Raw genomic sequence first — 72,089 nt, forward strand, 5'->3', positions numbered from 1 at the left:
GTGTTTTGTCCCACTGCACACAAGTGTGCCACCGCTGTCAGCCCTCGCCCCCTGGGGCCTGCGTGGTCCGTCTCACTGTGCGCGAATATGCGCCCGCGGTCTGCCCCGCACCCCAACTGGTTCCTGTCTGCCTGCGCGCCTGGGTCGGGAGCCCTGTCCTGCCCGACCCTGCTCGCTGCTGGCTCCGCCCCTCTTACCATCCCTGTTGAACGTTAGATGTAGTCGGACTTCCGTATAATTCAATTTTCTGTCCTTTGGTTGTGTCTTTGTTTCTCCAAACCTTCCTTGTATTCAAACTTGGTTGTGGGAGAAGGCACAGTGTTTCCACCTATGCCTCCATCTTGGCGGAAGTCCAGCCATGTAAATTTTTTTAAAAGAAACTTAAAAGAGATAAAAACCAAAATGCACTGTTATATTTGGTTTGGATCTTATTTTAAAAAATAAATTTTAAAAAATATTTCTTGAACCAATCAGAAAAATTTGATCATGAATTAGCATTTAGTTACATTCAGGGATTATTGTTAATTAGCAAATCGTAATAATGGCATTGTAGTTATGTAAAAAAATATAGTTTCCTGGCCCTGGATGGTGTGGCTCAATGGGTTGAGCACCAGCCTGTGAACCCAAAGGTTGTGGGTTCATTTCCCAGTCAGGGCACATGCCTGGGTTGTGGGCCAGGTCCCCTGTTGAGAGTGTGTGACAGGCAACCAATTGACATTTCTCTAGCACATTGATGTTTCTCTTCCTCTCTTTCTCCTTCCTGTCCCCTCTCTCTAAAAATAAATAAATAACGTATTTTTTAAATAAAAAGTGAATAAAATCTTAAGAATAAAAATAAATAATGGAAATAAAATATTAATTTTCTATTACAGACATGCACTCATATTGAGTAAGATAATATTATATTTAGGACTTGAGTTAAAAGACTACAACAAAATTTGGAGTGGGGAGAATAAATGAAAAAAAATTGACAAAATGTTGAAAATTGTTGAAGCTGAGCGAAGGAAACTCATTCTACTAATTTTTCTATTTTTCATGTATTTAAATAATTTTCATAAGAAAATTAAATTTTAAAACAAAAAGTGAGGCTTCTGCTTCTGGAAAGATGTAGTAGGTGTACTTTTCCCTATTCTTCCAGCTAAGCATAGTTTAAAAATATAGTTATTGTGCCCATCAGTGGATGACTGGATCAAAAAACTATGGTACATTTACACAATGGAATTCTATGCTGCAGAAAGGAAGAAGGAGCTCCTACCCTTTGCAACATCATGGATGGAGCTGGAAAGCATTATGCTGAGCGAAATAAGCCAGGCAGTGAAAGACAAATACCATATGATATCACCTTTAACAGGAATGTAAACAACAAAACAAACAAGCGGGCAAAATGTAACCAAAGACACTGAAATACAGAACGTGCTGACAGGGTCCAGAGGGTAGAGGGGAGGGAAGCACAGAGTAAAAGGGGATGGACTCACATGAATAAGTATGAAGGACACATGGACAATAACTAAGACGGGGGGCGGAGATGGGAGGGGGATGGGGAGCACTGGGGGGGTGCAGGGTTGGGAATACAAGAAAGAAAACTGTACTTGAACAAAAGTTAAATAAATTTAAAAAAATAAATAAAATAAATAAAATAAAAATTAAAATATAGGCATTGTATATACAACAAATAACAGAGGATTCTGAAAAGTAGACAGAAGAAGGCAGACTGGTTATAGACCTCAGAATCTAAGGAGTGACACAGCAGTGAGGTCCTTGGCATTTTCTTTTCTTTTCCTTTCTTTTGCCTCATATATCCTAGACTGGGTATTGGAAAAGCTGAAAACCTGGAGACATCAAAGGGCATAGGACCAAGAAAACCTCCAAGAAAAGACTGTTCTTTCTATTCAAAGGACCAAAAAGGAGGACAACCTTGCAAGACAGAAAGTTTTAATAACCACTCTACACCAACCAAACATCACAGGAAAAAATGCAGTACCACCTATGCCAACAAAAATCAAGTGAGGAATTTATACTTCCACACTGGTCAGATTGTAAGGAGCCAAAACCCCTGCCAGCACAGAGTCAGAGAAGGGCAACCTGAGTGTCACAACTTTCATTCCTATTAGGCAGTAACAAGCCCCCTCTAACAGAGTGTCAGAACTCTCATTCCTATTGGGCAGTAACAAGCCCCCTCTGACATAGTGTCAGTGGAGACTATGTAGGAAGCCTGGACTTCATGCATACCTGGGGTGGTGTCAGAGGATTCCCAGTGGAAAATCAGCACTTTCACCACCATCCAGCAGTAACAAGCACAACCCTCCAACCATGGTGTAAATGGGGGATATGAGAGGAACTGTAACAGGGCATCCCTGCTCCTCTCAGCCAGAGTGGTATCAGCAGAGGTATAGGGGAGAGCCTGGACTCCCACCTTGCCAAGCAGTAATGAGAAGACTCCCCTCCCAGGTGTCAATTAAGACTGAATAAGGAACCTAGACTTACACACTACCTGGCAGCAATGAAGTATTCATTCCCTTTCTCCTGCCAGAACAGTGTCAGAAGATGCATGATAAAAACAAAAGATGTAAACAAGATCCAGAGCTTCATAATGTAATACCCCAAAATGTTCCAGTTTCAATGAACAATCACTCATCATGGCAAAAAAAAATAAAAAATAAAAAACACAGAAAAATCTTCAATAAATGACACCAACAACAAGATGACATGAAAGTTCATAAAGATATTTCAACGAGCAATTACATGCATAATAGAAACAAATGAAAAGTATAAATTCTCATCAAAGAAATGAAATGTATGAAAACAAAATAGGGTTTTAAAAACAAAAACATTCACTTCTCCAAGGAGGACTACAGATGATCCAGAGACACATGAAAAGATGATCAATATCACTAGCTATCAGAGAGATGCAAATTAAAACAAAGCAACAAAGAACAAATATTGGAGAGGTTGTGAGGAAAAGGGGACCCTGGTTCACTGTTGGTGGGATTGCAGACTGGTACAACCATTATGGAAAACAGTATGGAATTTTCTAAGAAAACTAAAAATGAAACTGCCTTTTGACCCAGCAATTCCACTACTAGGATTATATCCTAAGAACCCTAAAACACCAATGGAAAAGAACCTATGCACCCCAATGTTTCTAGCAGCACAAGTTACAATAGCCCAGAGTTGGAGGCAACCTAGGTGCCCATCAGTAAATGAATGGATCCAAAAACTATGGTACATTTACACAATGGAATTCTAGGCAGCAGAAAGAAAGAAGGAGCTCCTACCCTTTGCAACAGCATGGGTGGAACTGGAAAGCATTATGCTGAGTGAAATAAGCCAGAGGGGAGAGTGGAGAGAATCACAGGGGAAAAGGGGGAGGATTCACATAAACAAGTATAAAGGACACATGGACAATAACTAAGGTGGGGGGTGGAAATGGGAGGGAGGTGGGGAGCACTGGTGGGGGGAGTGGGCATGGCTGGGAATATAAGATAGAAAACTGTCCCAAATAAACACAATCAGAAATGAAAGAGGACAGATTACAACTGATACCACAGAAACAGAAGGGATTGTAAGGAATTATTATGAAGAACTGTATGTCAATAAATTTGAGAACCTAGGTAAAATGGAAAAATTTCTAGAAAAATATAATCTTCCAAAACTCAATGAAGAAGAAGTAGAAAGCCTGAACAGACCAATAACAGCAAATGAAATTGAAGCAGTAATCAAAAAACTCCCATCACACAAAAGCCCTGGACCAGATGGTTTCAAAGGAGAATTCTACAAAGCATTTAAGGAAGATCTAACCCCTATTCTTCACAGACTATTCCAAAAAATCCAAAATGATGGGAAACTCCCAATCTCTCTTTATGAAGCCAGCATCATCCTAATTCCAAAGGCAGATAGAGACACAACAAAGAAAGAAAACTTCAGGCCAATATGGCTGATGAACATAGATGCTAAAATCCTCAACAAAATATTGGCAAATCGCATCCAACAATACATCAAAAAGATCATACACCACAACCAAGTGGGATTCATCCCAGGGATGAAAGGATGGTTCAATATCTGCAAATCGGTAAACGTAATACACCACATAAACAAAAGCAAAGACAAAAACAACATGGTCATATCAATAGATGCGGGAAGACCTTTGATAAGGTACAACACCCATTTATGATAAAGGTACTCAGCAAAGTGGGAATACAGGGAGCATTCCTCAATATAATAAAGGCCATATATGAAAGACCTACAGCCAACATCATACTCAATGGGCAAAAATTAAAAGCTTTTCCACTAAGATCAGGAATAAGACAAGGTTGGCCACTTTCACCACTTCTATTTAATATACTATTGGAAGTTTTAGCCTCAGCGATCAGGCAAGAAAAGGAAATAAAAGGCATTCAAATTGGAAAGGAGGAAACAAAACTGTCATTGTTTGCAGATGACATGATAGTGTACATGGAAAATCCTATAGCCTCTACCAAAACAGTGTTCAAACTAATAAATGGATTTGGCAAAACAGCGGGATTCAATGTCAATATCCAGAAATCAAAGGCATTTTTGTATACCAACATTGAATCAGCACAAGCAGAAATCAAGACAAAAATCCCATTCGATATACCAAAAACAAAAATAAAATATCTGGGAATAAATCTAACCAAGGAGGTAAAAGACCTGTATGCAGAAAACTACACAACACTGAAGAAAGAAATCAAGGAAGACACAAACAAATGGAAACATATACCATGTTCATGGATTGGAAGAATTAACATCATCAAAATGTCCATACTACCCAAAGCAATTTACAGATTCAATGCAATACCTATTAAAGTACCAATGGCATATTTCACAGACATAGAACAAACACTTCAAAAATTCATATGGAACCATAAAAGACCCTGAATAGCAGCTGCAATGTTAAGAAAGAAGGACAAAGTAGGAGGGATCACAATACCTGATATCAAACTGTATCACAAGGCCACTGTAATCAAAACAGCCTGGTACTGGCATAAAAACAGGCACATAGACCAATGGAACAGAATAGAGAACACAGAAATAAACGCAACTCTCTACAGTCAATTAATATTGGACAAAGGGGCAGTAACATAAAATGGGGTAAAGATAGCCTCTTCAACAAATGGTGTTGGGAGAACTGGACAGCTACATGCAAAAAAATGAAACTCAAGCACCAGCTTACATCATACACCAAAATAAATTCAAGATGGATAAAAGACTTAAATATAAGCCATGACACCATTAAAGTCCTAAAGGAGAACATTGGCAGGAAAATATCAAATATTCACGCAGCAACATTTTTACTGATATGTCCCCTAGAGCAAGGAATATAAAGGAAAGAATAAACAAATGGGATCTCATCAAAATAAAAAGCTTCTGCGTGGCTAAGGAAAACAGCATTAAAATAAAAAGACAACCAACTGTATGGGAAAACATATTTGCCAATGATACCTCAGACAAAGGTTTACTCTCCAAAATATACAAAGAACTCACACNCAAACAAGCAAGCAAAATATAACCAAAGACACTGAAATAGAGAACAGGCTGACAGTGACCAGAGGGGAGAGGGGAGGGAATTCCAGGGAAAAAGGGGAAGGGTTTACAGGAACAAATATAGAGGTCACATGGACAAAACTAAGGGGGGTGAAAATGGGGGGTGGGGGTGGGGAGTACTGGGGGGGTGGGCTGGGATGGGAGTAAAAGACAGAAAACTGTACTTGAACAACAATTAAAATAATTTTTTTAAAAAGAAAATATACAGGGAACCAACAATGAAGGGAAAGAAATCAGGATTCAAATCAATGATTTGGACCAGAAGAAGAAATAAACATTCGACCAGAACAGAATGAAAAAACAAGAATTCAAAAAAATGAGGAGAGGCTTAGGAACCTGTGGGACAACTTTCAATGTTCCAACATCCAAATCATAGAGGTGCCAGATGGAGAAGACAAAGAGCAACAAACTGGAACTTATTTGAAAACATAATGGAGAACTTCCCCAGTCTGGCAAAGGAAATAGACTTCCAGGAAATCTAGGAAGCTCAGAAAGTCCCCAAAAAGTTGGACCCGGGGAAGTGCACACCAAAGCACTTTATGCTTACTTTATCCAACATTAAAGATAAGGAGATCATCTTAAAAGCAGCAAGAGAAAGGGAGACACTTACCTACAAAGGAGTTCCCATAAGACTATCAGGTGGTTTCTCAAAAGAGACCTTGCAGGCAAGAAGGGGCTGGAAAGAAGTACTCAAAGTTGTGAAAGGCAAGGACCTACAACCAAGATTACTCTATCCAGCAAAGCTGTCATTTAGAATGAAAGGGCAGATAAAGTGCTTCCCAGATAAGGTCAAGTTAAAGGAGTTCATCATCCTGATGATGGAATCCTGTTGGGAGGGTGAATGCAGGGTGGAGGGGAATAAAGGATAGAAAGAAAATAATAAACAAAGAGAGTGTCCTGTCAGGTCTGGCTCAGTGGACTGAGTGCTAGTCTGAGAACCAAAAGGTTGCCAGTTCAATTCCGAGTCAGGGCGCATGCCTGGGTTGTGGGCCAGGTCCCCAGAGGCAGCATGTGAGAGGGAACCACACACTGATGTTTTAATCCCTCTCTTTCTCCTTCCTTTAACCTCTGCCTAAAAATAAATAAATAAAATATTTTTAAAATGTTTTTTTAAAAGTGAGGAGAGACTGGACTTCCAGCCAAGGTGGAGGTGTAAGTAGACACACTGTGCCTCCTTGCACAACCAAAGTAAGGACAACAACAATTTAGAAAGAAAATAACAACCAGAACTGACAGAAAATTGAAATGTATGGAAGTCCAACAATCAAGGAGTTAAAATAGACACATTCATCCAGACCAGTCGGAGGGCTGGGGTCAAGCAGCCAGGCAAAGAGGGGTCACAGCAGAAAAAAAGTGGTGGCTGGCAGACGCTGGGCCCACAAGAGAGCAGTGGGCGAATGTTGGGCACACAGGTGGCTGATGGCAGACCCCGGGAGGTCCAAAATTCACGCACAGATAAACCAGGTGAAACTGCGGAGCGAGACAGACTGTGCAACCCAGGTGTCCCAGTGCAGGGAAATAAAGCCTCAAAACACCGATTGAAAACACCTGTGAGGGTTGAGATGCTGGAATAGATTCCCAGCCTCACAGGAGAGTTCGTTGGAGAGACCCACAGGGTCCTAGAATGTATACAAGCCTACCCACATGGGAATCAGCACCAGAAAGGCACAGTTTGCTTGTGGGAAGTGGCAGAAGGGACTGAAATCTGACAGAGTTGAGCAAGTGCCATTGTTCCCTCTCAGAACCCATCCCCACATACAACATCACAACACAGCAACTGAGTTGCCCTGCCCTGGTGAACACCTAGGGCTCCACTCCTCATACGTAACAGGCACAAACAGTCCAAAATATGGCTCAAGAGGAACTCAAAGCCCCAGAACCAATAACTCTAAGCGACCAAGAAATAGCCAGCCTATCAGATGCACAGTTCAAAATACTGGCGATCAGGATGCTCACAGAACTGGTTGATTATAGTCGCAAATTAGAGGAACATATGAAGGCTAAACTAATTGAAATGAAGGGAAATGTCCAGGAAACCAATAGTGATGGAAAGGAAACTGGAACTCAAATCAATGGAGTGGACCAGAAGGAAGAACAAAACATCCAGCCATAAAAGAATGAAGAAACGAGAATTCAAAAAAATGAGGAGAGGCTTAGGAACTTCCAGGACATCTTTAAACGTTCCAACATCCGAATTATAGGGGTACCAGAAGGGGAAAAGAAACAACCACGAGTGGAAAACTTATTTGAACAAATAATAAAGAACTTCCCCAGTCTGGCAAAGGAAATAGACTTCCAGGAAATCCAGGAAGCTCAGAGAGTCCCAAAGAACTTGGACCCAAGAAGGTGCACACCAAGGCACATCATAATTACATTAGCCAAGATGAAAATGAAGGAGGGAATCCTAGAAGCAGCAAGAGATAAGGGGACAGTCACCTACAAAGGACTTCCCATCAGACTGTCAGCGGATTTCTCAAAAGACACCTTACAGGCAAGAAGGGGCTGGAAAGAAGTATTCCAAGTCATGAAATACAAAGACCTACATCCAAGATTGCTTTATCCAGCAAAGCTTTCATTTAGAATGGAAGGACAGATAAAGTGCTTCTCATAAGGTCAAGTTCAAGAAGTTCATCATCACCAAACCCTTATTATATGAAATGTTAAAGGGACTTATATAAGAAAAAGAAGATGAAAAATATGAACAGTGAAAGGACAGCAAACTCTCAGTTACTAACCACACCTAAAACAAAAGCAAACCAAGAGGACAGCTAGATCAGGAAAGGAACCATAGAAATGAAGAACACATGGAGGGTTAGCAACAGGGCAGTGGGAGGAGGAGAAGGGGGGGAGAAGATACAGAAAATAAATAGCATAGATGGTAGGTAAAAAATAGATAGGGGGAGGGCAAGAATAGAATGGGAAATATAGAATCTAAAGAACCTGTGACACATGGACATAAAGTAAAGGGGGGGAATGGTGGGGGAGGGGGTATGCAGGGTGGAGAGGAATGAAGGGGGGGAATAGAACAACTGTAATGGTATAATGAATAAAATATATTAACATGTTGATAAAAAACGAGGAAATGATCAGATGAATCCAAATTGAGGAACGTTGTACTCTGGCCTGTACTCTTCAAATGTACCAATATTATGCAAACAAAAAGTTGGAAAGTTTTTATGGCTTGAAAGTAACTAAAGGGACATGGCAACTAAATGCAACTCATGATCTATGGCTACATCCTGGATCAGGGGTAGAGCTGAAGAAGAGCTATTAAGGTCATTACTGGAACCACTGAGAAATTTTCAATATGCACTGGATATTAGATGATAAAGCTGCATCCATGTTAAATGTGGTAATTGTACTGCATTCTGTAGGACACCGTTGTTCTTAGAATATGCAACCAAGTCTTTTGAAGGGTGAAGTATCATGGTATCTGCAATTCACTTTTATATAGTTCAAGAAAAAATGTGTATGTGTAAGTATCAATAAATGTGGCAAAATGTTAACAACTGATGAGTCCAGGTGAAAGGTATAAGTATGTTCTTTTATTGCAGTTTTCTGTAGGACTAAAATTTTTCAAATAAAAAGTTGAAGTAAAAATGTAAAAAAAAAAGAAAGAAAACTGTACTTGAACAATAATTCAATTTTTTAAAGAGCCAGGCAGTAAAAGACAAATACCATATGATCTCACCTTTAACAGGAACCTAAAGAACAAAACAAACAGGCAAGCAAAATATGACCAAAGACACTGAAATAGAGAACAGGCAGACAGGGACCAGAGGGGAGAGGGGAGGGAATTTCAGGGGAAAGGGGGAAGGATTCACAGGAACAAATATAAAGGACACATGGACAAAAATTAACAGGGGTAGAAATGGGAGGGAGGTGGGGAGCACTGGAGGGGCGGGCTGGGATGGGAGTAAAAGAAAGAAAAGTACACTTGAACAATAATTAAATACAAATATTTATTTTTAAATTTTATTTATTTATCTTTAGAGAGGAAGGGAAGGAGAGAAGGAGAGAAATATCAATGTATGGTTGCCTCTCGTGAGTCCCCTGCTGGAAACTGGCCTGCAGCCCAGGCATGTGCCCTGACTGGGAATCAAACTGCAATCATGTGGTTCGCAGGCCCGAGCTCAATCCACTGAGCTACACCAGCCAGGGCATAAATACAAATATTTTTTTTTAAATAAAGCAAAAACATTCAGTAACTGAAAGTTAAAAAATTAACATATGGGCTCAAGAGCATAATGGAAGGGACAGAGGAAAAAAATCAATGAAACATAAGATAGAACAATAGAAATTATCCAGTATGAACAACAGAAAGAAAATAATCTGGTGGGGGGAGTGTGGAGAGATGAACAGATCCTGAGGAACTTGTGAGACTATAACAAAAGATTGAACATCTATGTCATCAAAGTTAGGAAAGGAAAGGATTAAAAAGGTAGAGCTAAAAAATATTCAAAGAAATAATGGCTGAAGTTATCCCAGATGACATTCACCTACATATTCAAGAAGCTAAACAAACCCCAAACTGTATAAACATAAAGAAATCCATGCCATATGAACATGGTTCTTCATTCACAAAAAGTGATCTGTTTAAATTAAATATAACCCTCATGTCAGCTATCTTGGCTGGCACTCTGCTATTTTTGGGCCACCATATATTGTCCTACTGGCACAATGAACCTGATTGGCCAATATTCTTCTTGACCACTAGGAACCATCAGTTTGGAAGGATGAAATGGGCAACTGGTTTCATGAAATCACATTGTATCTCAAGCAAGGTATTTAACCTGAATCTTACAACCTGGAGTTGAAAGCAGTAGAAGATACAGGCACTTGTTTCTGTCTACCATCATATAGGCCTCTGTGACTTTTATCTAAAAATAGACAAACACAAATTTCATTTTCCCAGTTGTAAATTGATCCTTTTGAAAAATTATTATTTTTCAAACTTTATTTTTCAATTACAGTTTGCATTCAACCAAAAATTATTTTTGAGTGAAAATGACTGTAGCAGCAGATTAGAATCAGGCAAGCCTCAAGTCAGCAACTATATATATTGGGAAGACCCCCACCAAATTGAAAAAAACCTCCAACATTTTCACATTATCCATATGCATTTGGGGAACCCTAAGAATGACAGAAAAATCTGCAGCCAAGAAATGTTATATGGGGGCAACCCACCACCTGGGGAAATTTTGGAGAATATTTTACTGAAGAGTGGAGGTATCAACTGGGATGGGGTTTCCTAAGAAAGATTTGTTCCTAGGATGAACTCACTTAAAATGAGATTAAGAACTATTGGAGAGGAATGAGCAGATTCTGGAACTACATTCTCTTGGGTGAAGACCACATTATCCCTAGGGAGTGGCAAAAAACCCAGTAAGGTTAAAAACAGAGAGAAGGGGATTACATCACCAGAATTTGTGATGGAGCTTTTCCTTTCCATGGGATAGAAAGAGGGAGTAGTAACAAACTAAAAAGTGTAGTACAGTACTGATCAATTTTTTTGTGGACAGATGGAAGTGGCAAGCCACTCAGTTTCAGTCCTAAACGTCAAATGACAACAACTCTAACAAATGGAAAATTGTAGAAAGATGGAAGATAATCTCAGTGATTCACTAGGGACTCTGCCCTAAGAAGTAAATTAAAAGAATCTGTCTGAAACCGATGAGGTATTTGAGGAGTACCAAGGCAAGGAAAAAACCTCTGTCATTATGGTGCACCCACTGCCAGTTGAGCTTCACTAAAAGGACAAGTCTATACATGAGGCTGTTAAGATGACTCAAAGAAAAAAGATGATTTGCAAGGTAGACAATAAACCTACAAGAAGGAGCTGGGACAAAGCAGCCTGAAACAACCTAAAAATCCTACTCTGCTCAGCCATCCACCCACCCTGAAGTAGGATGAACATTTATCATCGAAATTTTTGAAGTTCAAAGAGTCCAAGAATAATTTCAATGCCAAGTAAGATGTCATATGAACTGAAAAGTTTTCCAAGTAGCTGATGCAACTGAGCTAAGGTACAGGACAACAAAAGACTGGAGACGAGAGGAAGTTGTAAGGGCCTTTGCTCAGGCAGTTGGTATGGGGATATGTAGAAGGAGGTCAGAGAACATACAGGGAGCATTTAGGGATTGGGCTAATTACAAGGCAATGGTGAATCGAGAGAGAGAAATCCTCATGAGAATCATGAAGAAGATATTTTGCTGGTCATCACAATGGCTAGATGCTGTACAGCAACTCCATTCAATTAGTATGGAACCCCTGGGTTTATCAGCCCCAGGAATGGCAACAAACACTTTTAAAAACTTTGAAATTCAGCACTTGGCCCTAATAATGTGAAATGGGGAAAGATATGACTTTCCAATTATTGCAGCCAAAAGGACAAGAAAGTCAAAATGAAATGGTTGATGCTGATTACTTTCTAGAAACCATCTAGCAAACAAACTTTTGGTGGTGAACTAAATGCCTGGGAGTGGTGAATCCCTGCAACAAACCAATGATAGTATTTACCTCTTCAGAGAGAAATAGAAAGAGACTGAGGAAGAATAAGAGGGTGTTAAGTATTTTTATGTAGTCAAATATACATTTACCACATGATCCTACAATTCCACTCCTAGGTATTTACCCTAGAGAAATAAAAATTTGCATTCCTACAAAAAACCTGTACATGAATTTTTATAGAAGTTCAAAACTGGAAAGAACCCAAATGTTCTTCATGGGTGAATAGACAGACTTTAGTATGTTCACACAATAAAAGGACAATAATTGTCAGTGATATAAGGAAATGCACTATTGATACAGATGACAATATGGATGAATCTCAAATGCATTGTTCTGAGTAAAAGAAACCAGAATCATAAGGGTACATGCTATATAATTTTATTCATATATTGGAAAAGGTAAACTATGAGGGTAGAAAACAGATCAGTGGTTGTCAACAGGTGGGGGCAGGGGAGAGGGGTTGACTACCAAAGAGCACAAGGGAACTTTTTGTGGTATGGAAATTTCCTGTGTCTTGATTTTGGTGGTGGTTACACAACAGTACACATTTATCAAAACTCATGTAACCATACTTTTTAAAAGGGTAAAGCTTACTGTATATGAATTATATCTGAATAAACCTGACTTTAAACTTTTAATCTGATTATCCAAAGAGGCTACATTGGAGAAAATAGGCTGTTCTGGTTCATTCCTGTTTGGACCTGGCTTCAGATCAAGGGCAGAACCCTAACTGCCCCCCACCACCACCAAAAAAACCCACCTCACTTGAACTCAACTATCATCTCCAAGAAGAGACCAGTGTCTCTACTCTTTAGGGAGAAAGGGTGTATCCTAAGGCACAAAGAAGAGTAATACATTTTGCCTTCCTGTTATTTCACTTTACATATGAGACTCTGCATTGAAGGAAAAAGTCATGGGTTCCAAGAACATAATTACTTCCCAAGGCCACACTGGGCTTGTTGGGGAAAATACAGAAGGAAATAGATATCTGGACTTTCCCACTGAATTCTGGATACAAATCTAATTTATTTTAAAAGCTCCTCAACTAGCCCTGGCTGGTGTAGCTCAGTGGATTGAGCGCGGGCCTGCGAACCAGATGATCGCGGTTCGATTCCCAGTCAGGGCACATGCTTGGGTTGCAGGCCAGTTCCCGGCAGGGGCCAGTTCCCTGCAGGGGATGCACGAGAAGCAACCATACATTGATGTTTCTTTCCTCTCTCCTTCCCTTCCCCTCTAAAAAGATAAATAAATAAAATACTTTAAAAAAATAAAATAAAAGCTCCTCAACTGTAGGCATTGTTTGTAGGATGGGAAAATTTGCAGAAGTACATGAAATACCACAGTTAGCACCAAAAACTGAATTGGTTTAAAGTGGGCATGTATTAGGAACCTCAAGGATTTCTCCCTTTTTTCTAACCTAACAAAGTCATCAATTTTTGTAATGCTACCTCAATGCAACTAATTTTAATGAGTCAGCTGGATGGTAAAGCTCATTGAAAGAGTCACACATGAGCTCAAGCTGGTATAAAGTCTATGGCTACCTAAAATTCCAACAGAAACATTTTTCCAATGCTATTGATGTCATAAAAGAAATGAGGACAGTAGTCCAAAAACTGTTGACTTGGAAGTAGAGCTATTACCAAGGTTCATACATGAACATTCCTGTCTAATTTGGAAAGCAAATGTAACTTGAACAACTATGCTCCATTATGGAGATTTCAATCTTTCCATAGGCACTAGTAGTAACCTATGGCTATTAATTGACTGGAGAAATTCTTGTAAAATTCCCAACTTATCCATAGGAAGTAGTTATATTAATATCAATTGATGTCTATGTATCTTTAATATTTATTATTATCCTCTAACTAAATAATCTTGGAGAGAACTACTAACTGCAGGACTAAACAAAATACACTTCAAGGTTGACTCCTTTCCAAAAGGAAAAGCTGGGTGCGAAATCTGAATAAGTTACCTTGGAAAGTGAAATTGGGTCAAGGAGGTTGAAATTGTTGCCTTTGGAATTCCAAAGGAGCAATCCATTTTGAGGATGTCCAGACACCATGGTAACAAATTCAACCTATTTATTTCTAATAGTCAATAGGTTGTTGGATCAGTGGAATATTGAGTATTTGGTGAACTCTATTTGGTACCACTTCTGTTAGTTTTCCTATTAGAGGAGAAGGCAGTCTTACATAACAGTTAGGTGAAAAGGTTTTGGAGCCATTTTTGCCATTATTCAAATTCTATCTGTGCCGTTTCCTAGCTATGAGAACTTGGGCAGATTATTTAACACCTCTGTGTTTTAATTTCTTCAATAGTAAAAGTAGGTATAGTAATAACAATGACTTCATTTTGGCATTGTTGTGAGTAGTGACTTCATGAATGTAAAATCACTCATAACAAGCAATAGTTCTTATAAGTATTATCTATTAGTATTACTATTTTTTTCTAGGGGTCCAACGTATGAAAGTTAGTGAAGAACCCTGGCTGGTGTAGCTCAGTGGATTGAATGCCAGCCTGTGAAACAAAGGGTTGCCAATTCGATTCTCACTCAGGACACATGCCTGGTTTGCAAGTCAGGTCAAATAAAATCTTGAGTAGTTTTTAAAAAATATTTTATTTATTTATTTTAGAGAGAGGGGAAGGGAGGGAGAAAGAGGGAGAGAAACGTCAATGTGTGGTTGCCTCTCACGTGCCCACACTGGGGACCTGGCCTGCAACCTAGTCATGGTGCCCTGGACTGGGAATCAAACAGGCAACCCTTCAGTTCACAGGCTGGCACTCAATCCACTGAGCCACACCAGCCAGCGCTAAATAAATAAGATCTTTCTATAAAAAGTGAGTGGAGAAGTAAGAATTGGGAACATTGGATGCCTTGGCCAAAGTGTGCAGTGAAACTCCTAAGACTTCAAAACCAGAGACCTGAGCTGGATCCTCTTCTCTACATTTTTTGTTCCTGGCCAATACTATGTGGAGGAGGGAGGGCCAGGAACACCAAAGTACTACATACATCCCTCTCTGATAGATAGGTCCCAGTTTCCCTTTTATACTTCTGGAAAGCCCTGCCATAACTAACTTAAGTCAGCATAAGGATCTGTATTAGTTTCCCAGGACTGCCATAATTAGTTACCACAAACTAGGTGGTTTTAAACAACAGAAATTTATTCTTTCTTAGTTCTGGGGAATAGATAGAAATCAAGGTATACAAAGTGCCATGCTTTCTCTGAGGGTGCTATGGGAGAATCTGTTTCATGACTTTTTCTTACCTTATGGTGTTGTTGGCATTCCTTGGCATTCCTGGGCTTACAGACACATCACTCTAATCTCTGCCTCTGTTATCACGTGGCATTATCCTTATGTGTCTCTCTGTCTTTGTGTCTCTTCTCTCCTTATAAGAAGAAGAGTCATATTGAATTAAGGGGCTACCCTAATGACCACATCTGCAAAAATCCCATTTCCAAATAAGATTAAGTTCAGAGGCACGGAGGATTAAGACTTCAACATGTATTTTGGGAGACAGAATTCAATTCATGGCAGGATCTAAGACAATACACATTGCAGTAAAAGAGTCATCAGCAGAAGTTCACAACCGTTTCCCTTGGGGGTCAAAACCAGAGACAAATGCAAGAGTTACTCATAGAATACCACCTGTAGGAGATATAAAAATGTACCACTAAAATATCACATTACAAGAAGGATAGTTAGCTAATAGCCCCAGTTTCTACCTGATGGTCCACCACCATGTTTGTGTCAAGACCATGCTTCCGAGACAAATGATCGATATTTCTCTCCCTTTCCCTCTCTCTAGAAATAAATAAAGTCTTTTAAAAAACAAAACAAAACAAAAAGACCATGCTTCCCCCGGGTTACCAATAGTCACTGACTGAGAATGGTACAAGTACTGGTACTGACCAATTCTGTGGAACACAGGATTCTTCTAACCCAGCTGCCTGGCTCAAACTTTCTTTGAGCTATACTATTGGCTAGGACCCTTTCTAGTCAATCCTTCCTCCTCCCCTCCTTTCACAGGTATCAGAACAGGATTGCTGTCTGATGGCTCTCCCTGCCTATTTTTGCCTCTTCCTCTTTATAACCCACAGGCATTTCTCCCATTAAATTTCTTGGACATCTAATCCTGTCTTGGCATCTGCCTCTTCGAGGTTTTGAATAGACACAAATTGTATTCTTGATAGGATCCAAGAAAGCAGATGATTAGATGGAATTTGGGGACTGGATTACTCTACCTGCTGGACAAAGAGGATGCCATTCTGAGTTGTAGATAGGAACAGATATTCCTTTTCACAAGATGATGACCCAAATGCTGAAGATTTCACCAGTAGTGACCTGGGGAAATAAATGCCCAGTAGAAGGGAGAAGGTATGATGGTTCTGGCAGTTGAAAGCTAGGTCAGCAAAGTTACTAATTTGTATTTATGTTCTACAAGTGAATAATGAGATTGAGGGCTGTTAACAAGAAATTATAAATATAATTGACTAAGTATAAGAGCTAGAGGATCTTGTTGATAGCTTGCGAAGATGCCCATTTCTCCTTCAGTAGATGTGCAGACACATCAGAAGAACAGACTCAGGACTTGAGAGTAAGAGCCTCAAGATGGTTAAATGCTCATCCCAGGCAAGTCTGTCACACTAAACTCAGAGCCCTGATTGAAAAAAATCTGGGGCCAGGAAAAACAGAATGATGACATCTGAATAAATGCTCCTAATATGTTGACTCTGTAGATTTCCCTGGATTCACAGAAATTTCAGAGGTATCCCACCATTCCCTAATAAGAGCTAAGACTTCTCTCATGCTAGAATATGTCAATGAGTCCTCACCCCACAAAAAAGATGGTTTTCCCTTCAAAAACTGTCCTAATATTTTGTCCTGGTTGCCAAGCTAATAAACTGAGTTAAATCCCAGCATAACCCAACTGGAGATATGCTGAGCCTGGTAAGGGAAGAAATAGATTATACAGAAGGAGCTGCAAGAATTATGTAACACATAATGGAATGAGCCAGATGAGTGCCCTTGGAATTGGATTTTAAGGTATCTGATCAAGGCAGCTAGAATGTAACATTGAAGAAGCAAGAATTTATCAATTTGAAGATTCTTTCTTGAGAGGTGGATTTAACATCTTGGCTAGAATCCCAGGGATTAAGCAAACTCACTACTAGGGTGGCTCTTAGGTGTTTGGAATAAGCATAGGCCCATGCTGAGTGAAGTGGAAATGCCTGTATTTCCTGAAGGATGGTAGAGGAAGGAATAAAGAGGCTGACAGAACTGTACATGATGGAATGGATATATCATGTGAGGTCAGCAACACTATCAGATTATGTTCCATGGGAGGCCCAGAAAACTCATTATTGACTAAAGCCATCAGGAATGTACTGGTGAGAGGGGCACCATCATTACTAAGAAATTCATCAGTGGCTCTTACCTGCTGGGTAGAGCTAAGTGTAAGAAAGATGGTCACAGAGCTGGACTCATTAATGTCCACAGGATCATGGATCCTTGAAGTAATAGAGGTTAGGTGACAACAAATAATGTCAGAAGCCAAAAAACTGCAGGCACATAATGACTGGCAATACTTTGTCAGAAGAGGAGCCAAGGGGGCTTGTTGTATAGCATTGTAGCACGCTCAGAAGGCAAAATAGAGGGGCAGCCAAGAAAAGTTGTACTTAGCATCTGCAACCAGAATGGAGGAGGAAGCTGAAGTCAGTTGCCTCAATAAAAATTGTGACTATAAAAGGGATAGCATGAGGGAGATCTTCGTGGTGACAGAACACTTCTGAACCTTTATTGTGGTGTTGGTTATACAAATATATACATATCATAAAATGTCATTGAATGATCTACAAACATACAAAATAAACAACTGTGGAAAAGAGGTAAAATCTGCACTAATATCTGTAGTCTAATTAATTATATTGTGCCAATTGATTTCCTGGTTTCGACAATGCACTACAAATTATGTAAGATGTCCTCATTGCGGGGAGCTGGGTGATGAGCATGTGGGACCTCTCTCTACTATTTTTGAAACTTCTTGTGAATCTCTATAGTTTTTTCAAAAGTGAACAATAAGGAGCTTTGGAGCAAAGTTCAACACTCAGAGGCATATTGGCATACAGAGTAATGGCAGCCCTCAGGCTGGAAATGCTGATCTGTGTAGCTGTGGTTTATTATGAAGCAATAGGTATGTGAAACATGGTTGAATTATTGCAATTCCACATTTTTTAACGCAGAACAACAACCAGGTGTATTTTGAGCCTAAAGCAAGGAAAATACCTACAAGTAGCTCAAACTTTGTTATTTTTTTATTGAGATAACAGGATTATTCAACAGAATTGTTTTTCACAAACCAAGGAAGAAAGTCCTTGTCAAAACTTATAACATGGAAGAAAATCCCTTGACAGTACTTATTCTTCTAAGAAATGTGGCAACACCAACAATCTTGATGGCACAGAGGACAGTATAATGTGGAAAAACATGAATTCCAACTCTGAGCTGAAAAGTGATTTAGAATCATCAAGTTATACATGTAAAGAAATTTTAGAAATACTTTCAAAGGTATTTATATTGCTATATATTCTATATACTCATAAGAGTGATATATGAAAAATACTATGTCTACATAAGAATAAAATAACTTTCAATAGGTAAAAATTAAATATTATAAGTGCAAATACAACATTATAGCATGATTTAATTGGCAGTCTTTTTATTTTGTTAGTGTAGTGATACATAAAATAATGGTACACTTTACATTTGATGGCATCTTAGAGTTGATGAAATACAATATCTGGGAATAAGGCCTGGCCATCCTGGGTGAATAACTTAGCCCCCAACAGCACAGCTTTAACCATGTATTAACCTCTGCCTTTTGGATCTTGAAGGTGCTCATGCCCACATTAGGACCCATATATTGGCCATTTCTAAAATGAGGCAGCTCACCCCAGACAACCTTAACCTCACCATGCCTTAGCTCCATTCCAAACTAGAGCCCTACCTTCTGTCCCCACAACAAGAGGCACTTGACCTCTTCAACCTGCTCCAACCTCCATACCATAGACTTCACCTGTCTCCGTCAACACCCCACCCAGTTGCTTCAGCTTTTGTTCTATACATAGAAGATATTAACATATACTAAAGAATCCTGTCTGGCCAACATGGAGGCATAGGTGGAAATACTGTGCCTCCTTGCACAAGCAAAATTAAGGACAACAGAGATTTAGAAACAAAAATACAACCAGGACAGAAAATTGAACTGTATGGAAGTCCAACAACCATTCACCCAGACCGGTAAGTGGGGTGGAGTCGGCAGCCGGCAGAGAGGGGTCACAGCAGGAAAAGGCAGTGGCTGGCAGACCCAGGTGCAAAGGAAGTGCAGGGCTGGCAGACCCTGGGCGGGGGAGGAAACAAGCAGACCCAGAGAGACATGCAGGTCGGTAGGCTAACTGCGGTCACACATTTGCACACAGATAAACCAGGCAAAAACTGGCAGCAAGACAGACCACACAACCCAGGACCCCAGCTATTGGAAATAAAGCCTAAAAGCACTGATTGAAAAGATGCCAGGAGAGACTCCCAGCCTCACAAGAGAATTCACTGGAGATACCCACAGGGTCCTAGAACATACACAAGCCCACCCACCCAGGAACCAGCATCAGATGGGCCAAATTTGCATGTGGGAAGCAGCAGAGGGGACTGAAATCCAAGAGACAGCAGAACAAGCGCCACTGTTCCCTCTCTGACCCCGCCACCACATACAACGTCACAACCCAGCCACTGGGTTGCCCTGCCCTGGTGAACACCTAAGGCTCCGCGCCCTCATTTGTAACAGTTGCAAACACATGAAAACCATATGGCTCAAACAGAAGAGCAGATCAAAGCCCCAGAGCCATTACTTCTAAGTGACCAAGAGATAACCAACCTATCAGATGCACAGTTCAAAGCACTGGTGATCAGGATGCTCACAGAACTGGTTGATTGTGGTTGAAAATTAGGTAAAAAATAAAGGCTATGCTAAAGTGAAATAAAAAAGTACACAGGAAACCAATAGTGACGGAAAGGAAACTGGGACTCAAATCAATGGAGTGGACCAAAAGGAACAAAGAAACAACCAAACAGAAAAAAATGAAGGAGCAAGAATTCAAAAAAATGAGGAGAGGCTTAGGAACCTCCAGGACATCTTGAAACATTCCAACATCAGAATTATAGGGGTACCAGAAGGGGAACAGGAAGAGCAACAAATGGAAAACTTATTTGAACAAATAATAAAGAACTTCCCCAATCTGGCGAAGGAAATAGACTTCCAGGAAGTCCAGGAAGCTCAGAAAGTTCCAAAGAAGTTGGACCCAAGGAAGAACACATGAAGGCATTTCATAATTACATTAGCCAAGGTTAAAATGAAGGAGAGAATTCTAGAACCAGAAAGAGATAAGGGGACAGTCACCCACAGAGGAGTTCCCATCCTACTGTCAGCTGATTCTCAAAAGAGACCTTACAGCCAAGGAGGGGCTGGAAAGAAGTATTCCAAATCATGAAAGGCAAGGACCTACATCCAAGATTGCTCTATCCAGCAAAGCTCTCATTTAGAATGGAAGGGCAGATAAAGTGCTTCTCAGATAAGGTCAAGTTCAAGGAGTTCATCATCACCAAGCCCTTATTATATGAAACGTTAAAGGGACTTATCTAAGAGAAAGGAGATAAAAATATGAACAATGAAAGAACAGCAAACTCACAGTTATTAACAACCACACCTAAAACAAAAGCAAAGCAAGAGGACAGCTAGATCAGGAGCGGAAACATAGAAATGGAGATCACATGGAGGGTTAGCAACAGGGGAGTGGGAGGAGGAAGGGGGGCGAAGGTACAGAAAATAAGTAGCGTAGACAGTGGGGAGAAAATAGACAGGAGGAGGGCAAGAGTAGTGTGGGAAATGTAGAATCTAAAGAACTTATGACACATGGACATGAACTAAAGGGAGGAATATGGGTGGGAGAGGGTGTACTGGGTGGAGGGGGGTGAAGGGAGGAATATAGGACAACTGTAATAGCATAGTCAATAAATACATTTTAAAAAACATATGCTACATGAGTGCCACTGTTTACAGCAACATTGAAGGGGAGAAAACAACACTTACTTAGGGACAGATACACCATACCACAAAGTCCAGGTTTTATAGCATCAGTGCAATAAATTCACAAAACTATATTACAACTAATTAATTAGAGTTTAAGACCTGTTACCAAATATGTCACATTTTTGGTCCTTAGAGGTTCATTCCACAGACTTCAACTACTCTAAACTTGTAGCTACTGAGAGGAAGAATGACTCTAAGATGCTTTCCAAGAGTTACAAAATCTCTACAGACTCAAGGCCATCCATCATCTCCTAAAGTCTGCTCTCCCCAGCAGCCCTCCTATTCTTCAGAGAAATATTCAGAGAAAAAGTCAGATACCAGCATAATCACCATCTCCTAGGCCACATCTACAGTGACCAAAGCAGCTAACACCATAAAATGAGAACTGAAAAATTAGTGGTATAAGATTATTTTGTACTGGATCCTGATGGAACACAGTAAGACTTTTGTCCTTAATTAGCTGGTCTTGGAGTAAAAGTCATAGGCACAAGTCTTCATCTCTTATGTACTTTAGTTTTAGACAGCTGAAATATGAAATTAAAAGTATGCTAAAAATCCTAAACGCAAGCTTTTAGAAGCTTGCTATTAAAAAGCTTTTAAGGACCTACTAACTTGAATGCTAAGTGCAAGGGGACAAGAGTTCTAAGCCTGTCATATTCCCCATTTCAGAGGTAGAATCAGTATTTTCTAGAAATTGCTAAGTTTTGCACAAGGGAGAAACCAACATATACTAGGGCATGTAATTACTTTCATTTTATTCTACGAGGATTCTTCTCCCATGGCATACAAACAGAATGAGGAATGAATCTTCACTGGTTTCTTCATTGGAAGTAGTAAACTTGGTCTCTATGTTCATGAAGCCAGACAGTTTTTTAAGCAGACTGTGAAAGTAGGCAGTAGAACCAGTTTTTTTGTAACCACAGACCGCTGTACCTCCTATCTAGCAAGCAAAGATCAACTCGAACAATTATCCAAAGTTACTGTTAACTGTACTAAAGGGTGGAATTCACCACTATTTTATTTTAAAGGAAGCTGCCTACAAGAATTTAATTAACCTTGAGTAAGAAAAATCTAAATAAGTTGTATTCATGAGTGAGTTGTCCATATAAGGCCAACTGATGACAATGCACCCAGATACACTTGACAGAAGATACTATGTATAAAAGCCTTTTGTGGCAAGTCTGATTTTCTGGTAACTAAGGGCAGAAAGAGTGAGAGCAAAGAGCTACTTTCATAACACTTTAGTATCCAGATAGTAGAAACCGTTCCCAAGGACAATCAATATACATGCCATTAATCACACTGAATGAAGATGTTATTCATTTTTCTTTTCTTTTTGCTTAAGAAGCTTGTTCATCTCCCTTTTGGCCATTCCAATATACCTCAAAATAACTCCATGTTGGTTTAGTCCAGGAAGCATCAGTAAGAAAGTCACTATCAGGTAGGTCAGAAGAAGGTTGTGGACCTGCTGTCCCACTGAAGCAACCACAGCAAGAGAAATGATCATGGTCATGAAGTACATTTTTGGCTTTTCATCCTTTAATGTGAAGAGGTGTTTCCACCAGCCCACAGCTCTGCATCAAGTTTTTAATAAACTGCTGCAAATTTCATGGAATTGTTGCTGCTGCTCAGTGGTCTATTTATTAGAGTCAAAAATTCTAGGCACTAGAATGGGAACAAAGTAGTCAGGCAAGCACAAAAACATAACAAAACAGGAAACACAGGAAAGAACAAATGGATCTAGACCATATATGGTCAGAAACACCAAAGAAACACCAATGATGGCAGGTGGAAACCAGGGTCTTTCCCATGGGAGGATTTTATCAGCCATCAGCATCACCTCTCCCCATCCTTGCAGCTGCTCTTCCAGACTTGCAGTCTCTGCAGCCAGCAAGTTGGTGCTACGATTATCTCCCTCTGCCATCATCCCCAAGGTGCTGCCTCACTGAGTGTAAGCCAGCCTCCTCAACAGCCCCCCTCAGAGATCAGCACAGTAACTCCAATCACATTTTCTAAGCTTTTTACAAATCACATATTTGTATGTATTTCAGAATTTAAGGAGTGATTTATCTTTCTTTTAGATTTTATATTTTATTTTAATGTTATTTTTAATTAAGATACAACTGACATATAACATTTTGTAAGTTAAAAGTGTAGATGTTGATTTGATACATTTATATATTGTAATATGATTGCCATTGTAGGGTTAGCTAACACCTCCGTCACATCACATGTTTCTTGTTCCTGGTGGAAATAAGATCTAGTCTCTTAGAAAGGCTGATGTTTATAATACAATGACATTGTCTATAATCACTATACCATGCATTAGATCTCCAGGACTTATTTACCTACTAGCTACAATTTTGTACCTTTAAACAACATCTCTCCAATTCTCCCTGCTCCCTGCCCCTGGTAACCACCATTTTACTCTCTGTTTTTATGAGTTCAGCTTTTTCAGAGTCCACATGTAAATGATATCATACAGTATTTTTCTCTGCCTGACTTACCTAACTTACCATAATGTCCATAAGCTCCATCCATGTTGTTGCAAATGGATGGATTTCCTCCTTTCTCATGGCTGAATAATATTCATATAAATATATCACATTTACCTTTATTCATTCATTCATTGAAAGACACTTAGGTTGTTTCCATATCTTGACTATGGGGACTAGTGCTCCAATGAACGTGGGAGTGCAAATATCTTGTCCAAATCCTATTTTTGTTTCCTTTGAGTATATACCCAGAAGTAGAATTGTGAGGTCTTATTGCAGTTCTATTTTTAATTAATTTATTTTTTTAAGATTTTATTTATTTATATTTAGAGGGGAAGGGAAGGAGAGAGGGAGATAAATATCAATGTATGGTTGCCTCTCATGCGTCCACTGCTGGGAACCGGGAACTGGCCTGCAACCCAGGTATGTGCCCTGACTGGGAATCGAACTGCGATCCTGTGGTTCGCAGGCCCGCGCTCAATCCACTGAGCTACACCAGCCAGGGCCTATTTTTAATTTATTAAGGAACCTACATACTGTTTTCCACAGTGGCTTCACCAATCTGCATTCCCACCAACAATGTTCAAGGTTTTTCTTTTTCTTACATCCTCTCCAACACTCCTTATCTCTTGCCTTTTTGATAATAGCCATTCTAACAGTGTTAGCTGATACTGTGGTTTTGACTTGCATTTTCCTGATCATTAGTGATGTTGTGTACCTTTTCATGTATCTGTTGGCCATTTCCATGTCTTCTTTGAAAAAATGTCTATTGAGTGCTTCTGCTCACTTTTTTTCCATCAAATTGGTTTTGTTGTTGTTATTGGGTTGTATACGTTTTTTAAATGTATTTTGGATATTAACCCTCTACCCAATGTATGGTTTGCAACTATTTTCTGCCATTACATAGGTTGCATTTTTAAATATTTTAAATTTAATTTTTCAAAGATTTTATTTCTTTATTTTTAGAGAGAGGGGAAGGGAAGGAGAGAGAGTAGAAGAGAAACATCAATGTGTGGTTGCCTCTCGCATGTCCCCTACTGGGAACCTGGCCCACAACCCAGGTATGTGCCCTGACTGGGAATCGAACCAGCGACCCTTTGCTTCACAGGTCAGCACTCAATTCACTGAGGTACACCAGCCAGGGTTAAATCTAATTTATTTCAGTCTATTATTCCTGCTCTGTTTGGCAGTGTATTCATGACGTTTTCAGTTGCAAAGTCATTTGAAAAGCATGCTTTCAATCACCAGTTACCACTTTTGTTAACTTTTATGTATCCTATTTAAATGTAACAAAATCAGGAGTTGAACTATTCATATGACACAGATAATGGCACACTTTTATTTTCAGTCAGTACATACTATTCTCTTTTTGAATTTAATTTAAAAAATTTTTACCCCACATCCCTACTCTCAGTCAGACCCTCTTTCCACCACACTATAATGGGCTCAAAATTTATCTTGTCTATGTTTAAATCTTTAAAAATATGGTGTTGCTGGATGTCACTTTTTAATATATTTATTCTCAAAAATCATTTTTAGGTTTACTTTCTTTTCCAGATAGTAATATTCACTTTATAGGTCTAGTCTTGTTATATTTTTTACTGTATCATTTATATCATTGCAGGCTGTACTCAACATAATGTTCCTCAGCCCAATGACATTATATTGCTACTATTTTGCTTTCAGAATTGAAGCTTCTATCTAATTGGGCCTGGTTCATATCATGGAAGGACAGTCTCAGAGTGTCAAGGGCATGGTTGAGGGCTTTTTTTCTGGGCAGGAAATGGCCCATAGTAGACTCTGTAGATTGGCTTGCTGAATATGTCTTCTAACCCCTCTCTAGTGTACCTTTCTTGATAACAGAAGCTGAAGAGCTAAAAGCTCTATTTTCTTACTGCCTTGAAACCAGGAAGTAGATGTAATTTAGGTTCTGCTAATCAGGTATACTCGAATGAGAATTATCTTTGAAGATTTAGTCCAGTGGGAAAAGAGATGGCAATATGAGAAGTTTCCATTATTCTGCTGTAGATCTAGAAGGCATGGGGTGGATCTGGAACAACAAATATGTCAGCTTTTCTCATCTCAGGAGTGCAGCTAAGGTAGTACGTTCATAAGTGCAATGATTGTGGTGTGGTGGTAGATTCCTGATCCAAGGATTGTGACCAAGGTGATGTGATACTGAAGCCCATTGTCAGCAAAGAAACTTTCTGATTTTCCAACTTCCTGACTGTGGCAGAGATAGCAGCCTTCCTGGTGGGGCAGTTGGTTTTGTTGTTTTAGTAGTCATTCCTAATAGCTGAGCCTAGAGGCTGTTCTTTCAGCCCTTTCAATAATTTTGCAAGTGCCTTATTCCCTATGTTAAATCCATATCTTCATAAAATAAGTAGGATGATTTCTGTTATGGGAAACTGAACTTGGACTAATACACATGCTGATCAAAGTGAAGTTCTTCCCATAAGAACTCTCTCTACTAGGGATACCAAGACTACCATCCTTTCAGACAACTACTCCCAACAACTTACTTGTTCTTGCCTTTAGGTGCCCTCATTAAGATATGTCAGGAACAGAGCCTCTCTCACCACCCATAAATCCTAGACCAGTGACCAAATGGAAGGAGTATATCATATGTTGGTGGAGGAACTACTTTTCCTGAGCAATAACAACCCCTTATCTTCCATGGAATTTGCTTTGAGCCTTCCCTCTCCAAATAAATGGAATAAACAGAGAAATGTCTCACTCTTTTTTTTTGTGCCCTAACATCAGCGGTTTGGGTCCAAAAGGGGAGGAGATGAGGGGGGGGAGTATAATCTACAGATATCTTGGCAGAAAGCAAAAGAGTAACAATTATAAGCTTCCAGGGATCCATATGTGGGAGCTGGGCAGCCAGGCTCTGCCCATCTTACTAGACCACCTGGAACTGCACAAAGTTTGAGGAGAGTTTACCTGCTGAGCCCCTACAGGATGACCAAGTCACCTGCTCTCTGCTCACCTTGAAGCCTCACACCTCCAGATGTATCCTATCAACCCGAGAATAAGGAAGGCATACTCCTTGTATGTGCAATGCTTACAGATGTTAGTTAAAGGCCAGGTGGATTGAGAGGGCCCTGGACAGCCCAAGGAAAAATATACAGAAGGTGCTTTCCCGTGCAAATAACTGCACTAATGGTAGTTCTCATAAAATTGGGTCCTAATCAGCCTTTCCCTACCTCTCTATTCACACCATACCAGAAGCTTTAATACTCATCTTTCTTTTTTTTTAAGCTTTACTTATCCAGGCTGATACCCTTGTTTAACCTGCACTGTTCAGTTTTCTACTCTTATATTTCCTAGGCTCCTATTAACCACATGTCTATTAGATTGTGTGTTTTCCAACAGATAAATTCCTAAACTTCCCCTTTGGGATCAAGTCCATGGTCCTCTTGCCTGTGCTTTTTCCTGGAAAGCAACCCTGATGGTACCTGACCCAGCTCAGACTGAAAGGACTTACTCAGAACACTACCACTATTATCACCCCAGGCATTATTTTTGTATAATTTTCAAAAATGCATTTCACAGTTAGAAGATTTGGAAAGGCAAAGTGCATTCCAGGTTTATGCTCCTGGTACAAGGCTCATGATTGATTGGATAAATCCCTTATAGCCCTCTCTATAGGTTAAAGTAATGCTAGCTAGCATCACAGTTAAACCCTGAAACAATTTCAGTGGCTTAACACAATATCATTTAACTCCTGCTCCAAAAGCCCAGTGAAGATGTTGTTTCTTGGTGATAGCCTCCTATCTTGTGATCTTCCTCCTCTCTAGGGTCCCAGTGTTCCCTCTTTTTAACTGGCAGATAAGAAAAGAAGCAATTGAGAAGTCTCAGCCCTTTATTTGGCCACATTGTAACCAATATTTCACTAGCAAGTACTAGTCACCTGAATGGAGTTAGGGATGGGGTGGAGTGCTGAGAACTGTCATCTCCAACTGGGCAACTGCTCCTAGCTAGGATTCCATGCCTTAGAAAGAGAGCGTGAATCTTTTTTAAATTTTTTTTAGATTTTTTAAATTTATTTATCTTTAGAGAGGAAGGGAAGGAGAGAAACATCAATGTATGGTTGCTTCTCATGAGTTCCCTGCTGGGAACTGGCCTGCAACCCAGGCATATGCCCTGACTGGGAATCGAACCACGACACTCTGGTTCGCAGGCCTGCGCTCAATCCACTGAGCTACACCAGCCAGGGCGAGAGCATGAATCTTAAGTGGCTGCAGTACTATCTTGGCCATTCCCTGCTTACTCTTTTTCAAACAATTAGTTTCTAAATAAATCATAGCTGGAGATATCATTTTAAATTTCCTAAAATGGACTTCTGGCCAAGATGAAGATGAGAAGGTAGATAGACTTTTCCTCCTCACACAACCAAAATAAAGACAACACGTTAAAAGACAAAAAATAAGCAAAACTGTCAGAAAATTGAACTGTATGGAAGTCAAACCACCAAGGAGTTAAAGTAGAAATATTCATTCAGACTAGTAGGAGGGGTGGAGATGAGCAACCGGCACAGAGAGGATGCACGGCAAGGCAGTGGCTGGAGGACCCAGATGGCAAGGCAACAGCTGGTAGAGCAGGCAGTCCCACATTAGTGTGTGGATAAACCAGAAAGAACAACTGGGGAGTGAGACAGACAGCACAACCCAGGGTTCCAGCATGGGAAAAGAAAGCCTCAAAACCTCTGGCTGTAAAAACCTGTGGGGGTTGTGGCAGTGGGAGAAACTCCTGGCCTCATAGGAAAGTTCATTGGAGAGATCTGCAGGGTTCTAGAATGTACACAAGCCCACCCACCTGGGAATCAGTACCAGAGGGGCACAATTTGCTTGAGGGTATTGGAGGAAATAACTGAAAGCCAGGTGAGAGCCCAGCAAGTGGCACTGTTCCCTCTCAGACTCCTCCCCCCCCATACAGTACCACAACATAGCAATGTGGGTTGCCCCACCCTAGTGAATACCTAATGCTCCACCCCTTACTATATAACAGGTGCACAAAGACCAAAAAAATGGCCCAAATGAAAGAACAGATCAAAACTCCAGGAAAAGTACAACTAAGTGATGAAGAGATAGCCAACTTATCAGATGCACAGTTCAAAACACTGGTAATCAGGATGCTCACAGAATTGGTTGACTGTGGTCACAAAATAGAGGAAGAAGTGAAGGCTATGAAAAGTGAAATAAAGGAAAATGTACAGGGAACCAACAGTGCAGGGAAGGAAACTGGGACTCAAATCAAAGGTTTGGAGCAAATGGAAGAAATAAACATTCAACCAGAACGGAGTGAAGAAACAAGAACTCAAAAAAATAAGGAGAGGATTAGGAACCTCTGAGACAACTTTAGACATTCCAACATCCGAATTATAGATGGGACAAAGGAGAAGAAGAAGAGCCAGAAATTGAAAACTTACTTGAAAAAAAATTAATGAAAGAGAACTTTCCCAATCTGGCAAAGGAAATAGACTTCCAGGAAGTCTGAGAGGCTCAGAGAGTCGCAAAGAAGTTGGACCCAAGGAAGCACACACCAAGGCACATCATAATTACATTACCCAAGATGAAAGATAAGAAGAGAATTTTTTAAAGGTTTTATTTATTTATCTTTGGAGAGAAAGGGAAGGAGAGAGGGAGAGAAATATCTATGTATAGTTGCCTCTCGTGGGTCCCCTGCCGGGAACTGGCCTGCAACCCAGGCATGTGCCCTGACTAGGAATCGAACTGCGATAGTCTGGTTTGCAGGCCCACGCTCAACCCACTGAGCTACATCAGCCAGGGCAGGAGAGAATTATTTTAAAGATTTTATTTATTTTATTTTTAGACAGAGGGGAAAGGAGAGGAGAGAGGGAGAGAAATATCAATATATGGTTGCCTCTTGTGTGCCCCCTACTGGGGACCTGGCCTGAAACTTAGGCATGTGCCCTAACTGGGAATAGAACTGGTGACCTTTTGCTTCACAGTCCGGTGCTCAATCCACTGAGCCACACCATCCAGTGCAAGGAGAATCTTAAAAGCAGCAAAAGAAAAGGAGACAGTTACTTACAAAGGAGTTCCCATAAGACTATCAGCTGATTTCTCAAAAGAAATCTTACAAGTAAGAAGAGTCTAGAAAGAAGTATTACAAGTCATGAAAGACAAGGACCTACATCTGAGATTACTCTATCCAGTAAAGCTATCATTTAGAATGGAAGGGCAGATAAAGTGCTTCTCAGATAAGGTCTAGTTAAAGGAGTTCATCATCACCAAGCCTTGATTATATGAAATGTTAAAGGGACTTATCTAAGAAAAAGAAGATAAAAAATATGAACTGTAAAGTGATAACATCTCAGAACTATCAACAACTGAACCTCAAAACAAAACAAAACAAAACAAAAACAAACTAAGCAAACAGCTAGAACAAGAACAGATTCACAGAAATGGGATCACATGGAGGATTATCACATGGAGAGGGGGAGGAGGAAGAATGGGGGAAAAGACACAGGGAATAAGATGCATAAATGCTAAGATGGGGGGCGGAGATGGGAGGGGGGTGGGGAGCAATGGGGGGGCAGGGCTGGGAATACAAGAAAGAAAACTACTTGAACAAAAGTTAAATAAAAAAAAATTTTAAATGAAAAAAAAAGATGCATAAATGATGGTACAACTAGACAGAGGGAAGTTAAGAATATAGTATGGGAAATGAAGAAGCCAAAGAACTTATGTATATGATCCATGGACATGAACTAAGGTGGAGGAATGATGGTTGGTCAGGGTACAAGGGCCTAGGGAACTAAGGGTGGAGGAGAATGAAGGGGGAAAAAAATTGGACAACTGTTGTAGCATAATCAATAAAATATATTTTAAAAAATAAATAAATTTTCTTAAAAAGCAGTGATGCAAAATTTCCTAAAAATAAGTTAGAAATAAACTTTCTTAGTATCTGACAATGAGCCCCAAATGTAAGTCAACATGAAAAGTTTTAAGAGTTTTTCATGATGCATAAAAAAAACAGTACCCTCACTGTTTACTAACATTTAAATAATTGGGTACAAAGGCTGAAAGGTAAAAATTATTGAGCAAAAGTTCTCAAACTCCTTCTTGACACACATTTTTTTTTTCTATAAAGATTTTATTTATTTATTTTTTAGGCAGAGGAGAAGGCAGGGAGAAAGTGTTGGAGATAAAGATATAGACTTCAGTGTGTGACTACCTTTCATACCCCCCAATCAGCGACCCAGCTTACAACCCAGGCATGTGACCTGAACAAGAATCAAAACAGCAACCTTTTGGTTCGCAGGCCAGTGTTCAATCCACTGATCCACAGCAGCCAGGGCTCTTCTCTCTCTCTCTCTCTCTCTCTCTCTCTCTCTCTCTTGCAGATCCTGCTTCAGGTTTATTTCCACAAAGATGACGGGAAGACCCCAGCCCCATGCAGACAACAGCCCAGGGGGCACACCAATCCTTTTGTCCGCATGTTGGCAGACAGAGGCCTCTACTGTGGAGACTTCACAAGGGCCTGGGCATCTTTGGAAGCCTGAGACCGAGCTGGAGCTGGAGCCTGAGCCACAGCCACATCTGCAGCCTTGGGCTTGGTTTGAGCCTTGGCCTTGGCCTTTGGCCAACAGAGTCTGAGACCCATGGCAATATAGGCATGAGCACATTTCCTGAGCTTGGTGTAAGCAATGTAAGCAAGACAACTGAGCTTGTGGCTACTGCCCTTTGGGATCTTGGGCTTGACCTCCTTTGGTTTGACCAGGGCCTTGATAGCCTTGTCACATGAGTTCTTGGCCTTGGCACTGTTGGCCTGCATCTTCTTCAGTCCCTTCTTGTGCTTCTTGGCAAAGCCCATGTTCCTCAGGAGCTTGGGGTCTACTTTGTTAAAGATTCATATCTTTGTTATCAGGGTTTCTTGATGCCATTTCTGTGCCATTTTCAGGACTGGTTGTGCATGGTGTGGTTCTTGGACTTGGCCATCTCTGCACCCAAGGCTGCAGATCTCAAAGCACCTGGGACTGGAGGAGAAAGCACATTTTTCAAGTATTAAAAACATTGGTAATGAAATGATTGTTGACTCTGTGGGTTCCCTGCCACCACCAAATGTATGCCTATTTCTTCTGACGAACTGTTCTTCCAATCAGGCAAGACTGTCTGAAGCATGTGTGTGTACCTCCTGGGCAGTATCTTTGATGAACATAAAGCCCAGGCCTACTCCTGGGTAGTCAGCTTGAGAACTTCCAGGATCCTGTAGACTCAAATTGGAGGAGACTCCATCCCTGTCCTCCCTGTGCCTCTCTAGCCTGTAATCCTCAAAACTAGACTTACTAAATACCCTGCACCTCAACCTAACCAATGAGTGCAAAACACTAGGTCTTTCATGCAAAGATATCCCTTCATTCGTGCAAGAGTAAATATAAACCACATGCCTGCTTCCCTGACCCACAAGTTCTCTTTTTCTCCATATCTAAATCTTGAAGCCAGATTTTGTTCATATTTGCCAAAGAGAATCCATTTCCATCAAACAGTGAGCCTCATGGAATTAAACAAAGATTTCCCAGGGGAGACATGTTTGAAGGATTGCCCCAACAGAATTTAGCTAGAAAGTACCCAGGAGACAGTATTTTTTTCTCCCAAATCTTTCTTTTCAGTCTCCAGAGATCATATTCCTCTCTTCCCTGCCACCCGCACCATCTCAAAACCAGCCTTTCATTTTCCCTGGCTTTGTTCCCTGCCTCAGAGATTTTGCCCAAGTTCTCTTGATCTTTCCTCTTATTCTTTCATGGAAATTTAAGTCTCTTCTAGCTTTTCCCTCCAAACTTGTACACTCTACCCACTACTAAAAAAAAACCCCAGATCTGTGACAGACCACATTAAGGCTGATGACCTGGTCCCTAGCCTCTACCCCCTAAAAATATTCTTCTGATAGGGCCTACCCTCCTTAGAAAGCTGTAGGATAATATATCTAATTTTCTCTTCTACTACCTATGCAACATAAACCTCCTAGTACAGTTCTGCTGATTTATAGGGGACAAAGTATCTTTTAGGGCACAGTAACTGCAGAAGCTATTCATCTGGATCTCATCAGATATTGAATGAGGAGGAAATTCAAATTATGAACCAAGTTGAATGTAAAACATATACAGTATATTTTAACCAAAAGCTGGTCAATGTACCTATGCTTGTGAATGAAAATCACTGACTCACACTTGAAACCTAAGAGTCCACAAGGGAATTCACACCTCTGCGGTTGTGTATCTACTCTAGCTACCAGAATCGGACAAGTACAACAGCCTCCTATCAAACGAAGTTGTACAGTGGCACAGATTACATTAAGAATGATTAATTTTAAAACTGGTTAGTGGCTAATATAAAAATACTAAAGTCATATACATGGTAGAACTGACTGAGAATATGAAAGACTATGATAAGGGCAGTGTGTTTGAGTTGTGTCATGCAAAAAAAAGTAAAAGAAGGTAACTTTGAAAGAAAGATGCTGACTCATACAGGACATTCACACAGGTGATTCTTAGCTCCCAAGTCTCCCTTGGATCTTACAAAGATCATCAGGTCCTATTCCTAGGGAAGAAAGGGCACAGGAGCAAGCCTATAGAGATGTGGGCTAGGCCTGTACAACAAAGATTTCCTCAGCTATATCCTTCCAGTCTAGGGAAATTGAAGGGCAGAAGAGCAGTCTTGAGAACTGACCTCCCTTAACTGCTATAAAAACTGTTGGGAGCTTGTTGGGAATGTCCACCAGTGAGAAAAAAACAATAAAGCTGCTCCTGGGGAAGGGACAAGTACTGTGCTACAGTAGACTCCATGAGTTTCTGAAAATGGATTGCAGGCATCTCTTCCCAACTCCACATTCTGTTCAAAGACATGTTAGTAGCTTGAAATTAGTGATAGTAGGAATATTTAAACCATGGAAATAGGCAAATGCCATGAATCGGGGTTTTTCTCACTCTGAGAGCTGTTTTACCAGCACACCATCACCTGTGGGAATGTGTTTATCTAGAGAGGAGATGGGCCTCCCCAGTATAAGCCCCTTTGAATGCATAGTGCCCACCCACCCAATACCTGGAGTGAACATCTTCCATTGAATTGTTCTGCCTCTGCTGCTCCCCTATTTGGCTTCCATTTGATAATAACACCCTCTATTCTTTTCCTTGGTCCTGATTATTTATAAATTCCTGTTTTACTCCATAGATTTTCATTAGGCCTACTCATTCTATATATCAAGGCAAATGGGACATAACGATACAAACTAAATCCAAACTGACTGCTACATCAGAGCATTTTACTGCAGAACAAGAAAAGTTATGCTTTTACCCTCCCCCCCCCATCTCCCTTATTAGAACAGGTTACAGCTACTGAGCACCTACTATGTGCAGGTGCTTTAGATGGAATTTCTCTCTCAATCTTCACATCCACTCTAGGAGCTGACTATTAATTGCCCCGTTAGCTTGGGAACACTGAGTCTCAAACAGGCTTCTAAATGAATAGTTAAAGAACACACCGAGACAAATCTGGAGTCAGAATTTAAACCCAGGGCTGCATGACTCTGAATCCCATGTTCATAATCACTTTGTTGCTCTGCTCTCAACTCATCTATCAGGCACCATGGTAAGAGCACTGTGAGGGAAGGTAGAAAGTGCTCGGAGACCTACATACTCCTTTGCCCAGCCTCAGTCTCATTATACTTCAGAGAGTGTGTACTGAGAGTGCTGAGGGAAAGAGCTAGCTGATGCGTGGGATTGCCAAGCAACAGCTTATGAAACGAACTCAAACCATGGCAACCAAACACTGCAGACCCAGCAATAGCCTCATTTCATTTACAAGAGTAAGAGGAGGGCTTTGTCAACAACCAATGAGATATTATAAATGAGAAGAGTACAGGCTACACATGTACAAGGAATTATCATTATCAGAATCATCATTATTTTTAAATCCCACAATACCAAATAATCTATGAAGAACATTCTTTGAAAAATAAAGGATTAAATGTGTCATTATGTGACATATAAACTATGTACACATACATTTTTGAAAAATGTGTATCTCTGCTATCCAAACTCTTAACCAATTGCTCTTTATGTAATAGAGCCATTCATTTGGGGGTGATAAGGAAGGCTGACACATGAATGCCCTTCATTTAAAAATCAATTTATTTACGAAGAACCTTCTAATTAATTCCTCACAATAACTCAATGTGCTCAATACTGTTTTTCCCACTCCAAGGGATTGGGAAATGAGTGCTCATAGGGTGTGCAGTTAATAAAGCACAGATACAGAATGCCTTCCTGTAAAAATGTCATAAGTCTCTGAACCCCCTCAGAATCTGATCACGTCTATAGCCCCTCTCCCTCAAAAAATGCACAAAAAGCAACTTGTACATTACAGTTTGCCTATATAGGCATCCCTCGTTTTATTGTGCTTTGTTGTGCTTCACAGGTGCTGCATTTTTTTTTTCACAAATTGAAGGTGAAACCCTCTACCAGTAAAAAAAAATTACACAGAGTTTTATCGTGTGGCCTGCAATCAAACCCACAATATCTCCAAGACGTGCCTGTGACTCAGTGGGTTCCTCTTCATGTACATCCATGCAACCCAGCTGGAGGAACAATATTTGCTTTTAACCATTATACACAGTGCTTTCAGGCCATTAAGCATCCTCCAAATACAGATTTTTAAGCTAGAAGCCATGGAAGGTTAGTAGTTGCAGGCAGAAGAGATTGGACATCACTGAGTTGTTAATCATTTTAATCTGCCCCAATTTTAGTCCCTCAAAATTCCATCCTGAAATCATCCTTTGTTCATTCCCTTGGACAGGCATGCATCCACCAGAAATGTTGGGAGTGTGTGGATATTTCTCAGTGAACAACTGACCCCAGAGCCAGGGGGAGAATATGTGGAGTGTTTATTTTTAAGGTTCAATGGGGTCTGAAATGAGGATTGGAATCCCCTGGCCTTGAACGTCATCAGCATCTCTTGGCCTCCCTTTCAGCCCTCCCTTCAGCCCTCCCTTTCAGTCTGTGGGAGCTTTTTCTAGTCTGGGATGACTGGAAATCCTTTATACAGACCACATGTTTATCTATTTCTCAGTATTCAAAAAAACTTAAGCTGCTACAACTTAAAAAGCCTTTCTTTTAGTCCTGTTTTCTCTGTGTAAATTTTCTGAAGTCTCTTCTGAAACACAATAGCTGATCTTGGGCTCTTTGATTCTATTTGCATTTCTGCAAAATATCTCTACCCTGGGACAGAAACCTTGGACCTGCTGAGTCTGAGGCAGGGCCAGGAGTACAAAGGCAAGCTGGAGCTGGGGGTGAAAAACAAAAGTTAATAATTCAATGTCAAACTCCAACAAAAAGAAAGAGAAGTAATGTTTCAATAAACAGATAAGGGTTCCAGAGGAAAAAAAGACCAAATTAGATATAAAAATTGAGCCTCTGCCTCCTATTTCTCCCCCAAGAGGAAGCTCCATGTGGAAATAGGATATCTTAATCTTGATTTTGTTCCCACTGGATGTTCTGTCTCCTAGCGCACTAGTCATTATGATCTGGAAGGTATGGTCTTACCCATGCGTTATGTGCATTGTCTCATTTAAATCTGTATAATAGTGGTGTTATACCTCTGAGGAGATGAGAAATGAGAATGAGAATAAGTAACTTGCTCTCACTTTCTGCCAAGCCTGGTGCTAATAATCACTATGACCTAACAGTTTCTGTGTCCTTGGTTCCTATCAGGGTTGAAAGTTGGGGGAGACGGCCCCGTGAAGCCCTGATATTAGAGCATGTCTGGAGTATAAGAGCCTCTTTGTGGGCTGGGCCCTGGGGTCAGGGCTGGCATACACAACTGGCATATACACAACTGTATATGCCAGTTGTGTATGAAGTCCAAGACATTACAAGTACAATATGGCCACATGCTATTGGAATCATGATTCCATCTTTAGATATGCATGGCTGTGAAGAAAATGATTAATATATCACACCTGGGGCCATTGTGTTTAGAAAGTCCTGATTTTGAGGTTGGCCCTTTTCTGGCATCTGGGAACTTGGCACTTGCAGGCACAGCACTGGCTACCTAAAGTTGTCCACATCCTAATACCTGGAACCTATTAATATGTTACTTTACATGGCAAAAAGGATTTTGCATATGCAATTATGGTTAAGAACTTTGAGATGAAGAGATTATTCTAGATTATCTGAGTATAATGTAATCATATGAGTCCTTAAAAATGAAGAACCTTTGCCCTGGCCAGGTGGCTCAGTTGACTGAGCATCATCCCATGCCCCAGAATGTTGTCGGTTCAATTCTGGTCAGGGTATATATCTAGGTTGCAAGTTCAATCCCCAGTCAGGGTATGTGTGACAGGCAACCCATCAATGTCCCTTTCTCTCTCTCCCTTCCTTTCTCTCAAAAAATCAATAAACACATCCTCAGGTAAGGACTAAAAAAAGGAATGTGCTGGCCTCTAGAAGCTGGGAACAAACCTTAGTTTATGGGCTGCAAGAGAACAGGGACCTCTGAACTGAACTCTGCTAATGACTTGAATGAGCAGGAAACATATTTTCCCTTGGAGCCTCAAGAAAGCAATGCAGCCCTGTTGGCATCTGGATTTTAGCCTGGTGACACCTGTGCTGGACTTCTGACTTACATAACTGTGAGATAATAAATTTGTGTAGTTGAAGCCTCTAACTTTGTGGTAATTTATCACAACAGTGGCAGAAAACTAATATAGCACTTGACCTGTTCCATAATTGATAAGGATAGTTCACTATACCAAACTTGTGTATACAGTGTCATTTATGCTGAAAACCTGTTTTCCTTCTGAGAATCTAGAATTTTGGTATATGCTAGGTAGAGGGTTCCTAGTGACCATCCCTCAGAGATCAGGCACTGAAATAGCTCCCTGGGGCAAAAACATTGCCCACATATTGTGCATTTCTACTGTCAGGAAAAAGTGTGCTTGGTGTACCTGCCATGGGAGGGTAAGCATAAGGAAGCCTGTGGGTGCATTTCTCCAGACCCCACCTGTGTCTTTTATTCCTTGCTGATATTGTATATCCTGTTGCTGTAATAAACTTTAGCCATGAGTACAATCATATATTGACTCCCATGAGTCCCAGTGAATTCACTGAATATATGTGTGGTCTTGGAGACCCCTGAAATGATGAGGGATGACAGGCCACATTTCAAGTGGTGAGAGTAAATTCCAAAGTCCTTCAGTCGATGTGATCTGAAGGCAGGTCTTTACCTTCCATGTCTCAGGTGACTGTAGAGGCTTGGGTCCTTGTACCACTGGCTTCCCTGTTGCTGAGCAACAGTAGTGTTTTTCCAGAGCAGAGTTTGTGAGGGGTGGTCCAAACAGGAATTGCCATTATCCATCACAACAGAGGCACGCTGCTCCCTCTGGTGGTCTGTGCCTTTCAACAGTTGCCTCTGGAGATAGGGCTTGGCATTCAATGACGGATAAAGCAAATGTTGAAGACACCGGCTGAGCCTACCACTAGACATAGAAGTCCTATTCCAAAAGGCCTTCAGATGCAGCAATCTTGAACAATTTCAGCGTCAGAATACCGCATGCATTCCTCCAGGAAATATGTCCCGAGCACAGAATTTTTTCAAGAAAGTATCTGGTTGGACTCTAAAGTTAACTGTGTAGGCACACCCTTGAGTGTCCTTCCCCTCTGAATGGAGATAATGAATGTGTGCTCAGACAGAACCCTTCTGGAGGGGAATTAGAAAACCTACATGAAGTTGTAGTTTGGTATGAGTAGAACTACCTATATTTTGATCTTCCTTGTATGATAAAACATCCTCAAAATAGCATATCAGGCTTCTCCTGAGACTAGGGGCCCTAAGTCTCAGTGAAAACTTATAACTACGTAAGGGAAGATAGCAAGCTTAATTTGTTTATTAATTCCATCATTCCTTTATTCATGCATTGAGGCACCAAACTAGCTGCTGGGAAACCAGACAGACATGGTCTATTTTTAGAGATATGGGAAGGGAGGGAGAGAAACATCAATGAGTGGTTGCCTCTCACACTTCCCCACACAGTGGACCTGGATCAAAACCCAGACATGAGCCCTGACTGGGATTCAAACTGGCCACCCTTTTGTTTGCAGGCCGGCGCTCAATCTACTGAGCCACACAAGCCAGGGCATATCTATCCTCTTCTGAACAACCTTTCTAAATTTGGGGAATGTCTGAGTTACAAGTACTGCCTCCCTAAGATGGAAACCAGAACTCAGCCTAGGTGAGAGGTGTAATCACTAAGCTCCATCAGTCATGGTCCCCATCAAAACTTTTGGTCAGGAGACAGAAATAGGAGACAATTGTCCAGTGGAACCCATGCCTGGTAAAAACAGTAGAGTATGGCCAAGAGATACCAAGTTTTCACAGGTACCTTTAGTAGGTGTCCTAATGGAACAGTTGTGGGGTTAGCCTCAGCAGCAGTTGTTCCCAGTGAAAGTGTGATTGCACCAACTTGTGGGTGCCTAGACCCCAGGCAAGATTTTCTCAACTGTTGGAAACATCCTTAAGCTCTACCTAATAGCCACTTTTTAAAAAATCTCTTTTCTACTTAAAGAAGCTAGAATGGATTCTGTGCTTGCAACTGAGCAGCCTGATGGATAAAGAGAGACCCCAAGACAAACAGGAAGCAGTCAATGTGTTCTTTCTTTCTTTTTTTAGCTAGTTTATTTTATTTATTTATTTATTTAAACGATTTTATTTCTTTATCTTTAGAGGGGAAGGGAAGGAGAGAGGGAGAGAAACATCAATGTATGGTTGCCTTTTGTGTGTCCCCTGTTGGGAGTTGGCCTGCAACCCAGGCATGTGCCCTGACTGAGAATCGAACCGCAATCAGCTGAGTCGCAGGCCCACGCTCAATCCACTGAACTACACCAGCCAGGGCTAATGTGTTCTTTCTAATTGACACTTTCAGGGATGGGTATCTGGATCTGGAAGCAAAGATTATTAGAGTAGAGGGCTATGAGTTGTAACTAGCTACCTATTTATAAAGTTATTTATGTGTTTATTTATACTCTTTTTTAAATTATATTTTATTGATTATGCTATTACAGTTGACCCCAATGTTTATCCCTTTACCCCCACCACCCAGCAACCATCATGCCATCAGACGATCCCAATATCATTGTTCATGTCCATGGGTCATGTGTATAAGTTCCTTGGCTACTTCATTTCCTATACTGTACATTACAGCCCCATGGCTACTCTGTAACTACCCATTCCCCCACACCCACCACCCATCTGGCAACCATCAAAACCTTTTTCATATCCACAATTCTGTCTCTGTTTTTCTTGTTTGCTTAGTTTGTTTTTTAGATTCAATTGTTATTAGATGTGTATTTATTGCCATTTTATTGTTCACAGTTTTGATCTTTTTCTTAAATAAGTCTCTTTAACATCTCATATATATTAATGGTTTAGTGATAATGAACTTTGTTAGTTTTTTTCTTGTCTGAAAAGCTCTTTATCTGTCATTCAATTCTTTTTTTAAGTTAAATATTTTATTGTTGTTTTATTACAGTTGTCCCATTTTTCCCAGGTTACTATCCTCCACCCTGCCCATCTGCCACTCCCACAGTCAATCCCCACCCTGTGGCCCATGTCCATGGATCATTTATGCCTGTTTCTTGACTAAACCCTTCCCCTTCATTCCACCATTATCCCCTTCCCACCTCCCCTCTGGTCACTGTCAGTCTGTCCCTTGTTTCCAAGCCTCTGGGCCTATTTTGTTTATTTGTTTGGTTCATTATGTTCCTCTTATAGGTGAGATCATATGGTATTTGTCTTTTGCCACCTGGCTTATTTCAATTTGCATAATATTCTCCAGTTTTATCCATGCTGTCACAAAAGGTAGGAGTTTTTTCTTTCTGCTGCATAGTATTCCATTTTGTAAATGTACCACTGGTTTTTTTTTTTGATCCCCTTATTTGCTGATGGGCACTGTGGTGGACCCTAGCCAGCAGAGTCCGCCTGTTGTGGCTTACGGTGAGAATGAATGCACAGGCGACAACAATCCTGTGGAGAAAAAGGGAACAGGCATGACTACTCTCTCAAGGGGAGAGTGCCTATGGGTGCCTTGGCCACTCCCTCAAGAGGGGAGCACCCCAACCCTTGCCTAGACAGGCTTTTATTGTTTTCCTGGGGTCTTACATCATAGAAAGATTTATTATCTATTACATAGGATATTATTGTCTACATTTTAGGTACAATAAAGAAAATGAAAATAATATGCAGAGGGGAATAGCGATGAGCTCATTAGCTCTGTCCTTGGGAGAAGTCATACAGGCTTTGGATATTACCTTGAAGATAGACAATACACATTTGTTGTTTTAGACCAGGGTGATGGAGTTTTAGCAAGAGCAAGCCATAACAATCTATATGCATTTTCTAGGCCTGATTCCCACAGGAAAACTCAGTTTGAAGGTCTGGCTCCTGCCCACCACTTCTCTTCTGTAGGTTTTCTGTACAGAGCTGAGCCACATTTGCCAGGCCAAGACAAACTGGTCCCCTACAGGGCACTTAGACTGTTTCCAACATTTGACTATTGTAAATAATGCTACTACGAACACAGGGCTGCATAGGTTCTTTTGAATTGATTTTTCAGGATTCTTAGGGTATAAGCCCAGCAGTGGAATCACTGGGTCAAAAGGCAGTTCCATTTTTAGTTTTTTAAGGAAATTCCATATTGATTTCCACAGTGGCTGCACCAAGTCCGCATTCCCACCAACAGTGCACTGGGGTTCATTTTCTTCACATCCTCACCAGCACTTGTTATTTGTTGATTTGTTAATGATGGTCATTCTAACTGGTATGAGATGATATCTCATTGTGGTTTTAATCTCTCAGATGGCTAGTGATGCTGAGCATCTTTTCATATGTCTCTGGGCCATCCGCATGTCCTCATTGGAGAGTTGTCTATTCAGGCCCTAGGCCCATTTTTTAAATTGTATTGTTTGTGCTCCTGGTGTTGAGTCATATGAGTTCTTTACATATTTTGGAGATCAAACCCTTGTCTAAGGTATCAATATGGTTGGATCCATGTTCATTCTGATTATGTTTTAACTAAGAAGGTAAAAGATTTGTAATCAGAAAACCAGAGAAAACTGAAGAAAGAAGTTAAGGAAGATACAAATAAATGAAAGCATATACTGTGTTCATGGATTGGAAGAAATGACATCATTAAAATGTCCATACTACTCAAAGCAATCTATAGATGAAATACAATTCATATTAAAATACCAATGGCATATACACAGATCTAGAACAAATATTTTAAAAATTTACATGGAACAAAAAATGACCCAGAATAGCCTCAGCAATCTCAAGAAAGAACAAAGTAGGAGTGATCACAGTATGTGATATCAAACTATATTACAAGGCCACTGTAATCAAAACAGTCTGGTACTGGCATAAGAACAGGCACATTGACTAATGGAACAGAATAAAGAGCCCAGAAATAAACCCATATCTCTACAGCCAATCAATATTTGACAAAGAGGGCAGGAGCATAAAATGGAGTAAAAATAGCCTCTTTAACAAATGATGTTAGGAGAGCTGGACAAGTGCTCCCCCCAAAAAATGAAACTAGACCAGCAACTTACACCATACACCAGGATAAACTCAACATGAATAAAAGACTTAAATATAAGCCATGACATCATAAAAGTCCTACACGAAAAAATAGACAGTAAAATTTCAGATATCCAATGCAGCAATGTTTTTACCAATATATCTCCTAGGGCAAGGTAAATAAAGGGAAAAATAAACAAATGGGACTACACCAAATCAAAAACCTTCTACCCTTCAATTCTAAATTATAGCTTTGCTGGGTAGAGCAATCTTGGCTGCAGGTCCCTGCTTTTCATGACTTTGAATTTTTTTCTCAATCCCTTCCAGCTTGAAAAGTTTCTGTGAGAAATCAGCTGATGGTCTTATGGGAACTCCCCTTTAGGTAACTATCTGCCTTTCTTTCACTACTTTTAAGATTCTTTCTTTATGTTTAACCTTTGGCATTTTAATTATGATGTGTTTGAAGTTGGCCTTTTTGCATCCATCTTGTTTGGGACTCTCTATGCTTCCTGGACTTGCATGTATATTCCCTTCATCAAACTAGGGAGGTTTTCTTCCATTATTTTTTCAAATAGATTTCCAATTTCTTGTTCTTTCTCTTCTTTTTCTGGTACTCAAATGATGCTAATGATGGACTACTTGAAGTTGTCCCAGAGGCTGCTTATACTATCATCATTTGGGGGGATTCTTTTTTCTTCAGTTGTTCTGATTGGTTGTTTTTTGGTTCCTTGTGTTCCAAGGCATTGATTTGATTCTTGATTTCATCCACTCTACTGTTGTTTCCCTGTAAACTGTTCTTTATTTCAATTAGCATATCTTTCATTTCTGACTTGATCTTTTTTATGTTGTTGAGGTCCTCGCTAACTTCCTTGAGCATCCTTATAACCAATGTTTTGAACTCTGCATCTGAGAGATTGCTTATCTCCACTTTCTTTAGTTCTTTTTCTGGAGTTTTGATATATCCTTTCATTTAGGCCATGTTTCTTTGTCTCCTCATTTTGCCAGCCTCTCTGTGTTTGTTTCTATGTATTATGTAGAGCTCCCCATCTTGGCATCATGGACTAATGTAGTAGATTCCTGTAGCATCCAGTTGGACAACCTCCCCTGTAACCCAAGCTGGGTACTCGCGGTATGCTCTTTGTGTGTGATGACTAAATCCACTTCTTATAGTTGAGCTTTGATTGCTGTTGGCACATCACTGGAAGGGATTTACCCAGGCCAGTCAACTGCAATGACTGGCTGTGACCACTGAACCTGTCCTCTATGGAGGATCAGCTGTGCAGGGGCAGGTGGTTGTGCTCAGACATGGTCTGTAGCTGTCCACTGAGTGTGCGGGCCCTGGGATTTCCCAGGTGGTGCAGGTCAAGTTCAGCCCCCACCTGTCTTCTGCCTAGGACCACCCTGCATGAGCTATAAAGCAATCTGCAGATGTTTGCTACTTTTGCTGGGCTTGGAGATTCCCAAGTGAAGCCACTTTGTGAACCTAGGCTGGATGCTGCTAGTGCTGTTACTTGGGCCACTTTGCAATAGGTATGGGGGTTGGAGGCTCACTGAGGTTGGCTGTTGATTGTTTGAGAGGATTTAGGAAGTTGTAGAGCAGGAGCCAAGACCGGCCATTCATAAAGAAAGCCACTGTTAACAGCTTGGGTGAGCCCGTAATTTGGGTGGGACAGAACCTCAGGGGATCTCCAGGGTAGAGTAAACAGTGTGAGCTAGGTTGATGGAAGCTCAGATTTGGCACCCACCTCCTGACTCTGTGGTTCAGTACAGGGAGAGTTCAGAAAAGGAGCAATGGCCTATGCCTACCTTTCTTTCTGAGAGAAAGCTGTCCACCAGCTCTTGCCTTGATGCCAGACACATTCATTTCTTCCTGTATACCACTTCTGCCTTTCAAGCTGATGCCTCATTGCAGGAGCTCAGAAGGAGTGAGTCAGGGTAAGTCCTCATGTGGGTTCTTTAAGAGGATCTTCCTGACGCTCTACACATGTTTTTAACCAACTTAATCCCCACTGTTTTTGCAGCCAGTAGTTATGGGAACTTATCTTCCAGCACTGAAAGCCTGGACTGGAGGTACTGGCATGGAACTTGGGCCCCTTGCCCCTGAGATATCCCTCTTTAATTTTTATCCAACAAATGTGGATGTGGGACCAGTCCATTCCACATCTCTGCCTCTCCTACTAGTCTGGATGAATGAATGTGTTTTCTTTAATTCCATAGGTGTCAGAGTTCTATTCAACTTGATTTGTAATGGTTCTGAGTGATAGTTGTTCTATAGTTTAGTTGTAATTTTGATGTGCTCGTACAAGGAGGCAAGCTGCATTTATCTATGCCACCATCTTGACTAGAATTCTATATTCTTTTTTTTAAACTACATTATCCCTTGTAATCCTACTGTTTTTTAAATATTTTATTTATTTATTTTTAGAGAGAAAGGAAGGGAAGGAGAAAGAGTGGAAGAGAAACATCAATGTGTGGTTGCCTCTCATGTGTCTCCCACTGGGGACCTGGCCCACGACCCAGGAATGTGCCCTGACTGGGAACCAAACCTGTGACACTTTGCTTCACAGGCCCGTGCTGAATTCACTGAGCTACACCAGCCAGGGCTATATTCTTTGTGATAGTAAAAGTCACCAAGCTACATGCAAAAAAATGAAACTTGAGCACCAACTTACACCATACACCAAAATTAATTCCAGGTGGATAAAAGACTTAAATATAAGCCATGAAACCATTAAAGCCCTAGAGGAGAACATTGGCAGGAAAATCTCAGATATTCCACGCAGCAAGATTTTTACTGATACGTCCCCTAGAGCAAGGGACATAAAGGAAAGAACAAACAAATGGGATCTCATCAAAATTAAAAGCTTCCGCATGGCTAAGGAAAACAGTATCAAGATAAAAAGACAACCAACTGTATGGGAAAACATATTTGCCAATGATACCTCAGACAAAGGTTTAATCTCCAAAATATACAAAGAACTCACACAACTCCACTCTAAGAAGACTAGCAACCCAAGTAAAAAATGGGCAAAGGACTTGAACAGACATTTCTCCAAGGAGGACATACAGAGGATCCAGAGACACATGAAAAGGTGCTTGATATCGCTAGCTATCAGAGAGATGCAAATTAAAACCACAATGAGATACGACTTTACACCAGTCAGAATGGCCATCATAAACAAAGCAACAAACAACAAGTATTGGAGAGGTTGTGGGGAAAAGGGGACCCTAGTTCACTGTTGGTGGGATTGCAGACTGGTACAACCATTATGGAAAACAGTATGGAACTTTCTAAGAAAGCTAAAAATGAATATGCCTTTTGACCCAGCAGTTCCAGTGTTAGGAGTATATCCTAAGAACCCTGAAACACCAATCCAAAAGAACCTATGCACCCCGATGTTCATAGCAGCACAATTTACGATAGCCAAGAGTTGGAAGCAACCTAGATGCCCATCGGTCAATGACTGGATCAAAAAGCTATGGGTACATTTACACAATGGAATTCTATGCTGCAGAAAGGAAGAAGGAACTCCTACCCTTTGCCACATCATGGATGGAACTGGAGAGCATTATGCTGAGCGAAATAAGCCAGGTGTTGAAAGACAAATACCATATGATCTCACCTTTAACAGGAATCTAAACAACAAAACAAACAAGCAAGCAAAATATGACCAATGACACTCAAATACGGAACAGGCTGACAGGGTCCATAGGGGAGAGGGGAGAGAATCATAGGGGGAAAGGGGAGGGACTCACATGAATAAGTATAAAGGACACATGGACAATAATTAAGGTGGGGGGGCGGAAATGGGAGGGAGGTGGGGAGCACTTGCGGTGGGCCGGGCAGGGAATATAAAACAGAAAACTGTACTTGAATAAGAATTAAATAAATAAAATAAAATAAAGAAAAATAAATAAAATAAAAGTCATAGGTCTACCATCCCATAAGACCAGAACTCTAATACTTATGCAGAGTATTAAAAACATGCTTGTTATTAGCATTAATTTCCCTGCATGGCATACACTAACCACAAGATGGCGAAAGAGATTATCACATCAGGTCAACATATCTTACTCCACACCATTATTGCACTCAAGAAAACATTTATTGAGCACTTACTGTATGCCAGGAACTGTTCCAAGGGCTCAAATGCATTAGGTCATTTAATAGTCAGAAGAAAATCCTATTAAATAGGAGTTATTTCATGTGAGGAAAATGAGTCATAGAGATATCTGACTGTGTATGTCTGCCCATCTCTACTTCATCTTTATTTATATATCAATTATCTACCATGTTTTACAGTGTATAATGCACACTTTTTGCCCAAATTTTTTATGGAAAATAAGGATGTGCATTATACATGGTAGTACTAATTCTGTATCCATATAAATGATTTTAATTATTTTATTTTTGCTTATCCATTAAAAGTATAACTCTAAAAGCCAATAACAACATCTGTATGCAAAATAAGAGCCTAGAATGCAACAATCAGTTTTATATGTAAACAAAAAAATTAATTAAAACAGCCTGGCTGGTATAGCTCAGTAGATTAAGCGTGGGCCTGCGAACCACACAATCGCAGTTCAATTCCCAGTCAGGGCACATGCCTGGGTTGCAGGCCAGTTCCCAGCAGCGGACTCATGAGAGGCAACCATACATTGATATTTCTCTCCCTCTCTCCTTCCCTTCCCCTCTAAAGATAAATAAATAAAATCTTTTAAAAAATTAAAACAATGACCTGGCCAGTGTGGCTCAGTGGATTGAGTGCCAGCCTATAAACCAGAAGGTCATCAGTTGGATTCCCAGTCAGGGCACATGCCTAGGTTGCCAGCCAGGACAGCAGTAGGGGGTGCATGAAAAGCAACCACACATTAATGTTTCTCTCCCTCTCTTTCTCCCTCCCTTCCCCTCTGTCTTTAAATAAATAAATAATATTCCAAGCAAATAGACAGGGAAAAAAAGCTGGGGTAGCAATACTTATATCAGAAAAAATAGACTTCAAAACAAATGCCATAAAGAGAAACAGAGAAGGACACTTCATAATACTTAAAGGAATAATCCACCAAGAAGACATAAATATTGTAAGCATATATGGACCCAATGTAGGAGCTCCCAAATATATAAGAAAAATCTTGGAGGAATTCAAAAAATGTATAGACGGGAGTTCCAGTGAAGATGGAGGCTTATAAAGAAACCCTTCACTTCCTTGCACAACCAAAAGGAGGATTACAACCAATCTAAAATCAATAAACAACCAGAAGTGCCAGAAAAACAAATTGCATGGAACTCTAACAACCAAGGAATTAAAGAAACATTCAACCAGAATAACCAGACCAGTATGCCAAGACAAAGAAATATAGCCCAAATGAATAAACATAGCAAAACTTCAGAAAGAGAGCTAAGCAATGAGGAGATAGCCAACCTATATGATGCAGAATTTAAAGACTTGGTAATCAAAATGCTCACAGAACTGATTGAGCTTGGTCAAAAAAAATGAAAAAAACAAATGAAAGATATCCAAAATGAAGTAAAGCAAAATATTCAGGGAACCAACAGTGACAGGAAGGAAACCAGGACTCAAAGCAACAATTTGGAACAAAAGGAAGAAATGAACATCCAACCAGAATAGTATGAAGAAACAAGAATTCAAAAAAATGAAGAGAAGCTAAGGAATCTCTGGGACAAACTGAAACATTCCAATACCCAAATTATAGGGGTGCCAGAAGGAGAAGAACAACAGGAAGAAATTGAAAACTTACTTGAACAAATAATGAAGGAAAACTTCCCCAATCTGATGAAGGAAATAGACTTTCAGGAAGTCCAAGAAGCCCAGAGAGTCCTAAAAAATTTTATCCCAAAGAGGAACACACCAAGGCACGTCATCATTCAGTTACCCAAGATTAAAGACAGAGAGAATCTTAAAAGCAGCAAGAGAAAAGGAGACCTACCTACAAAAGGAGTTATCATAAGACTATCAGCTGATTTCTCAAAAAGAAACCTTGCAGGCAAAAGGGGCTGGAAAGAAGTATTCGAAGTCATGAAAGCAAGGACCTACATCCAAGATTACTCTACCCAGTAAAGCTTTCATTTAGAATGGAAGGGCAAATAAAGTGCTTTCCAGATAAGGTCAAGTTAAAGGAGTTCATTATCACCAAGCCATTATTATATGAAATATTAAAGGGACTTAGAAAAAGAAGATTAAAAATATGAACAATAAAATGACAACAAACTCATAAGGATCAACAAATGAACATAATAGAAAAGAAAAAAACAATGAAAACAAAAACTAAGCACACAACTAGAACAGGAATAGAATCAGAGAAATGGATGTCACATGGAGGGATTTCAGTGGGGAGGGGGAAGGAAGGAATAGGGAGAAAAGGACAGGGAAGAGGAAGCACTATTAGTAGGCATAAAATATATAGGGAGAGATAAACACTGGTATAGGAAACAGAGAACTCAAAGAACATATATGTACAACCCATGGACATGAAGTAAGGGGTGGGAATGCTGGAGGGTTGGGGGTGGAAGGCAGAGGGGGGATAAAGCAGGAAAATTGGGAAAACTGCAATAGCATAATTAATAAACAATACTTAAAAAGAGAAAGATATAGACAGCAACACCAGTGTAGTAGAGGATTTTAACACCCCACTGTCAACAATGCATAGATCTTCCAAACAAAATACCAACAGGTATATTGTGGAATTGAATGACACATTACAGCAAATGGACTTAACTCACATGTGTAGAACCTTTCATCCCAAAGAAGCAAAATGTACATCGTTCTCAAGTGCACAAGAAACATTTTCAAAGATAGACATCATGATGGGACACAAAACAAGCATCAGCAAATTCAAGAAAATTAAAATCATATCAACCATTTTCTAAGAGCACAAGGGCTTGAAACTAGAAACTAACCTCAAGGAAAAAAACACAAAAACACTCAAAATCATGGAGACTGAATAGCATGCTATTAAACAATGAATGAGTCAAGAATGAAATCAAGGAATAAATCAAAACGTTTCTGGAAACAAATGAAAATGAACACACAACAGTCCAAAACCTAAGGGACACGATGAAGGAAGTCTTGAGAGGGAAGTTCATAACAATACAGGCCTACCAAAAAAGAAACATTTCAAATAAACAGCCTAACTCTACCTCTACAAGAACTGGAGGAACTACAACAAACAAAGCCCACAGCAAGTAGAAGGAAGGAAATAATCAAGGTCAGAGCACAATTAAATGGCATAGAGACAAAAAGAACAATCCAAAGGATCAATAAATCCAAGAGGTAGTTTTTTTGGAAAGATAAACAAAATTGACTAGCCTGTAACCAGATTCATCAAAAGAAAAAGGGAGAGGATCCAAACAATCAGAAATGAAAAGGGAGAAATTACAACTGATACCACAGAAATACAAAGGATTGTAAGAAATTACTACAAACAACAATATGCCAAGAAATTTGAAAACCTAAGTGAAATGGACAGATTTCCAGAAACATATAATTTTCCAAAACTGAATCAAAAAGAAGCAGGAAGCTTCAACACACTGATAACAGCTAGTGAAATCAAAGCAGTAATCAAAAAACTTCTAGCACATATAAACTGTAGACTGGAGAGTTTCACAGGAGAATTTTATAATACACTTAAGGAAGAGTTAACCACGATCCTTCTCAGATTATTCCAAGAAATCCAAGAAGAGGGAAGACTCCCAAACTCTTTTTATGATGTCAGCATCATCCTAATCCCAAAACCAGATAAAGATACAAGAAAGAAAGAAAAAGACAAGCCAACACTGCTGATGAACATAAATATTAAATCCTCATCAAAATATTGGCAAAATGCATCCAGTAATACATTAGAAAGATCATACACCATGATCAAGTAGGACTCATACCAAGGATGCAAGAATGGTACAATATTCACCAATCAATAAACATAATACATAACATAAACAAAAGAAAAGACAAAATCACATGATCATATTAGATGTGGAAAATATATTTGATAAGGTACAGTACCCTTTTATGATAATACACTCTGCAAAGAGGGAGTAGAGGGAGCATACCTCAATGCAATAAAGGCCATACAGGAGAAACCTACAGTTAATCTCATACTCAACAGGCAACAACTAAAAGCTTTCCCACTAAGATCAGGAACATGATAAGGATATCCACTTTTATCACTTCTATTGAACATAGTATTAGACGTCCTAGCCACAGTGATCAGACAAGAAAAAAAAAGGCACCTAAGTTGGAAAAGAGGAAGTAAAATTCTCATTGTTTGCAGATGGCATGATAATGTATATAGAAAACCCTATAAACTCCACAAAAAACAACTCGACCTAATAGGTGAATTTGGCAAAGCAGTGGGATAAGAAGTCAGTATTCAGAAATCTAAGATATTTTTGTACACCAACAATGAAATATCAGAAACAGAAATCAGAAAAATAATCCCATTTGCTATAGCAACAAGAAAAATAAAGTACCTAGAAATAAACCTAACCAAGGATGTAAAACACTTGTACTCAGAGAACTACACAACATTGAAGAAGAAAATAAAGAAGACACAAACAAATTTAAGTATGTACCATGTTCATGGATTGGAAGAATTAACATCATCAAAATGTCCATATTATTCAAAGCAATTTATAGACTCAATGTAATCCCTTTTAAAGTACCAATGACATATTTCACAGATATAGAACAAACATTTCAAAAATGTATGTGGAACCATAAACAACTCTGAATAGCCACAATTTTGAAAAAGAAGAACAAAGTAAGAGGGATCACAATACCGGATATCAACTGTACTACAAGGCCACAATAATTAAAAGAGCCTAGTACTTTCATAAGGACAGACACATAGACCAATGACACATTTAGAGAACCCAGAAATAAACCCAAGTCTCTATGGTCAATTAATTTTTGACAAAGTGAGCAGAAGCATAAAATGAAGGAAAAATAGCCTCTTCAACAAATGGTGTTGGGAGAGCTGGACAGCTACATGTAAAAAAAATGAAATTTGATCACCAACTTATGTCATATACTAAAATAAATTCAAGGTAGATAAAAGAATTAAATATAAGTCACAACACCATAAAAGTCCCAGAGGAGAACATAGGCAGGAAAAACTCAGATATTCCCCGCACAATATTGTCACAAATATGTCCCCTAGAGCAAGAGATATAAAGGAAAGAAAAAACAAATGGGATCTTGTGAAAATAGAAAGCTTCTGCATGGCTAAAGGTAACAGCATTAAAATAAAAACAGAACCAACCAAATGGGAAAACATATTTGCCAATGATACCTTGGACAAGGGTTTGATCTCCAAAATATATAAAGAACTCACACGACTGCACTCCAGGAAGACAAACAACCCAATTAAAAAATAGGAAAAGGACTTGAACAGACACTTGTCCAAGGAGGACATACAGAGGACCCACAGACATACGAAAGGATGATCAGCATCAATAGTCATCAGACAGATGCTAATTAAAACCACAATGAGATACCACTTCACACCAGTCAGAATGGCCAACATAACCAAATCAACACATAGCAAGTGCTGGAGAGGTTGTGGAGAAAAGGGAACCCTCATACACTGTTGGTGAAAATGCAAACTGGTATAGTCACTGTGGAAAGCAATATGGACTTATGTGAAATAATTAAATAGGGCTGCCTTATTACCCGGTGATTCCACTTCTGGAAATATATCCTAAGAGTTTCAGAACATTAATTTGAAAGCATATATGCACCCCATATTTATTCAGTGTTATTTACAAACGCCAAAATCTGGAAACCTCCTAGCTGCCCATCAGTAGATGAATGTGTAAAAAAAGCTGTGGGTACAATGGACAAATAGGCCCTTTCAAGATGGCGATGAAGTAGGACAGAACAGATTCCATTTCCCCATACACGTGGGAGAAAATCCTGGCTGATCTACAGAGGAACAGTGCAAACAGCCAACAGTTCCCCAGCATATATGAAAATAAGAGGCCAGAAATCATAACGGACACTGAAAAAAACAGACAGTAAGGAGACAGCTTCAGTACAGTAGAGTCTCAGGGACTGGAGCAAAGACAGGAGCAGCAGCAGCCTCAGCCGGCACCCAGCACTCAGGCCCAGCTCCCGGTGCATCTACCTCGGACTCTTTGGGAGCCCCAGGCCTGCTGAAGGGGCCTTGGGAGAGAGGTGGGCTATCAGCTTCCTCCCTCCCCAGCCAAGCAAGGTTGGGCACCGGGAGAGACTTGTTTGCTACAGTTTGCAGAGAGAGTATTAAGGACAAAGGGCTGAAATCAACCTCAGATTCTGTGGTCATTAGCTTGGGAGAATTGAGAGGTGCACTGTCAGGCTCTGACTCAGATAGTCACCGGTCTGGCTGGGGGAATTAGGCTGTGCTGAGAGGCAGGCTTTCTAAAGAAGAAAGTTTTTGGAAAGTAAACTAAAGAATTCTCCTGTGCCAGCCCCTTGGCCTGCTCCCCACCCAGCCTGGAAGCGAACCCAAGGTTGGGCAGAGGGCCTGGAGTTCCCCAACAGAACTGGGACGGGTTTGTGCCTGAACCCAAAGAACCCAGGCAGCCTGGCCAGGGCATGCACGCATGCATGCCCTGCAACCCAGCCTACAATGATAACCCCCTGGGAAAGAGTGCTAAGAGGAAGACGTAGATCCACTTTTTTGGGCTCTGGGAAGAAACGCCCAGTTGGCTCTTGGGAGAGCGCTCACAGAAAGACCACACCAATCCCCCCTCAGCCTGCTGCAGCCAGAAAAACTGGTTTGGCCAGTTTGAAACCAACAGGAGATGTTTTTTGTTTTTGTTTTTTCTTTGTTTTTGGTTTTTGGTTTTGGGGGGGGTAGCAATTTTTTATCTTTTTAATTTTATTATTGTTTTATCTTTCAATAGTTTTTCCCTCTCTTTTCTTCTTTTGTTTTATTCCTTCTTCCCTTCTTTCCAAACTTATCACTTAATACTTCACAACACATCTCCTGGATCGTAGTCCACTTCACAGAGTTAAGTGAAGAGTTAACTTAACTGAGTTCTATTACTGGAGTGATTATTTCTATTTGCTCATACACTACACCTACTTACTATCCTTTACTCTCACCTTACCTCGAAATCTGACTGCCCACAACCTCACTGCTTTCTAGATCCAACGCACTAGCCTTCCATCTCCAACAAGAGACTTATCTTTTGTCCATCCTCTCTTAAAAGTGGCAAGTTGGGTTGAAGGTTATGGTTAACACTATATATAGCCTAAAGAACTTCTATCTCTTCTCTACCAACTGTGACTGTAAATATCATAAAATACTCTCCCGCTATAATAAACCATTTTGCCTCCCCCTCCAACTGATCACAAAAAAATAGGTGGAAGCAGAGAACACCAGGATAACTGAAGAAGACTGAACAACTGAATTTCACAGGCATTCCATCACAGAAGATCACACCGTAAACCCAGGAAGCCACAACAGATCAATTTAAGAAGCTGAGGCTAACAAGAAGTGTCTCACAAAAACTGGGAAGACAAAGAAACAATCCCAAAATGAAAGGAAAGAAGAAATCCTCAGAAAGAATGTTAGATGAAATAGAGGCAAGTCAACTATCAGATATTGAATTCAAAGCACTGGTTATAAGGAAGTTCAAAGAGCTCACAATGAGCTACCAGAAACTACATGGAAGATACAATGAAGTCACTGCAAACTATATCAACATGAAAAAGAAAATAGAACCTAACAGCAAGGGCCAAGAGAGAAATGAATACTGCAATTTCTGAACTGAAGAACAGTACAGTAGACAGAATCAAAAGCAGAATTAATGAAGCAGAAGATGGGATCAGTGACTTGGAGGACACACTAGAAAAAAATTCACAGAAAGAGCAAGAAAAAGAAAAGAGGCTCATAAAGAATAAAGAGGGATTAAGAGAAATGCAAGGCAATATGAAACATAATAATATCCGAATAATAGGGATACCAGAAGGAGAAGAAGAACAAGGGATAGAAAACCTATTTGAAAAATTAATGAGGGAAAACTTCCCTAATTTGATAAGAAAGAAGTCACACAAATCCAGGAATCACAGAGAGTCCCAATAAAGAAGAATGCAAAAAAGCCCACTTCAAGACATATCATCATTAAAATGGCAAAATTCCAAGATAAAGAGAGAATCTTAAAGGCAGCAAGGGAGAAAAAGGAAGTAAAACCAACCCAAAGAAAAAAACCCAAAACACTCAAAATCATGGAGATGGAATGGCATGCTATTAAACAACATATGGATCAAGAATGAAGTTAGGGAAGAAATCAAAAAGCTTCTGGAAACAAATGAAAATGAACTCACAACAACACAAAGCATATGGGACACAGCAAAGGCAGTCTTGAAAAGGAAGTTCATAGCAATACAGGCTTACCTAGAGAAGATAGAAACATTTCAAACAAACAACCTAACCCTGTGCCTACAAAAACTCAAGGAACAACAACAAAGACAGCCCAGAGCAAGTAGAAGGAAGGGAATAAACTAGACCAGAGCAGAATTAAGTGACACAGAGACTAAAAGCACAATTCTCAGGATCAATGAATCTAGAAGCAGTTTTTTTGAAAAGATAAAGAAAATAGACAAACCTTTAAGTATGCTCATTAAGAAAAGAAGAGAGAGGACATAAATTAACACAATGAGAAATGAAAGAGGAGAGATTACAACTGACACCACAGAAATAGAAGGGATTATAAGAAATTACTATGAAGAATTGTATGCCAAAAAATTTGAAAACCTAGGTGAAATGGAAAAATTTCTAGAAAAATATAATCTTCCAAAATTCAATGAAGAAGAAGCAGAAAGTCTGAATAGACCAAAAACAGCAGATGAAATGGAGCAGTAATCAAAAAACTCCCATCACACAAAAGCCCAGATGGTTTCACAGGAGAATTGTACAGAGCATTTAAGGAAGAGCTAACCCCTATCCTTCACAGACTATTCCAAGAAATCCAAAATGATGGAAGACTCCCAAACTCTTTTTATGAAGCCCACATCAACCTAATTCCAAAACCAGATAGAGACACAACAAAGAAAGAAAAATTCAGGCCAATATCACTGATGAACATAGATACTAAAATCCTCAACAAAATTTTGGCAAATTGCATCCAACAACACATTAAAAAGATCATACACCATGACCAAGTGAGATTCCTCCCAGGGATGCAAGGGTGGTTCAATATTCACAAATCAGTAAATGTAATACATCACATAAACAAAAGCAAAGAAAAAAATCACATGATCATATCCATAAATGCAGAAAAAGCTTTTGATAAGGTACAACATCCATTTATGATAAAAAAAAAAAACACTCAGCAAAGTGGGAATACAGGGAGCATTCCTCAATATAATAAAGGCCATATATGAAAGACCTACAGCAAACATCATACTCAAGGGGTAAAAACTAAAATCTTTTCCACTAAGATCAGAAAGAAGACAAGGTTGGCCACTTTCACCACTTCTATTCAATATAGTATTGGAAGTTTTAGCCACAGCAATCAGACAAGAAAAGGAAATAAAAGGTATCCAAATCGGGAAGGGGGAAACAAAACTGTCATTGTTTGCAGATGATATGATAGTGGACATGGAAAATCCTATAGACTCTACCCAAACACTGCTCGACCTAATAAATGAATTTGGCAAAATAGCAGGATACAAAGTCAATATCCAAAAATCAAAGGCATTTTTATATACTAACAATGAAACAGCAGAAGCAGAAATCAAGAAAAAATGCCATTCGATATAGCAAAAACAAAAATAAAATATCTGGGAATAAACCTAACCAAGGAGGTAAAAGACCTGTACACAGAAAACTACACAACACTGAAGAAAGAAATCAAGGAAGACACAAACAAATGGAAACATATACTGGATTGGAATGGATTAGAAGAATCCATGAATTGGAAGACTTAACATCATCAAAATGTCCGTACTACCCAAAGCGATTTACAGATTCAATGCAATACCTATTAAAGTACCAATGGCATATTCCACAGACATAGAACAAACACTTCAAAAATTTCTATGGAACCATAAACGACCCCAGATAGCAGCTGCGATGTTGAGAAAGAAGAACAAAGTAGGAGGGATCACAATACCTGATATCAAACTGTATTACAAGGCCGCTGTAATCAAAACAGCCTGGTACTGGCATAAAAACAGGCACATAGACCAATGGACCAGAACAGAGAGCCCAGAAATAAACCCAACTCTCTACTGTCAATTAATATTCAACAAAGGGGGCAGTAACATAAAATGAAGTAAAAATAGCCTCCTCAACAAATGGTGTTGAAAGAACTGGACAGCTACATGCAAAAAAAATGAAACTTGAGCACCAACTTACACCATACACCAAAATAAATTCAAGGTGGATAAAAGGCTTAAATATACGCTGTGACACCATTAAAGTCCTAGAGGAGAACATTGGCAGAAAAATCTCAGATATTTTGCTCAGCAATATTTTTACTGATATGTCCCCTAGGGCAAGGGATATAAAGGGAAAAATAAACAGGTGGCATCTCATCAAAATAAAAAGCTTCTGCATGGCTAAGGAAAACAGCATTAAAATAAAAAGAGAAGCAACTATATGGAAAAACATATTTGCCAATGATACCTCAGACAAAGATTTAATCTCCAAAATATACAAAGAACTTATACAACTCCACTCTAAGAAGACTAGCAACCCAATTAGAAAGTGGGCAAAGGACTTGAACAGACACTTCAAAGGAGGACATACAGAGGATCTAAAGACATATGAAAAGATGCTTGATATTGCTAGCTATCAGAGAGATGCAAATTAAAACCACAATAAGATAGCACTTTACACCAGTGAGAATGGCTATCATAAACAAAGCAACAAACAACAAATTTTGGAGAGGTTGTGGGGAAAAGGGGACCCTAGTTCTCTGTTGGTGGGATTGCAGACTGGTACAACCATTATGGAAAACAGTATGGAATTTTCTAAGAAAACTAAAAATGAACATGCCTTTTGACCCAGTAATTCTGCTACTAGGACTATATCCTAAGAACCCTGAAACACCAATCCAAAAGAACCTATGCACCCCAATGTTTCTAGCAGCACAAGTTACAATAGCCAAGAGTTGGAAGCAACCTAGGTGCCCATCAGGAAATTAATGGACCCAAAAACTTTGGTGCATTTACACAATGGAATTCTATGCAGCAGAAAGAAAGAAGGAGCTCCTACCCTTTGCAACATCATGGATGGAACTGGAAAGCATTATGCTGTGTGAAATAACCAGGTGGTAAAAGACAAATACTATATGATCTCACCTTTAACAGGAGGCTTTAAACAACAAAACCAACAAACAAACAAAATATAACCAAAGACACTGAAATAGAGAACAGGCAGACAGGGCCCAGAGGGGAGAGGGGAGGGAATTTCGGGGGAAAAGAGGAAGGATTCACCAGAACAAGTATAAAGGACACATGAACAAAAACTAACAAGGGTGGAAGTGGGAAGGAGGTGGGGAGCACTAGGGGGGGTGGGCTGGGATGGGAGTAAAAGACAGAAAACTGTACTTGAACAATAATTAAAGGGGAAAAAAGCTGTGGTACATTTATACAATGGAAGACTACTCAACTGTAAAAAAAGGAAATCTTACCCTTTGGGACAGCATAGGTGGACCTGGAGAGAATTATGTATGCTAAGTGAAATAAGCCAGGCAGTTAAAGACAAATACCATATGATCTCACTAACATGTGGAATCTAATGGACAAAATCAACTAACAACAAAAAAGAACAGGTCTAACTACTTCCTTTGCTAATGCCTATTATCTCACTTACCCTGTATGGAAAACATATGAGGCAAAAGATTTATCTCTATTTTACAAGGAACAAAGCTGAGACTCAAAGAACACGTATCATCTACATCTTACAGGTAAACACATAGCTTTGAAGAAGGAGAACCAAGAGCCAACTCACTTCCTTTGATTCTCATCCAGGGCACTGCACGTTGCATTCCAGCAAATGTCTCTGAGGACATTTTATCTTGTACTCCATGTAACATTCTTGGAACACAGGCTTTGCATCCCCTTGTTCAGCCATGACCTTCCTTCCCCATCCTTCCTTTCATCTAGGCAGCTTCCTCAGTTACTGCAGGTCTGGGGACACAGGGATAACAAAGTCCAGAAACACCTCTGGGGCTGTGAAATGTCCCCTAGAGTCTGGGTCCTGAGCAGCACAGTCAGAAGCTGTGACAGAACATCATCTCTGTGGCTGAGCCTGCCGCCTGAGCCAGTCCTAGGCTCCCCTCCTGTCCCAGGTTCTGCCCACTGCCCCATAAGTATGAAGCCCCAGATCCATTCTGGACCAAGCCTGGACACCAGATTCCCAGGGGCAGAGCTCCCAAAGCCCCTGGGCCTGAAGAGGCACGTCCCTTTGCCCATCTTATCTGCGCTCTGCAGAGGCTGTGCCTGCACCTCCTCATCTCCTCCTTGGGCTCCCAAGGCCATGAGTGGGTTGAAGGATTGGCAGCCAGCCTTCTGGCCCAGCAGATGTTGAGCAACCCAGGGAGGGCAGCAGAAGAGACCAGACACAACAAGGCCATGTTTATAGTTAGTACCTCCTCTATGACTGAGAGGCCTGAACTACAGGACCCCACCCCAGGACCCTCAAACACTAGCAGAGTCTCAGGTCAGGCAACAGGTGGTCCCAGGGGTGGGTACTTTCTGGGTTTGGCAGCAGGAGTTCATTGCCAGGAATCAGAAGCCCCTAAAGAGGATGGAATGCCTGCTTCCATTCAGGTTGCCTCTGCTGCTTCTTCTAGAGTGCAAGTTTTGCCACCCCTCTGGTAAAGTAGACAGACAGGGGTGGCATAGCCTCTGTGCTCTGGAGTTTTTTTCTACATACTTGTGTAGGAGGAACAAAACCACTACAGCTGACATTCCCAAAGCTTCCTTGGTCCCTCCCCTTGTTAAACCAAGTCTTGCTTCATTTATTTGAGGCAGCCTATAATCCTTCCAAGTTATGCCTGCCTTCATCGGCCTGAAATGAAACACTCAAATTGGTTCCTTATTATCATGATACACCTAGTTTAAGAGGCCCTTCCCATACATCTGGCAACTCTCCCATCCCCAGATATTAGATGTGCAAACTGAGCATAGTGTTCAGGTTTTATTAGATTTCCTTCCATCTAAAGCAGTCCAGTACCTGGTGATAGACTGGGAGGGGTGCAATTTATGTGCAACTCAGAAAGACCATAAGACCCAAGATGGCAGAGTAGTAACAGGAAGCTACACTAACCTCTTCCAGGGACCAAACTGGAATTACAACTAAATTCTAGAAAAATCACCCTGGATATCCAACTGAACACTAGCTGGAGAGAAGCCTCATGACCACAGACAGATGGAAGAAGCCACATCACCACCATGTGCCTGGAAGGGAGTGAGAAGGAGGCATAAGAGGACTGACTGGGCTCCCACAGGCAACTGCTAAAGTTCTAGAGAGATATTTCAAAGGCTTGAGGGTTCCCCATGAGAGGTGTGGGTCTAAACCCTAAGCTGGCCTTCCCAGCCTACAGCACCAGAACTGGGAAAGGAACCCAGATAACATATGGTTGTGAAAAGCAGCAGGGTTTCTCTCCATTAGAGAGAGATAAGTGGAGAAAAAAAGATCCTCTTAAAAGGCCAACACAAAAAAATTCCATTTGCAGCCACTTACCCTGGGATTCAGTAGAGAGAGGGCAGAGTGAATCTGAGACACAAAAGGAAAGTCTGGAGCTGGAGATCTCTTGGGAATGATCTGAGAGAGCAGCCATCAGGATCTCTGTGCTGAGTCATTGCACATACCGCAGGAGCCACCTTCCTCTGGCAGAGTACTCCCCTCTAAGTGGCAACAGCCTGAGGGGAACAATAGCCCCACGCCCATGAGATATTCTTTTCCACCCTGTGGTGTTTAAGCCCTGCTGCTGAGGAGTGTAGCTGGAAGACTTTACTCTTTAAGCCTAAAAGAATGCCTACAGACAGAGGCAGATCTTTGGGAGCTCTGAGACTTTAGCCAACCCTACTCCAGGCCTGGTGCTGATAAAAGCCAGGATTGGTGAGCAGCCTGGTTCTTTCTGCTTATACCAAGACCTAACAGAGGGAACCATATGCTGTGGATCACTGATAGATTCAAACAGGTTGCTCAGAGCCATTCACAGGCACGGTTTGACAGTGGCCTACAGAAGACTTTTGTAGACCTACCTAATACAGAGAAACAAACACAAAGAGGAAGCCAAAATGGGAAGACAAACAAACCCCAAATGAAAGAACAAGAAAATTCTTCAGAAGAACAAATACATGAAATGGAGGCAAGCAATTTATCTGATAGAGTTTAGAGTAACGATTATAAGGATACTCAACAGCATGAAGAAAGACATAGAAACCATAAAAAAGGACCAGTCATAAATAAAGAATGTAATGTCTGAAATAAATAATACACTGGAAAGAATAAACAGGTTAGATGATGCAGAGGATTCTACCAGTGATTTTGGAAGACAAGGTAGAAAAGTATACAAGCAAAGCAAAAACAGAAAAAAAGAATTATAAAAATTGGGGAGAGCTTAAGAAACCTTTGGGACAACATGAAGTGTAACATCTGTGTTATGGGATTACCAGAAGGAGAAGAGAGTGATCAAGGAATTGAGAACCTATTTGAAGAAATAATGACTGAAAACTTCCTTAATCTGGTGAAATAAAAAGACACACAAGTCCAGGAAGCTCAGAGTACCAAAGGAAGTGGATACAAAGAGGCCTACACCAAGACACATCATAATTAAATGGCAAGGCTTAAAGACACAGAGAATTCTAAAAGCTTCAAGAGAAAACCAGGTAGTTACATACAATGGAGCACCAATTATAATGTCAACTGATATCTTTTTTTTGTTTTGAATTTTATTTTTTCTTTTTAATATATTTTATTGATTATGCCATTACAGTTGTCCCATTTCCCCCCTTCATTGCCCTCCACCCTGCACACCCCCTCCCCCACCATTCCCCCACTTTAGTTTATGTCCATGTGACACAAGTTCTTTAGATTCTATATTGCCCATACTATTCTTGCCCTCCCCCCTGTCTATTTTCTACCTACTTTCTATACTACTTATACTCTGTACCTTCTCCCCCCTTCTCCTCCTCCCATTCCCCTGTTGCTAACCCTCCATGTGATCTCCACTTCTATGGTCCTGCTCCTGATCTAGCTGTCCTCTTAGTTTGCATTTGTTTTAGGTGTGGTTGTTAATAACTGTGAGTTTGCTGTCCTTTCACTGTTCATATTTTTTATCTTCTCTTTCTTAGATAAGTCCCTTTAACATTTCATATAATAAAGGCTTGGTGATGATGAACTCCTTGAATTTGACCTTATCTGAGAAGCAATTTATCTGCCCTTCCATTCTATTAGCACCACGTTCTAACCAACTGAGCTAACCGGCCGCCTTGCCCTTCCATTCTAAATGAGAGCTTTGCTGGATAGAGCAATCATGGATGTAGGTCTTCAGATTTCATGACTTATAATACTTCTTTCCAGCCCCTTCTTGCCTGTAAGGTGTCTTTTGAGAAATTAGCTGACAATCTGATGGGAACTCCTTTGTAGGTGACTGTCCCCTTATCCCTTGCTGCTTCTAGAATTCTCTCCTTCATTTTAATCTTGGTTAACGTAATTATGATGTGCCTTGGTGTGTTCCTTCTTGGATCCAACTTCTTTGGGACTCTCTGAGCTTCCTGGATTCCCAAAAGTCTATTTCCTTTGCCAGACTGGGGAAGTTCTCCTTTATTATTTGTTCAAATAAGTTTTCCACTTGTTGCTCTTCCTTTTCCCCTTCTGGTACCCCTATAATCTCAATGTTGGAACATTTAAAGATGTCCTGGAGCTTCCTAAGCCTCTCTTCATTGTTTTCAATTCTTTTTTTCTCCATTCTTTTCTGTTTGGTCATTTTTTTTTCCTTCTGGTCCACTCCATTGATTTGAGTCCCAGTTTCCTTTCCATCACTATTGGTTTCCTGTGCATTTCCCTTCATTTCAATTAGTTTAGCCTTCATTTGTTCCTTTAATTTGTGACTGAAATCAACCAGTTCTGTGAGCATCCTGATCACCAGTATTTTGAACTGTGCATCTGATAGGTTGGCTATCTCTTGGTCACTTAGAAGTATTGGCTCTGGGGATTTGAGCTGTTCTTCTTGAGCCATAATGATTTGGTTAGGTCGCGCCAGTTATGTATGAGGGGTGGAGCCTTAGGTATTCACCAGGGTGGGGCGGCCCAGTCACTGGGTTGTGATGCTGTATGTGGAGGCGGGGACAGAGAGGGACAATGGCAAACTGAACTAACAAACAAAATAGAGACAGACTCATAGATAGCTAACAGGATGACAGCTAGGTTGGAGGGAGGTTAGAGGTTGGGTGGATTGAGCAAAAAGGAAAAAGTACTCATTGACATGGACATCAGTATGGTGATTGCTGTGGGGGGAGGGGGTGTAAGGAACTAATTGGTAATGCAAAAAATACAATTTATTTTTTTTAATTTTTTTTATTTATTTTTCGGGGAAGGGAAGGAGAGAGGGAGAGAAATATCAATGTGTGGTTGCCTCTCATGTGTCCCCCACTGGGAACTGGCCTGCAACCCAGGCATGTGCCCTGACTGGGAATTGAACCGCGATCCTTTGCTTCGCAGGCCCGCACTCAATCCACTGAGCTACGCCAGCCAGGGCACAAAAAAATACAATTTTAAAAAAACAAATAGCCTTAGCAATCTAGAGAAAGAAGAACAAGGTTGGAGAGATCACAAAGCCTGATATCAGACTATATTATAAGACCACTGTAATCAACAGTCAGGTACTGGTATAGGAACAGACACATATATCAATTGAACAAAATATAGATCCTAGAAATAAACTAACATCTTTATGGTCAATTAATAATGACAACTGACAAGAGCATATAATGGAGTAAAGACAGCCTCTTCAATAAATGGTTTTGGAGGAACTGGACTGGTACGTGCAAAAAATGAAACTAGACTATCAACTTATACCATACACCAGAATAAACTCAAAATGGATAAAACATGTAAATATAAATTATGATACCATAAAAATACTAGAGGAAAACATACGAAGTAAAATTTCATATATCTCACATAGCAATATTTTGCCAAGGAGTTTCCAAGGCAAGGGAAATAAAGGAAAAAGTAAACAAATGAGACTACACCAATTATAAAGCTTCTGCATAGCTAAGAAACCATCATCCAAATGAAACGGGAGACTTCTGGTCAAAATAGCAACATAGGTAAACACGGCTTGCCTCCTCCCACAACCACATCAAAATTACAACTAAATTATAGAATAACCATCACTCAGAACCATCAGAAACAGAGTTGCATGAATGTCTGACCACTACAGAATTTTTTTAAAAAAACACATCCACCTAGACTAGGAGGGGAATAGACATGGAATAGGTTGGTCGAACATCTACATGTGGTGGATAAAAATTCAGAAGGGATATCTCAGGGGGAAGGAGCCCCAGCTCCATACCAGGCCCCCCAGCCCAGGGTTCGAGTGCCAGAAAGATAAATCCTCATAAATTCTGGCTACAAAAACCAGTGGGGATTGGGTCCTGGGAAAAAACTTCTGGAGTGCCAAGCAGTTCCTTGTAAAGAACCACACATGCACTTACTCAGACTCACTCCCTCTGAGCTCCAGCACCAGGATAGCACCTTGCAAGACACCAATGAATAAAGGAATGAACTAAAATGTCTGGCATCAAGGTGAGACCTGAGGGATAGTTTTTTCTCAGACAGAAAGGTGGGTAGAGGCCATTGTCCCTTCTCTGAACTCTCCACCTACAAAGCCACAGAGCAAGCAGGCTAGTGCAATATCTGAGACTATATCAAACTGACTAATACTGTTTGCTCCACCCTAGAGATGCCCTAAAGCTGTTCCACCCAACTCACAGCTGTTAACAGTGCCTTTTCCATGTGAATGGCTGGTCTTAGCTCATGATTCCCAACTTCCTAATTATTTTCAAACAAGCGAACAGCCAGTCTCAGTGAGTCTCCAGCCCCTATACCTCTTGCTAAGTGGCCTCAGGCCAAGCACTGACAGCAACCAGTCTAGATTCAAAGTTTGGCTTTGCCTAGGAATCTCCAAATCCAGCACAAGTAGCATCCATCTGCAGATTGCTTTATAGCTCAGGCAGGGTGGCTCCTGGTAAAATACTTGGTGGGGGGCTGACCTTGGCCTACACCACCCAAACCCAGGGCCAGCGTACCCAGCAGGCAGCTACAGACCACACCAGAGCACCACTATCCTGCCTCAGCACACCTGATGTACCGTGGAGGGTGGAGGTTAGTGACCATAGCCAATTCTTGTAGCTGACTGGCCTGGGTGAATCCCATCCATTAACCTGCTAAGACCAATGAAGTCTCAACTACAAGAGGAGGGTATACTCAGTCCACAGGAAGGGTACCTTTAGTACCCAACTTGGGTGCTAGGGGAGGCTGTGCTGCTGAATGCTACAGTACATTAGGCTTTAGGCTATGCTACCAAGGCAGGGAGTCATAGCAGCTCTACCTAACATATAGAAACAAACACAGGGAAACTGCCAAAATGAGGAGACAAAGAAACATGGCCCAAATGAGAGAACCAATCAAAACTCCAGAAAAAAAAAGACAAGAGAGATGAGCATTCTATTATATATTATCAGAGTTCAAAACACTGATTATAAGGGTGCTCAAGGAACCTAGTGGGGACCTCAGCAGGAAAAAAGATCATGTCAGAAATACAGGATACAGTAATTGAAATAAATAACAATTTACATGGAAACAATAGTAGAGTGGATGAAGCTGAGAATAAAATTAATGCTTTGGAACATAAGGATGTAAAAGCAACCAATCAGAATAATAAGAAGTAAAAAGAATTTTTTGAATGAGAATAGTGTAAGGAATCTCTGGGACAACTTCCAGCATTCATACATTCACGTCATATGGGTGCCAGAAGGAGAAGAGAAAGAACAACATATTAGAAATCTATTTGAAAATATAATGAAAGAAATCTTCCCTAATTTGGTGAAGGAAATATACATGCAAGTCCAGAAAGCACAGAGAGTCCTAAACAAGATGGATTCAAAGAGGCCCACTCCAAGACACATCATAATCAAAATGCCAAAACTTATTGACTTCCGCCAAGATGGAGGCATAGGTGGAAACACTGTGCCTTCTCCCACAACCAAGTTTGAATACAACAAAGGTTTGGAGAACAAAGACACAGCCAAAGAACAGAAAATTGAATTATACAGCAGTCCCACAACAACGAACCATTCTACAGGGATGGTAAGAGGGGTGGAGCCAGCAGCAGAGTAGGGTAGGGCAGGAAAGATCCCCCGACATAGACGCGCAGGTAGCCCAGACCCAGTCAGGGTGTGGGGCAGACTGACCGTGGTCGCACATTCGTGCACAGTGAGACGGACCACGCAGGCCCCAGAGGGCGAACCCAGTGGTGGAGGGCTGACGGCGGTGGCACACTCACGTGTAGTGGGACGAAACTCGAGGGCCCCGGTGACCATGGCAGCTGCGGCACCTGTGGCGTCAGCAGCGGGAGGTGGCAGACAAGACGCCATTGCTCCTCTTTGACCCCGCCCCCACATACAGCATCACAATCCAGCAACTGAGTTGCCCTGCTCTGGTGAACACCTATGGCTCTGATCCTGCTACATAACAGGCATGAACAGCCCAAAAGATGGCACAAGAAGAACTCAAAGTCCCAGAGCTGATAACTCTAAGCAACCAAGAGATTGCCAGCCTCTCAGACACACAGTTCAAGACACTGTTTATCAGGATGCTCACAGAACTGGTTGATTATAGTCACAAATTAGAGGCGCATATGAAGGCTAAACTGATTGAAATAAAGGGAGATGCACAGGAAACCAATAGTGATGGAAAGGAAACTGGGACTCAAATCAATGGAATGGACCAGAAGGAAGAATGAAACATCCCACCAGAGAGGAATGAAGAAATGAGAATTCAAAAAAATGAGGAGAGGCTTAGGAACCTCCAGGACATCTTGAAACGTTCCAACATCGAGATTATAGGGGTACCAGAAGGGGGAAAGACACAGCCACGAGTGGAAAACTTATTTGAACAAATAATAAAGGAGAACTTCCCTAATCTGGCAAAGGAAATAGACTTCCAGAAAATCCAGGAAGCTCAGAGAGTCCCAAAGAAGTTGGACCCAAGAAGGAACACACCAAGGCACATCATAATTACATTAGCCAAGATTAAAATGAAGGAGAGAATCCTAGAAGCAGCAAGAGATAAGGGGACAGTCACCTACAAAGGAGTACCCATCAGACTGTCAGCGGATTTCTCAAAAGACACCTTACAGGCAAGAAGGGGCTGGAAAGAAGTATACCAAGTCATGAAATCCAAAGATCTACAACCAAGATTGCTTTATCCAGCAAAGCTTTCATTTAGAATGGAAGGACAGGTAAAGTGCTTCTCAGATAAGGTCAAGTTCAAGGAGTTCATCATCACCAAACCCTTATTATATGAAATGCTAAAGGGACTTATATAAGAAAAAGAAGATGAAAAATATGAACAGTGAAAGGACAGCATACTCACAGTTATTAACAACCACACCTAAAACAAAAGCAAACCAAGAGGACAGCTACATCAGGAGTGGAACCATAGAAATGAAGAACACATGGAGGGTTAGCAACAGGAGAGTGGGAGGAGGAGAAGGGGGGGGAAGGTACAGAAAATAGCATAGATGGTAGGTAGAAAATAGATAGGGGGAGGGCAAGAATAGTAGGGGAAATATAGAATCTAAAGAACTTGAGACACGTGGTTATAAACTAAGGTGGGGAGAATGGTGGGGGAGGGAGTGTGCGGGTGGAGGGGAATGAAGGGGGGGAATAGAACAACTGTAATGGTATAATCAATAAAAATATTTTTTAAAATGCCAAAACTTACAGATAAAAAGATAATCTTCAAAGCATCAAGAGGAAAGCAGCTACTTACCTGCAAGGGAATTATCATAAGATTGTCAGCTAATTTCTCAAAAGTAACTTTGGACACGTGGGAGAAAAACCTAGCTGATCTACAGAGGAACAGAACAGTCAACACTACCCCAGCATATACGAAGACAAGAGACCAAAAATTGTAGAGGACATTGAAAAACCAGATAGTAAGGAGAGTGCTTCAGGAAAATAAGGTCCCTGGGACCAGCACAGGGACCAGGGCGGCTGCAGCCCCAGGGTGGCTGTAGGTCAAGTTCTGGCTGGGTCTACCACAGGGTTCTTGGGAGAGAGCTGGGTCAACTGCTCCCTCCGTGGCCAAACAAGGTTTGAGCAGCACCAAAAGAGACCTGGTTGCTTGAAGTTGCAGAGAGGGGAATAAGGACTAAGTGGCAAACACACAGGGGCTGTGAGTACCCAGGCAGTCTGCGTACACCTGTTGGGGAGAGTTGAGAGTTGGGCCATAATAGGCCCTGACCCCAATAGTCCCTGGTCTGGTTGGAGAATTGGGCTGTGAGAGAAGCCGGGCCTCTCTACAGAGAGGCTTGAGTAGGAGGAATTTCTCAAAAAGAAAGAGTGAAAAAAAGAAACTGTTTGGGGAATTCTCCTGCAGCAGCCACTCCAGCCTCCCCCCCCCCACCCAGCCTGGCAACACTCCTGAGGTGAGGTGGCTTGGAAGGCCCTGGGCACACTCCTGTAGGAAGAGTGCGCACCCAAACCTGAGGGAGCAGAGGTGGCCTGGCTGAGCACAGGCACACAGGTAACCAGGGGAGAGTGCCCATACCGAAAGACTGGGGAGAGGCACCCAGTGCTCACATTTGTAGCCCTGGGGAGAGTGCATGCCCAAACCTGTAGAACCTGGAGGACCAGAGGCTGCTGGGGAACTGGGCTGGAGGCTGACTGAGTGTGGATCAGGAAGGGAGAAAAGCAAAAATAATCCCCACTCAACCTCCTGCACACAGGAAGAACAGCAAAACTAGTTGGGCCAGTTTGATGCCAACAGAGGCTTTTTTTTTTTAAGTGATTCTTTATTTTTATTATTTTTTATCTTTCAACTCCTTTTTCCTGACTTTCCTCCTTTCTTCTTTTCCTTTCTTTCACATTTTATCTCTTCTTCCTTCCTTCCTTCTTTTTTTTAAATTCCCACAAGTGAGACAAGAAAACCTAGAACTGTGAAAAGACCAGAGTTGGACCCGAAGAGGGGGAATCCCAACAGCTGAGACAGTGAGACAGATTTCACTTTGCTACTACAGAGACCTGCGAGTTATTGCACATTTGTATTATTATTTTTTCATTACTCTTACATCTTTTATTTTATTAGTATTTTTGTATTTCTCTTCTTTCTGTTTAGTCTTCTTCACTTGGCTGGTTAAATTGTATCATTTGATACATCGTTTTATACAATAGTTCCCCTTGTTTTCTCTTTCATAGTGTGTTGTTAATTTATTGTCCTTCACTTCACTTGCGTTCCATTAGCACATTACTCAAGGTCCTATACTACCTATTCTTGTTCTCCAGATCACATAGATTCTGTCATGTGACTGTTGCTCTATTATTATTGTAAATAATCGCTGCTCCATACAATTGTAAATACTACACAGCATCTCTCCCAGATCTTAGGCCACTTCAGTTTCCTGCACTCTATTACTGTTGTGGTTAACTCTATTCTCTCACACACTACACCTATTTTCTATCCTTTACTCTCACCTTACCTCAGAATCTGACCTCCCACAACCTCACTGCTTTCTAGATCCAACCCACAATCCTTCGCTCCCCAACAAGAGTCTTAACTTCTTTCCATCCTTTCTAAAAAGTGGCTAGTTGGGCCCTGGCTGGCATAGCTCAGTGGATTGAGCACGGGCCTGCAAACCACAGTATCGTGATTTGATCCCCATTCAGGGCACATGCCTGGGTTGCAGGCCAGTTCCCAGCAGGGGATGCATGAAAGGCAACCATACATTGATATTTCTCACCCTCTTTCCTTCCCTTCCCCTCTAAAGATAAATAAAGTAAATTTAAAAATTTTTTTAAATAAAAAGTGGCTAGTTAGGTGGAATATCATGGTTAACACTATACATAGCCAAAGGATCTTCTATCTCTTTTCTACTAGCTGCTACTGTAAATATCATACAATACTCTCCTGCTGTCATAAACCATTTTGCATTCTCCTACAACTGATCACAAAAAAGAGTAGGTGGAAGCTGTGAACACCAGGATACCCACTGGAAGAGAAAACCCACCAACAAAGAAACCACCAACAGATAACAACAGAAGAAGGTGAAGGAGGAACTGCAAGACACACTAACCTCAATCCAGGACCCATCTGGAAATACAACTAAATAGTGGAGAAATTACCCAGAACAAACAACTGAACAAAAGCAAGAGAGAATCCTCAAAACCTTGTACACATGCAACAACTAGCTTCAACACAACCTGCCCTCACCAGCACAACAAAATACAAGAGGTGGTGGACAGAGTGACCCTCAGTTAACCAGCTAGTGGGAAGGACCCACCAAAGAAAGACCCAACAATAATCAAAACCCAAAGACAAACACAGAACCAACATAAGTGACAGCCCAAGACCAGTGAGCTTGGGGGATCAAGGAGATGGCACCACTGAGTTTTACAGGTATTCTACCACAGAAGTTCACACCATAAACCCAGGGAGTCAGAACAGATCAATTTAAGAAGCTGAGGATAACAAGAAGAGTCTCACAAACAATGGGAAGACAAAGAAACAATCCCCCAATGAAAGAAAAGGAGGAAGCCTCAGAAAGAATGCTAAATGAAATAGAGGCAACTCAACTATCAGATACTGGGTTCAAAGCAATGGTTATCAGGAAGCTCAATGAGCTCAAAATGAGCTACCAGAAACTACAGGGAAACTACAATGAACTCACTGCAAACTATATTAACATGAAGAAGAAAATAAAAACTAATAACAAGAACCAATAGAAAATAAAGAATACATTTTCTGAACTGAAGAACACAGTGGAAAAAAATCAAAAGCACGATCGATGAAGCAGAAGATGAGATCAGTGAGCTTGAGAACAAGGTACAAAAAAACCCACGCAAGAAAGGGAAAACAGGCTCAGAAAGAATAAAGAGGGATTAAGGGAAATGCAGGACAATATGAAGCATAATAATACCCATATAATAGAGATACCAGAAGGAGAAGAAAAAGACTGAAGGATAGAAAACCTGTTTGAAAACTTAATGATGGAAAACTTCTATAATTTGATGAGAGAAAAAGTCACACAAATCCAGGAAACACAGGGAGTCTCAATCAAGAGGAACCCAAAGAGTCCCACTGCAAGACACATCAAAATTAAAATGGCAAAATACTAAGACAAAGAGAGAATCTTAAAGGAAGCAAAAGAGAAACAGGAAGTAACAAACAAGGGAGCCCTGATGAGGTTAGCAGCTGATTTCTCAATGGAAACACTCTAAGCCAGAAGAGAGTGGCAAGAAATATTCCATGTAATGGGAACAAGAGGCCTGTAACCAAGACTACTTTACCCAAAAAGGCTCTCAATCAAGATAGAAAGTCAAATAAAGAGCTTCCCAGACAAAAGAAGTCTAAAAGAATACACCTCCACCAAACCAGCTCTGCAAGAGATGCTAAAGGGACTGCTTTAAGGAAAGGAAGGAAAAGAGAGAGATAGAGAGGAACACAGGTACAAAAATGGCAATGAATGAGTACCTATCAATAATAACCTTAAAGGCAAATAGATTAAATGCTCCAAACAAAAGACATAGGACAGCTGAATGGATAAGAAAGCATGACCCGCCCTGGCTGGTGTAGCTCAGGGATTGAGTGCCGGCCTGGGAACCACACAATCGTGGTTCAATTCCCAGTCAGGGCACATGCCTGGGTTCCAGGCCAGTTCCCAGGAGGGGACTCACGAGAGGCAACCATACATTGATATTTCTCTCCTTCTCTCCTTCCCTTCCCCTCTAAAGATAAATAAATAAAATCTTTAAAAAAATTTTTTCAAAAAGAGCATGACCCACACATATGCTGCTTACAAGAGACCCACCTCAGGACAAAAGACCATCACAGACTGAAAGTGAAGGGCTGGAAACAAATTTTCCAATTAAGCAGACAGGAAAAAAAAGTCAGGGTAGCAATACTCATATCAGACAAAATAGACTTCAAAAAAATGGCCATAAAGAGAGACCCAGAAGGTCACTTCATAATACTCAAGAGAAGAATCCCCCAAGAAGACATTAACATTGTAAATATATATGCACCCAACATAGGAGCACCCAAGCACATAAAGAAGATCCTCGAGGACTTCAAGAAAGATATTGACAGCAACACAATTATAGTAGGGGATTTTAACACCCTATTGTCAAAAATGGACAGATCTTCCAAACAAAATATCAACAAAGATATTGTGGCATTGAACAATACCCTAGATGAAATGGACTTAACTGATATATATATATATATATATATACAGCCCTTCACCACAAAGCTAAATACACCTTCTTTTCAAATGCACATGGAACATTTTCAAAGATAGACCATAGGACAGGACACAAAACAAGCCTCAACAAATTCAAGAACATTGAAATCATATTAAGAATTTTCTCTGACCACAGGGGACTGAAACTCAAAACCAACCCCAAGGGAAAAAATGCAAAACACTCAAAATCATAAAGAGTGAATAGCATGCTATTAAACAATGAATGGGTAAAGAATGAAATTAGGGAAGAAATCAAAAACTTTCTGGAAACAAATGAAAAGGAACTCACAACA

The 72,089-nt window shown here is 40.5% G+C and overlaps 2 long non-coding RNA genes and 2 pseudogenes across 2 annotated transcripts; 1 reads left to right on the top strand and 3 right to left on the bottom strand.

The window, feature by feature from the left end:
* The first annotated feature begins 21,554 nt into the window (after positions 1–21,554).
* LOC118994902 (uncharacterized) lies at positions 21,555–21,885 on the top strand. The gene is made up of 2 exons (XR_005068159.1): positions 21,555–21,727; positions 21,783–21,885. It is a non-coding gene; the product is annotated as an uncharacterized LOC118994902 (long non-coding RNA).
* Positions 21,886–21,981: 96 nt separating this feature from the next.
* Positions 21,982–36,573, bottom strand: LOC118994903 (uncharacterized). Its single transcript, XR_005068160.1, has 3 exons — positions 36,563–36,573; positions 34,078–34,080; positions 21,982–22,141 (listed from the first exon to the last, which is right to left on the bottom strand). It is a non-coding gene; the product is annotated as an uncharacterized LOC118994903 (long non-coding RNA).
* LOC118994900 (ADP-ribosylation factor-like protein 6-interacting protein 1) lies at positions 21,983–23,215 on the bottom strand (annotated as a pseudogene).
* On the bottom strand, positions 31,195–31,719 carry LOC118994901 (60S ribosomal protein L29-like; annotated as a pseudogene).
* Positions 36,574–72,089: the final 35,516 nt, after the last annotated feature.

The sequence above is a fragment of the Sturnira hondurensis genome, unplaced genomic scaffold (genome assembly GCF_014824575.4).
Source record: "Sturnira hondurensis isolate 20B ecotype Veracruz unplaced genomic scaffold, ASM1482457v3 Scaffold0009723, whole genome shotgun sequence".
In the NCBI taxonomy this organism is placed as follows: Eukaryota; Metazoa; Chordata; class Mammalia; order Chiroptera; family Phyllostomidae; genus Sturnira; species Sturnira hondurensis.